General features: G+C 42.0%; 3 protein-coding genes across 4 annotated transcripts; 2 read left to right on the top strand and 1 right to left on the bottom strand.

The window, feature by feature from the left end:
• The first annotated feature begins 6,961 nt into the window (after positions 1-6,961).
• On the top strand, positions 6,962-10,981 carry LOC149299807 (large ribosomal subunit protein mL42-like). Its single transcript, XM_089486108.1, has 5 exons — positions 6,962-7,070; positions 7,340-7,403; positions 8,226-8,310; positions 10,094-10,251; positions 10,936-10,981. Exons 1-5 carry the CDS (start codon positions 6,962-6,964, stop codon positions 10,979-10,981), a joined length of 462 nt encoding a protein of 153 aa, XP_089342234.1.
• Positions 10,982-13,493: 2,512 nt separating this feature from the next.
• LOC149299806 (ubiquitin-conjugating enzyme E2 N-like) lies at positions 13,494-21,641 on the top strand. The gene is made up of 4 exons (XM_089486073.1): positions 13,494-13,523; positions 19,917-20,163; positions 20,760-20,900; positions 21,601-21,641. Exons 1-4 carry the CDS (start codon positions 13,494-13,496, stop codon positions 21,639-21,641), a joined length of 459 nt encoding a protein of 152 aa, XP_089342199.1.
• Positions 21,642-32,325: 10,684 nt separating this feature from the next.
• LOC149299805 (diphosphoinositol polyphosphate phosphohydrolase NUDT4B-like) lies at positions 32,326-59,866 on the bottom strand. Of its 2 annotated transcripts, none has more exons than XM_089486148.1 (5): positions 59,768-59,866; positions 36,146-36,256; positions 33,130-33,174; positions 32,926-33,013; positions 32,326-32,528 (listed from the first exon to the last, which is right to left on the bottom strand). In XM_089486148.1, exons 1-5 carry the CDS (start codon positions 59,864-59,866, stop codon positions 32,326-32,328), a joined length of 546 nt encoding a protein of 181 aa, XP_089342274.1. The 2 variants fall into 2 exon arrangements, with proteins under 2 accessions (XP_089342274.1, XP_089342275.1); XM_089486149.1 differs by having other exon boundaries at positions 32,926-33,010.
• Positions 59,867-72,089: the final 12,223 nt, after the last annotated feature.

Raw genomic sequence — 72,089 nt, 5'->3', positions numbered from 1 at the left:
ATTTACCAATCCACACACATACCAATCCACACACACACCAATCCACACACACCAATCCACACATATACTAATCCACATATATACCAATCCACATATATACCAATCCACATACATACCAATCCACACACATACCAATCCACACACATACCAATCCACACATACACCAATCCAGACATATACCAATCCACACATATACTAATCCACACATACCAATCCACACATACCAATCCACACATATACTAATCCACACATACCAATCCACACATATACCAATCCACACATACCAATCCACACACATACCAATCCACACATACACCAATCCACACATATACCAATCCATACATATACCAATCCACACATACCAATCCACACACATACCAATCCACACACATACCAATCTACACACATACCAATCCACACATACCAATCCACACATATACTAATCCACACATATCAATCCACACATACTAATCCACACATACCAATCCACACATACACCAATCCAGACATATACCAATCCACACATATACTAATCCACACATACCAATCCACACATACCAATCCACACATATACCAATCCACATATATACCAATCCACACATATACCAATCCACACATACCAATCCACACACATACCAATCCACACATACCAATCCACACATACACCAATCCACACATATACCAATCCACACACATACCAATCCACACACATACCAATCCACACATACCAATCCACACATATACTAATCCACACATATCAATCCACACATACCAATCCACACACATACCAATCCACACACATACCAATCCACTCTCACTCACTGAATGCTTTCCTACCTTTCCTCTTTTCTCCTTACAGCTTCTTTTTCTCCTCTTAGCTCCTCTTCTTCAGTTCTTCGGTCTTCTTCCGGTTCAGTGGGCGCGGCTTCAGTGTTGTGCGCCGGGATCTGACAACAAATCCCGGCGCACAGCAGCTGTTGCCGCGCGGATCGCAAGGGAGCGATATCGGAGGTCTTTAACAGACCTCCGATACTGCTCCCTTGCGAGCCTGCTCCTCCAGCGGTGGACATTACTGTCCGTCTCTGGAGGGGTGCCAGGTGCCGGCAAGTTGGCACCTCCCTAATGAGCGGCACCCCGTGCGGACCGCCCCCCCCACCCCCCGCTAGGTACGCTACTGCTTGTAACACTAACAAGTCACATGACGCCAGGGAGGGGAAATGGCTAATTGGGTCCAATTAGGACATTTCCACTTAGGGGTGTACTCACTTTTGTTGCCAAGGTTTAGACATTAATGGCTGTGTGTTGAGTTATTTTGAGGTGACAGCAAATGTACACACTTATACAGGCTGTACACACACTACTTTACATTGTAGCAGAGTGTCATTTCTTCAGTGTTGTCACATGAAAAGATATAATAAAATATTTACAAAAATGTGAGATACTGTATATTCAGGGCCAATATAAAGAGTTCTTCAGTGACTTGTTCATTAACAGAAATGTACAAAGAACAAGAGGTCACCCTCTGAGACTGGAAGAGCAGAGATATCGTAGACGACAAAGGAAGGAATTATTTACAGTAAGGATGATAAAGATATGGAACTCGCTGCCAAGTGTTATCAAATACATTAGATGCCTTCAAAGGGGGTCTGGATATTATTTTTTTTGAACAGCATGACATGGCACGGCAGGGCTACAAATAGAATTAATATTTTAGAGCTTCTTGATCCAAGGAGAATTTATTTGGAGCCAAGAAGGAATTTCCCCCCTGATGGCAGAATTCGAAGTAGTTTAATTAGGATTTTGTTTGCCTTCTTTTGGAACAAGAGTAAGAAGCTTAGGTAGAAGGGTTGAACTTGATGGACTTTTTTCAACCTTATGTACTATGTAACTATTATTAGTATTGTCTTTATAGCATCAACAATTTACACAGTACTCTTCATAGAACATATATTCAATGAGTATGACAAAATTATAATTGACAAAGACAAACCTGATACATTATGTAAAGAGAGCCCTTGTCCGTTTGCGGTCCCTTTGCTCATCTATTATTCATAGGACAGTGTTGTGTGACTATTTGCTGTTTGAAGGTGGATTTTGGATGCTGTGTTAAACGGTCTAGTCACTAAATAGAGAGTTGGCAAGAGATTTCTGGTCCCAACTCCCTCACTTTACTATTTTTTTTTTTTAAGGGATAACACTGGCAGGTTTCTCCATCAAGAACGGCTTAGCTGACCCTGTATAATGATTAATTGAATGGTGTCGAGGCTTTGAAATCACTGCTTTAGTAATGAATTATAATTAATTTTTAATAGTTAGGAGTACGTTTTATGAATCTGAATTATAAATACTACGAGGTGGCCCTTGACCCAGGTTACGTTAGTTTAAAAATATCTCGCCACTTTATAGTTGTCATGTAATATTGAATAAAGTATTATTCATATTCATGACACTGCAGTTTTGGAGAGTGTTCACATTTAAATAGAGTACTTTAAATAGCGTGTCCATTTTATTCATCCATTACATATACTCAAATATTATATAATTTGTTGTTATATATTAGCCCTTGGCAAAGGCATTAACATTTTCTCCAGTTCCTGGCTTCCTGGTATCAGCAAATTATCATCAACATATAGTCCCTGCTCTTCTGGGAACTCCCGCCTATTTCATTAAGTCATACGTTGGCCAGATATGTAGGGTTTGGCCTGACATAACATTCAATTGTTGTCAGAGCTGAAATAATAGCATAGATGAATGAGTTTCTGAGGTAATAAAAAAATGTTTTCTTTCTAAGAATTGCATGTTGCTGTTGGGAAGTTGCCATCCATTATTAATTCTTTATTCATTATATAAACAGTGGAGTCTAGAACACTATTTTTTTAAATTGTGTTTCAATAAATGTGAAGACAAACTTTTGACACCACAAAAAAACTATTATTTACATGTGAATTATGATATGAATTATTCTGTACCCAGAAATTAAAACGTGTTAAGGATTACATAGCTTTTAACCCCTTAAGGACCAGGCTGTTTTTTTTTACTTTTTGTACTCTTTGGGACCGAGGCTGTTTTAACACTTTTCCAGTGCTCGTGTTCGGATGTAACTTTCTCCTCACTCATTTAGTGTACCTACACAAGTTACATATTGCGTTTTTTTCAGGACAAGAAGGGCTTTCTTCAGATCTTATTATCTAATTTCTTTTTTAAAAATAATAAAATATGATTTAAAAATTTAAAAAAACCCCCCACATTTTCTGACTTTTACTCATCCAAAAAAGCTAATGAAAAAATCTGCTAAATAGATTCTACCATTTGTCTTTTTTTTTTTGCTTTTTTCTGCAAGTTATTGGGCAGTAAGTAGCGTTTTGCTATTTCAAAACCATTTTTTTCCCCAAATCTGGTAATTCTTCCCCCATGTGCCATTTCTGGTATCTTAGAAGCTGGCCAATGCAATTTACCCCATCAGACCATATATTTTTGAAAACTAGAGGTATTTCAAATGCTTGTATTAACCCTTTCCATGCACTAATTCTACTACCACCTTTTGTCAAACTTTGTGGTAGTAGCATCTCCTGAGTACAGTAATACCACCCATTTTTTCCCCATTTTGGTCAATCTGTGCCTATGCCCTATCTTTGAGCCCGGCCACTCCAATTTACCCATCAAACGTTTCTTTTTTTTTTTAAATTAGACACCCCTTCGGTATATGAAATGCTTTTACTTTAACTCTTTCCATGTCAAGATTTTTGAGAAGATACAGCGCTAATTTTAGCACTTGCTCATAATAATAAACTTAATTTTTTTATTTTATTCTTTTTGCTGGAACTGAATGGTTCCTCTGAAGCATAATTATTTTTAAATGTTTTTTTTTTTAGCTTTTTTTTCATATTTTTTTAAAAATATTTTACTAATCACATTGTGATTAGAAAACTGGGCTCCATTGACTTGCATGGTTGACCCTGGAGACCCTCTAGCGAACTGGACGTGCCACCATCTTGTGAGTGACAAAATCACTCGCAGTGGCAGTTGTGACCGCTCTCTGGAACGGTCACAGCGCGTCCTGGGGTAAGTGTTCGGTGTTGCTGAATACCTCGTTATTAGGCGTCCACCTCTATACAGTGTATGGCGGACGCTGACGCCTCGGGGAGGGACAAGACATGGTCTATGATGCCGATCTCGGTGTTGCTGAATGCCTCGACATTGAAGCATTACAGCAACACCATTTAAGCGAAGAAAACGATCGTAGAAATTCTGTAAATCTTACATTAATCTGTACCAGTGCAACGCTGTGCTAATAAAATACCATGGTTTCTTTTCAGAATGCAGGTTGTTTTGTATTAGGATAGATTTTATGCTTCTCTAAACAGTTGGCTTTTTACTGAGTGTTCCGAGTTAGAATAAATGACAAAACAACCCTGTATACATTATTGGGAAAAGGTAATGGCAGCTAAAGTGAGGAGCAAGTTGCGAGAAAGGGTTAGCCGTCTAAATTTAATTCTGGACGGCATGAGGAGCAAGGGTGGGATTGGCATAATTGGGCAGCAGATGAAGTACTATGCTATTAAGAAAATGCATTTAGCAGAGGTGTTTGTTGTGTATTGGATTGCAACAATCCAGGGATATCACAATGGAAGAAATTTATAGTTAGCTGTGTCATGTATGAGGTGAGGATGAGTAGGGAAACCCATATGCATGCCACCTCCATAGAACAACAAAATCCTCCAAATGAATCTGGGTATGGCGAACTGGGGTGCATAGTGCTTACTGTAAAGTTTATTGGAGGAGGGATAATGGTCTGGGGCTGTTATTCAGGGTTTGGGCTAGGCTCCTTGGTTCCAGTAAAAGGTAATGTTAATGCTGAAGCATACAAACACATTTTGACAACTGCATGCTTCCAGCTTAGTGGCACCAGTTGGAGGAAAGCCCTTTCCTGCTCCAATGTTACTGTGCCTCTCCCTACAAAACAAGGTGTCCTTTTGGCTGATTAGGGACAAATTCCCACAGAACACTCCATAATCTAGTGAAAAACCTTCCCAGAAGAGTGAAGGCATTTAAAGTCACGCAGAATGGAGAGGGGGGTCCATATTAATGCCTATGGCTTTATAATGTTAAGTCCAACCATCATTTTGTGTATTACAAGGGCATACATTGGTATTTTTATGTCCTGTGTGAGGATAAGTGATTGCAAGTTAAACATTCACATAGAAGGCCAAAGGAAAAAAAAGCGACAGGAGAGTAGTTTCCAAAAACTACACTGTGATGGAGTGTGTGACGGAACTGTCCATCACTGGGGCCCCTGGAGAGGACAGAAAGCAAGCCTGTTACCCACAAATTATGGACCCTGTCTCCCTGCCCTGGCGAGTGGGACAGGTGCCTCTTGCCAGCCCCCTGCATCCACAACTCTAGGAGCGACGAAGCTGTGCTCTTCTACTGAACTGGATGCAGACCCAGTTGGGGTCTGACCCCAGTTCAGTCTTCTTTTTACAAGGGGACAGAGCCGGCCTTAAGTGTTCTGGCGCCCCCCCATCCACAAAAAAAAGAAAGGAAAAAAATCTCCCCCCTCTGCCCCTTCTCACTGCCTTCCCCCCTCTGCCCCTTCTCACTGCCTCACTGCCATGGAGGATATTAAATAAAGTTACAAAAAAAACCCAAAACAATGTTATGATTTAAGTCCCGGACGTCGCCCCTGTTGCCATGGCGCCCTGTGCAGTCGCACAGGTTGCACACCCCTAAGGCCGGCCCTGCAAGGGGAGATATGTGACAGAATGACCGGTCATACAAGGCCCCAAGGTACTCAGAGATGGCTACAGCCAGGCTGCCAAACAAAGATAGCAAAGGCAGGAACTCCATTGTTTAATTAATCCCATCAATAGGATTGCTGCCAGGGGATTAAAGGTTGGGTTGAATACATGTATCTGTTAATTTATGTTAATGCAGTTATGTGGATATATGAGTCTATGCTTTACAACAATAAACTGTTCATTCCTGCTGTACTCAATTCAAGGTAGTTGTGTCTACTTATTGGGTACACATAGCAGGGTTCCAAGGTGTGCTGGAAGTTATTCCGCGGACAACAGGAGGATACATGTGGGTGATCTCTGGGAGTTACTACAGCTCTCTCTGTGAACCCATTACATACAGATTGCAAAAAGTGAGACAGACTCTAAAACTGCAAAAAATAAATATTTGGACATGAAATTTAAACTGAGGACGTGTGAGTATCAGTTGTAATTAAAAGGAACTTGTCCTGAAGGGTTACATTATGGTAGCTCATGAGCCTCAGCACCTTCTCATTACCTAGGCTAAGTTTCTGAATACTCAGTAGCCCTTAGGCCATGTTGTATTTGGACCCCTACTACAAGTTGAGCTTGTGAACTGTGTTTTTCTTAGGACATCATTGGAGGAAAGGGAAGAACTATGAGTTCATATAATAGATTAATAAATTCCCCTCATAAAGTAGTAGAAACTTAATTTCTGGCTTGACAAAAACGTCCTTCTTGAGAAGAGAAAAAAGCTCATTGTAAAGACCAAATCGTGCGGATAAATCCTGCAGTTTACTAAAGCTTTGAAAGTACCGCAGATCTGGCACCTGATAACATTAACGAAATCCCTAATTTAACTAAAGACCCTAATTAATGCAAACAAAGCATGCCCGGATAACCTGTAATAGCTTTCTTCGTTACCATGGTAACACCGGATGTTTTTACGTTTTGTCATGTCTTCCGGCAGACTCTGAGTATGCAGCTTTCGAGTTCCTATCTTGCACTCTTTTACTTTGTAGTCTCCTTGAAACGAATCTCCTGGTCATAGTGAATATCTATATTACATCGTATAACATATATTATGTGCAGGGTGCTAAAGTGGCTACAACGGTTAACATTGGTTATAATTAGTTTACGGAAGTCAACGATAGTTCCCCCAGTAATATCCTTCGCCGTTTCCGGTTAGTCCTCTTCCTGCCGTAATGACGGCCGTCACGATGAGAGGTTTGCAGGCGGTTCGGTGGAGTTGGCAGGGTGCTCTTACGGCAAATCCTCGTTTGTTTGGCGTAAAATTAACGGAATTTGCAGGAGGTATGAAATAACTTACGTATGACCTTCCTGTCTGCTTGAGTTGTTGCCATAGCTACTAGTATCGGAGCGTGACCTTCTACCTGTGTTACGATCCTATCCATGTGTTATTGATATTTCTTTAGATGCTTTCGAATGACACCCGCATATGTAGTCACGTACTACTGTCTGATTTTATGTTTTAATAAACAAATGTAGTTTCATTGAATAAGTTACCAACTATGAATTTTCAGTAATTACTTTGCGTTTATGTATATAATTTGTTTCCATAGGCAACACAGTACAATCTATTCGACACAAAACAATATATTCAGCGTTTCCAGATGATTACAACTGGTATGTACTTTATAAGTGGGCATCCCTGTGTATAAGTCAGAGTGTTATAGTTTAGTTTTGCAGACCAAAGGACTATAATTTCTGAGTAATCTAACACGGTAAGATTTCTTGAATGTGTTACACAGAGAAAATGGCTCTTAAAATGTGTGGTGATTTCAGGGAGTTAAAACCACAGCTCTCCTGCCAACCTTCACTCTGATGAATAAACCACTGTGAATCATTCTATTTTACGCACATTCTCTAGATGTCAGGCGGCATTATACGCACACTTTAACATGCACTTTGGGGGGAGCTTCTTCAAGCTTTCTGAGTGCATTTCTTCTTGTTGCTGGCTTCTGCAATGAATCCATGCAACAACAAACAGCACTTACGCACAAAGTGCTTCTCATATACAATTGGTTTCCCCCCAAAGAAAGCATGGATATATGGCTGGATAAGTCCACTAGTCTCCAAGTATAACTATAAATAAAAATAGTTATTTCTGTATATATTGCCGCATTAATAACTACGTTCAGTAGTTAATTTGTTTTTTTCCTGGGAGTGAATTTCACATTTATCATTCGCTGAAACTCTCTAAACATGTTTCAAGACATTTTAAACATGGTTTTTGTTACATAAATGATCTACTACTCCCTCAAGATTGTAAGCTTGCGAGCAGGGCTCGCTCCACCTAATGTATCAGTTTGTCTTAGTCTGTCAATTCTCGTCTTGTCATACTCCTTGAATATATGTATTGTATAAAGCGCTGCGTAAATTGTTGGCGCTATTTAAATAAAAGATAATAATACTGCTTTCAGCTACTTATACTTATTTTTTATTTAGCAAAGTGGAGCTTGCCATGACCTCTGATGGGAAAACTATTGTATGCTACCACCCGTCAGTTGATATTCCCTATGAACATACAAAGGTGAGTAGATCTAAAAAAAAACTGGGTATACTACTGACCCATAGATATGACCACCACTTCATTTAATCCCACATATACCGTATTTGCTCGATTATAAGACGAGGTTTTTTTCAGAGCAAATGGGGGGTCGTCTTCTAATCAGACCTCAAATAGAGGTCTGATTATGAGACTAAGATCCAGATCCCCGCACCGCTGCAGGGGACCTGTATCCTCCTGTCTCCCCCCACACACACACTTACCGGTGCTTCCTGCTGTATTGCTGGGGCAGCGGGTTGACGTCTACGCGATCCGCGTAGACAACGTCCGCTGCAGCCGGAAGGGGGTGTGGCTAGCAGCGGGGGTTGTCTGAGTCCGTCGCGGATACCTTCCCCGACTGTCAGAGATCAGAGTTCACCGGTGCGGGGAACTCTGATCTCTGACAGCCGGGGAAGGTATCCGCGACGGACGCAGACAAACCCCCGCTGCCAACTCCACCTCCTTCCGGCTGCAGCGGAAGGAGACGTCAACCCGCTGCCCCGGCAATACAGCAGGAAATTGGAAGCACCGGTAAGTGTGTGTGTGTGTGTGTGTGTTAAATGGGGGCATAGGGCATTTCTGGAATGCCTTATACCCCTATATGCCACTCTGGCATATTATGGGGCAGAGTGGCATATAGGGAGGTATAAGACATTTCAGGAGGCAGAGTGGCGTTAAGGGGGCATTTAATAGAGCACTCTGCCTCCTGAAATGCCTTATACCTCCCTATATGCCACTCTGCCCCATAATATGCCTTTTAACCCCCTAAATGCCAGAATGGGATATAGGGGTATAAGGCATTTCTGGAGGCAGAATGGCACATAGGGGGTCAAAAGGCATACCATGGGGCACAGTGGCATATAGAGGGTTAAAAGGCATATCATGGGCCACAGTGCCATATTGGTGTGGCAAGCCTGGGGGCAGATGTGCGTTACTGGGGGACAGGTTGGAAAATACAAGGAAATAAAAACAAAAAAAATATTTTTCTCAATCATAGCTTTTATTTAAAAAAATAGTTTACATGAATTAACATTTACTGGTAAAACTTTTTTCCTTTAGGGTCGTCTTATATTCAGGCTTTTTCTTTTTTTTCCTAAGTTAATATTCAGATTTTGGGGGGTCGTCTTATAATCAGAGTCGTCTTATAATCGCGCAAATACGGTAATATATATAATATAAAATAAAGTGATTGAAAGACCATGGTGGTTTCCACAATTTGGGAGAACTATATATATAACTTGGAATAAGAATCCTTTGCTAATATAAAGGTTGCAATATTGTTCTTACCATAATCATTTTTCAAGTTTATATTAGGTAATACACGTTGCAACTCTTAGAAAAACCTGAGTGTATGTTTGCTACATTGCTTCCAGATTGTGGGCAGTTACACATGGCGGATAAACAACTTGATATTTAAAGAGGTTACAATAATATTCTTGCGCCTGTACAAAATGCCTTTGAAATTCCTTCTTACTGATTTGTATTTCTCAACTGTAGCCTTCAAAACTTTCCAAGCTAGCAAATCATCTGGCACATGTATAGATGGAATATATTGGCCAACCTCATTGATTTATTGATTTATGTTTGCAAACGCTCTTCACACGCAGGTTAGCTGTCAGAATAGACAGTTTGACAGTTGAGATAATCTAATTGGTCACTGTGCCATATAGCAAACCGTGCCAAAATCAGTGCAACAAAAACATTTTGACACAGGCTTCTGTGCCGCCGTTTAATATGTGAATGAATGCTTAACCAATGCTTTGTTCAGCCCATACCTGTACAGGACCCTATAAACAACCACGAAGAGACACACGAGCAAGTCCTCAAGGCCAGACTGCAAGGCACAGAATGCAAGCCTGCACCAACAATGGAAGAGCTCAGTAAAATGTTCTACACAACCAAACACCGCTGGTATCCAGTTGGACAGTAAGTGAAATGCCATGTTGTTAGTACCACATTGTTTCTTAAATGCTTTTGTTTTAATAACAACAATGTTTGGACACTAATTTACTTAGACGTTACTATTACTATTTTACATTAGAGACTGTAAAAGGGGGCATAGATAGCATTTGAACCCACTTCCTATCCTGATATTAAACCAACGTCTCTTCTTTCACAGTGTTACAGAGGCAGCCAGAACAAGTCTGTTTTTAAAGGGGAGGGATGATTTAATAAGAAGCAATAAGCATCCCAACAGTGAAATATGCCAAAGCAATATACTTTAGAGTCCTTCCCTAATTAACACCTTCAGTCCCCTATAGATGTACCGGTACGTCCATAAAATGCATCTAAAGAAACACATATGGACGCACCAGTACGTCCTGCCTTTCTACTCCCCCACTGTCAGCAGAAACCAGCATATGCAGTGATATTGAAGCACCATTAAATTTTATTGATTAACAAAACGCCATGAAAAAAGCAATATGATATGTCAGATTCTGTTGACAGTGAAGACACAAAATGAAGAAGCATTCTTTTGTTCTCTGTAGATTATATTTTCTATATAACGGACAAAAAGTGGTTTATGCTAACATTTAGGCAAAAATGTAACCTGTACACATTTCCTTTGTTACTAAAACAATGTAACTATTAACTATATATTTTTTACAGATATCATAGAAGACGCATGAAAAAAGAGCAACTAAAAGACAGATGATCTTCAGTTTTTTGTGTTTCACTGCAGTACTTTTTTCACTTTGTGAACGCAAAAAAATATATAAAGGAATGCTTGGACAAATAACTTGTGTTTATGTATAATCACTGTGATTGGTTGTATTGCTTTGCATATGTATCCACTAAAATGCCATAGGGATTTTGCCGTGCTTTCCTAAAATGTTTTGTAACATGAAAGGTCATGGAGATCTTAGTTCGTAGGATGCTACAGCTTCGATAAGCATAGAATGTGTAAAAAGAATCATTTGGAGAACATGCTGTATAACTAAATGGTTCATGTTGTAATGGATTTAGTAATTCATAGAGATAACAGATTAATCATGCCATACGCACTAATGCAGGTAAACTCATGTTCTGTTGTAGTGTTTACTCCTTCGCTTCATTTTCATTATGAAGGGCTAACATTGGAAGGTTTCTACAGCGTGAAGAGGGGAGCTGTGTAATGAATAATTAGGTGCGGTGACTTTTGAGAACTAATGCTAATTGAACTATACATTATGCAGGGCTAACCTTCCTGCAGCAGACGCTAACTGGGGTTTGACCTTAATGTATAGGACAGTCAAGGAGTTAAAATCACAACTTCTACAAACTCTCCTGTTCACTACCCCATTTTAATGTTAATTTACATAATTGCCACACGTAGAAAAAAAGAATTGGACGGCAAATAAGAACCGTTTGGCCCATCTAGAATGCCTTTTTTCTGATTTAAGACTGGTCAGAGAGAGATGTGTTTTTGGACCTTGAATTTCATTTCTAAATGTCCCTTTCTACGTCAGTGCTGCACATTGATATGTGGCAGAATCTCAGCTTCTCTGGAAGGGGGTAACTTTTATCTCTTGAGTCATATAATCTATGTGAAGTTGTTGGTAGGGGTATTTTAGTTGGACATTTTGAGACAAGTTTCTGTTTTGCACAAAGCCAACTGAAAAAACAATTAACTTTTACACCAACACGCCTTCCTCACACTATTAATTTTTTCCCTGCACAATTCTCCTCGGGGTACTTCAATCTACCAGCATAACCATACTTCGCCTAGAGACTCCGGGAGAAGCGCCGCTTCGCTGGGTTGCTATTGAAAAACTCTTGGGTCGGGGGAACGGCATTCTAGGATGTCCAACTACACGCCCATTTCCCCCTTAAACAGCACCATGTTCCACTACATCAGTAGGTTGTCCACCTGACATCAGCGGGACTTCCTGTCCACATCCCGCAAGGGTGCCTCTGGGTATGGTCATAGCCATAAAGTTCCCAGGTATGAGCATGACCCATTATAGAGCAAATGCTCTTAAAAATCCCCCTCGTTTTATACTCCGACCTCAAATAAAGGTAACATTAAGATCCAGATCCCCCGCAGCTGGCGGGCGTCTTTGGGATGCGCGCAGGCATTCTCCGTTACTGTCCTCCACTTCTGCTGGGACTTCTATGATGGAGCACCAGCGTGACATGACCTTCTGGTGCTCCACCATAGAAGCCAGCCGCCAGAGAGGAGGATCCGCCGCAGCGCTGCCGGGAACCTGGATGTTCCTCTCTGGACAACCTCTGCTACTGCCGGCACTAACGCTGGGGCTTCTATGATGGAGCTCCGGCGTCACATGACCTTCCGGTGCTCAGTCATAGAAGCTCCAGCAAAAGTGCCGGCCAGAAGCTAGAGGTTTATCAGTGCGGATCGCGCAGACGTTCACCTGCTACACCTACTAGTCCCCAAGGAATCTGTTTGTTTTTAACATCCAGTTTGTTCATTAAATTATTTTAAATAAACAAAAAATCCAATTAATCGAAAAAATGATCATCCAACTAATCGATTATGAAAATAACTGTTAGTTGCAGCCCTAGCCCTGTTGCTGCAAGTGCCTTCCTCATCTGCGCTAACATGTTTCTGGACGCTGACTTGCTGCACTGAAATCAAAGGTAGTGCTTACTGGGCATGCACATCATAATAGATCCCTGCCTGCAGTGTTAAAGAGACCACAAGACTGCATTAAAGTGCAAATGGTGGCTGGAGTTGGAGCTGTACTTTAATTCTTACTTTACTCCCAAAATCATTTTGTGGGCAGACGTTAATGTTAACCTTTAATAACTCTGCAGATCCTGGGTTAGTTGGATCTTATCATATGAATTAAGTGCATTTAATGGTATTTTTAAATCTACCAATTCTCTTTTGTAAGATATGGAAGACAAGAGTGGAGTTTGTCATAGTCAGTATGGTATTAAATCCAGACCAGTCCTGCAGAAAGCAGTACGATAGCAGGTGACTGTGAGTTTGCGCAAAACCAATGAACACAATTCCCTGCAGAACACTCGTTTCCGGAGCTTGCTGTGCCTCATTACATCATTGAACTTTGAAGCGGCGCAGGACTCGGGGAACTACAATTCCCTTTAGCCTCTGCGGCGCCGCGGTGACGTTACCGGAAGAAGATCCCGCGCTTTCACTTGTGCGTGACAGGAGGATCCGGTGGCACGCAGAGAATCCGAGTCTGCATTTGCTATAAGACAGGATGGCTGGGCTGCCCCGCAGGATCATTAAGGTAATTAACAGGTTCATATATCGTGGTGCCGGCCGGGGAAGGGTTTGTGTTAATTCGGAAGGAACAGCGATGCCTCGTCTTTGAGCAGAAATAAGGCTTATTCGTGTCTCCGCCCTCCGTCGCTCTTTCAATATGGCAGCTACCGGGTGGTGCGAGGGCCTTATGTAGGGGCTTCTGTCGTCCAATACAGGATGAGGGTCAGCCGCTACCTCCATGTGCCTGGCCAGCTTTAGTTTCGTAGGCCATCTACAGAGCCCATTAAAAAGCAGCACCCTCTCCTTGTTTTCAGTGAAAGTCTAATGAGGGCCACACCCGCAGGAGTGCGGGTCTCATCCCGGCCTGCACCATGTATTAAGCAGTTCGCCTGCATCCAGACAGCGCCTGTGTTCCATTTGTACTCATTTATGCATCAGCATCTTTATGTTACTACGTGATTTATGCCCCCGCCCCCACCCAGTTCTCCCTGACCTTCTAAACCCAATCTATGGAGGGTCTTGATTGGAATGTGGTGTGGAGCTGATGAATGTGCATGAATGCTGTATATTTGGTAGCGTTGCTGGAATGTGTTTCGTTGTGGCTGTCATTGCTATAAGGGAGAATGGGTTATGGGTTCTGATCCATAGTGCGCGTCATCTGCAGAGCATTTCATATATCTGGGGGCAGAATCTCTCCGTTCCTTAGTAAATGTAGGGGTTCATGTACTTCCCCAGACCTGCACACCATAATGATGCATGTTCCTTGGTTCTGTGACGGCTGCCAGAACCAAATGACCTCTCAGACTTTTCAGCTCCTACTTCACTCGATCAGACTATGAAAAGGTCAGCTCTGCCTAGCGATCTGAATGCTATGGCGTGATATGTAAAGATATTGCCTAAAGTCATGCTTACAGCATTACTGTCGCGTTAAAGCATGCGTATCGTTTCACTTTTTATGCTGAGTCATGGCTAAGGGTATGTAAGTTTAGGGGTTCATTAAAGCCGATCTGTCATTTTTTCCCCCAATCCTACATTTATGGTTTTATGCACCAAGAAAACCTGTGTGTTAGTGTTTACAAATATACGTGAAATATATCTTCACATCTTTTCTCGGGATCGGCATTATTATCCGTCTCCGCTTAGCTCCCGCCTATAAAGCTTCTGGTTTTTGATGGGTGCAGGGAGGAGAAGAGCTAGAACTTTAGGGCTGCGGACCAAGAAGCAACAATATCTGATCTTTAAGGAAGTCATGTTGCCCCTACCACCCGGTCCGTGTCTGATGTCAAAAATATGACAAAATATTTGCTCCACGCTCATCTGTAATATTTCATACAATAAAATGTGAATGTCATGGTTTTCATTTTATATACCTGCTGTGCTGATGTAACCTCTTACAGGTAGCTTCGTTTTAGTGTAGAAATGTTCCTACTTCGTAAGTCACTGGGGTACTCGCAAGTCCAGAGTTGAAAAGTGCAGCGTTATTTGTACTGTTTCAAGTCCTGATGAGCCACGATTAGTAAATGAGGCAGGGTTGGCTTTAAAGAATCACAGTAGGGTTGTAGGCTTATGGTGGCGCGCCAGAAATAAATGAAATTGCTCCATGTGCATTACTTAGCACAGCTGGTCAAGTAGCAACGGTGGAAAACATGCATGTAAGGTTACAGCTCCAAAGCAATGCAAGGCATTCCGGATCTGAAACAGATACACATTGTTTAATTGTCTGGACCATATAACTTTTTATTATGTTTTTCGGTTATTTTTCTGATGGTAGAGCTCCAGGCCTTTGGGCTGCAAACAGGCCAGGAATACTGCGTATCATTGCCTGAAAATAAGTAGTTTTCTTGACACCCCCCTTTATAGAGTAATGCGTATTAAAGCACTCTGTGAGTACTTTAATATACATTCTTCCACAATTTAAAATAAAGCACATATCTGCAACAGACGTTGCAGCCAGTCAGTGGCAGGAAAGTGCTTCCATTTCAATCAGTAGGGGTACTTTCCATACATGTCCATGAACAGGCCCCCATTCACAGCCTTCCGTGTGCCTTCCATGATGAATCTGCCTATGACTGCACCTCTGTGGCAGGAAGCAGAGTACAGAAAGAAAACTTCCTCTTTTACTCTATAGGATTGACCGTACCATGAATAGGTTAGTTAACCTGTCTCTTCATGCTAAAGTGTAGATCCCATCTTTTATGGAAAAATGAAGATTGAAATTTCTTCTATGTGGCTTTTCTGAAAGAAATCCTGAATAGTACCTGATCCCTCCATATTTTAGATTTAATCAGACAGTTGATAAAGTCTACCATTCGATCATAATTGCTGCTGCAGAGGGGAGGAAATCTTGGTAGTATGTGGAAAGCCCAGTGGTGGTCTCAGACAAGTTATGAAGCAGAAAATACATTTAATGTAGTTAAACGCTGCAACGGGTCAATAAATATGGTTTGGATCTTCGAGCCAATAAAAATTAAATAGTCAAGCCAGTTTTTTTTCTTTTAATGATGTTCTTATTTTTATATATATATTAAGTTTAAAGTATTTAAAGGTGATGATCCACCACTATGCATCCCCTTAAAAGTTTAAATAGCACATTTCTCTTAATTATATTGAGTGCCAACTACATACTGGGTACATAGCTGTCAAAGTGGACCTCAATGGCCAGATACATAGCTGTACCCCACAGCCCGATCTGCGGCTTTTAGTATGTGTCTACAATATAGTAGACATACTGGCCAGCACTATACATATACACCCTGACACTACAGTACACACACTGACTCCAACAGTGTACATACACACACATGTACACACTCACTCTGACACTATCCCTGCCCTGACACCCCCCATCAGCACGATAGCTCCATGAGAGCTCCTGTAATCTATGGCGTTTCAAGGGGAACTCCTGCCAAATTGTATTGCTGGCATCAATTTAAAAGATTACTTATATTATGCACTTCTTTATTAATAGTTGTCCTTTTTACATAATGTTTTCAGACAACTGCGTGTTGGCCATTTGTATGCTGTCATTCTGTTATCTTAGTCCAGTCTACTAGACAAACAGCCTGACTCATTGGCATACTACCTTGTGGCAAACATGATTATAACAATGCTGACTATTGGAAGGCTATAGAGGAAAGTATTTCACTGTACAAGCAGGACTTCATTTGCATTACCATAAAGAGTGGTGTTTGAGCAGTCATCAAAATATGTAGACTGACTACTTCGGCAGTCTCTAGGGAACAAAATGAAATACTCTTTTCTTTTCAATGCTAAACTACATTACTTTATATATAGCACTGCATTTAATGCTCCAAGTGAAAAAAACATTTCTTATGGGATTTCCCTTTTGACTGTTTTTCAAATTTTGACCGGACTGTTTTTCAAATTTTGTACACTTTGTGGCCAAGGCTGTGTTAACATTTCTGCGGTGTTTGTGTCCAGCTTTAAATATCTTATTTTTTATTTAGTATACTTGCACGCATTATATATTAGGGATTTTTTTCCCCTTAGAACGAGAAATGCTTTCTTTAGATACCATTATTGTTATTAAAAAAAATATGGTGAAAAATGTAATACAAAAACCCCTTTTCTGAGTCTTATTTCAAAAATCTTACTCCTGTACAAAAGCTAATGAGAAAACCTGTTAAATTGGCTCTAATATTTGTCCTTAGCTTAGAAATCCCCAATGTTGTTTTTATTTTATTTTTTGCAAGTTATAGGGCAATAAGTAGCAAATCGCTATTTTATAAGGGTGGAAATGCTACGTTGTACGCTGTTTTTCCTTATTTTTTGTACTTTGAGGCAAGAAAGGGTTTTTAATGTATATTTCTAGTGGGGGCACAAGGTGTTTGGAAACCTATGTTTTTATATATATATTTTTTTTTAAAAATTATATGTATTTTTACATGTTTTTGGAACTGGATGGTGATCTCATGAGACATCACTGGAGTCTTTATTATTTTTAAATTGTATTACTTTATCTTTTTCTTCTTTTTGAGCTTCCCAACTCGCGTTGGAAAGCTTTTAAACAAATAGCAATGCAAAAAACCAGAATGTTGCAGAATCTTGTAATACCTTTTTTATTGGACTAACAGTATTTAAAATAATAGACGAGCTTTCGGGAGTCCTCCCTTTATCAAGTCAAAAGCATTTCTGACCAAGCAAGTGAAAAACACAGTTTAAAACTGACCAGTACATGTTCTGATACAGGGTTAAAACAGGGGTTAAAACAACATGGTAGAGAATTTGCAGACAAAAAACTAAGAGGGTCGTAAATAGTAAATAGTGGCATATACTGCACAGATAAGGCTAGAGGGGGAGCAGGGGTGAGCATGTAGGAGAGAGAGAAGAAGAGAGAAAAAAAAAAAAAAAAAAAAAAAAAAGCACAGGTTATAGGAAGTTTTGATAGTGTGTTAAGAAGCTCAAATCCACATTAAGTCCTCTGTTTTTACAATCATAAAAATGTATCATTTTGGCTTCAAATGTCTTTCTTTCTTGGGTGTTTTTGAAATGACCTCTCAGTGTTTTGATTTTAAGGTCATGTATGGAGTGACCTGTTTGGGTGAAGTGGTGCCCAACTGGAGTGCAAAGGTTTTCTTCATCATGATGGTTGATGGAGTATCTGTGCAGATTCATCCTTTTATTGAGTTGCTGGCAGGTTTCACCGATGTAACACCCTATAGTACATTTGGTGCATTGAATCATGTATACAACATTTTGTGAAGTGCATGAGTACGATCCTTTAATATTGTATGTCTTGTTGTTGTGGGTGGCTGTGTTGCTGGTACAGATGTGTTGGCAAAGTTTGCATCTGGCTTTGTTGCATGGTTTGCTTCCATTATCTGTGTGTGTAGTTTCAGTATGTAGTTTGCTACTCACCAGCTTTGGTCATTTTTTATTTATTTTATTGTGTTTTTATATTTTACATTTACAGGGCTCTATTGCCATGTACGGCTGATCGCAGTACCTGTGATCAGCCTGCAGAGGAGCTAAGAGGTCTCAGGAGGGTCTGGAGCATTTTTACTGTCATTAGTTCCAACAGAAGGGTGCCACCATCTTGGGGAAGGCATTTTGCTAGGGAGTGATAACACGGTGCCCTGTTTTTTTTCTGGTGTTGCTGGACTTTGTACAACAATTACTGAGCAAAGGAAACAATCATTGATTGCTTACTAAGCTCTTTACAGCAGCAAAGTGCTGCCATGTTTGAAACACATACACTCTGGAAAGCCATCACACAGCACCCCGGCATATATTGTAGTGTTGCTGAGTGCCTCGATAATCGAGGCATTGCAGCAACACTGGCTGAGCGATGAAAGCAATCGTTGATAGCTTTCTAAGCTCCTTTATCCCCATGATGTGCAAGGCATTTTAATTGGCGTTGGCTGCATGTTTTTCCGTGATGTGCTGGTATTCTGTTCTCCTACTCTTAACATGAGATAAAATACATTATGAAGCACCAATCCCAATTGAATTTCCCTGCAAGAAGAGCCTGGTTAGCCCCGTATAATACACAGAAAATGATGCAAGTTGCCGTTGAAGAAATCCCCCCATTGTGCCGAGCCGTTTGAGCAGCGCCATATTCCTTCATACCATGAGGGGAAGCTGAAACTCTAATCTCATGTGGCATCATTTGTTTGTCACCCACACTGTAGAATCAGCTTCAGTAAACCCTGTATGTTAACTATCATGTATTCTCGTGCTTTTAACTGTTGCTGTATTTAGTGGATTACATACATGTTAAATAGCTATGTGGAGCTGCTAAAGTAACATGAGCAGAGTGGTGCTTGTAGTAGCGGGATTACAGATAACCCTCTGTAGTGGCGGTCACCTGTGAGGTGTAAGACGCAGAGTTTCCCGCCCCAGTTATGTTTGTCTCTCCAAGTGAAGCGTAAATCTTTGTCATGCGTTTTTGATAAGCAAGCGTGTCTCACACATGATGTGCGTCATTAAAGACCTATGATCTCCGTTGTCTGTTATGTGCTGTAGTAAGGTTTGTGGATTTACTCTACCACTTATTTTGTTGTTGAGGGCCTGTTTGTGGTCATTAGAATATTATGACATGTATTTATTTTTCTTTTAGTGGACAGATTTCTTTTCTCTATACGTTTACACTAAACTACATATGTAATTATGCACACACGCATTCTGTGCATTGACTGGTTGAGTTTCAAGTTGTGTCCGTGTATTTTTCCATAAACAAAGAAAATGTATGAAGAGAAATACAGCTTTCTGTATTTTGAATAAAGTTTTTTGTTGGAAAATGACTGTCAGGCGTTTAGTTTAAGTAACCTAGTGTGAAGGCTAATACTATATATGTTTTGTTACCTCAATGTTGTTCTTCGTATTTCTATGATCACACATAGTCGTTAAATGAGACCATTATTAAGTGTTCCACTAAATCTCGCTCTGTATTTTGCAGGAAACACAGCGTTTACTGGCAGAGCCAGTCCCTGGAATAAAAGCTGAGCCAGATGAAAACAACGCGCGTTATTTCCATGTGGTCATCGCAGGTCCGCAAGATTCCCCCTTTGAGGGAGGGACATTTAAGCTTGAATTATTCCTTCCAGAAGAATATCCCATGGCAGCTCCGAAAGTACGATTCATGACTAAAATCTATCACCCTAATGTAGACAAGTTGGGAAGGATATGTTTAGATATCTTGAAAGGTAAGTGTCTTTATTTTATGGGGCAGAAATCACAGTAGGGCAATTAATAGATAGATTCCCTACAAACAGATATGATGCTAACAGGATATATTGGTCTTCTAATAAATAGAATCCAAGCCATAGCTGGGGACATTGTTTCTGGCCACTTTAACTATACAAGTGATGCCAAGGGACAGAGGGGAGTGAATGCTATGCTGTGTACTGGAGGAGAAAATACTTTTTTCTCCTCTTTTAAAGCTCAATGGTACACAAATTTAAACATAAAATCCTTTTTGTTTGCACCTAATCTTTCCAAGATTTTCCTCCTGCTATGCCCTTTAAAGCTTTAGGAAACCAGTCCACGATGATACTTCATGCTACTATGTACAATCCACATGCATGGTGTTTGATCTCTCGCACAGTTCTTTAATGATTTGCATGCAGTCCCATTCTTTGTGTTCCTCCTAGTATTTCTGTAAATATGTAGTGTATCAATTCTGCAAATACCGTATTTCTTCTTTCCTATTAAAAAAATCTCTGAACATATGATGGCAGTCGATTGTTCCTGTGAGACACGCTAGTGGTCTATTGACTGCACTTTTCAACTGTGTCTCTAGATAAATGGTCACCTGCTCTTCAGATCCGTACAGTGCTGCTATCAATTCAAGCTTTGTTAAGCGCTCCCAACCCAGATGATCCTTTAGCAAATGATGTAGCCGAGCAGTGGAAGACAAATGAAGCCCAAGCCATAGAAACAGGTATGTAGTATGTATCTTCTTTTGTGATGTGCACTCATTGTCATGATTTATAACTGTAGGTAGGTACACTAAAGGTCAAGTAAGTAATATTTTGTCAGTCAAGGCTAATTATGTTATTGTCAAACACACATTTACTACTTCCAACTCGCGTTCACTTGGCTCACATCAGCTTGACTGCAGCTGAAAAACAGCACCTCAAGGACTATTTATATAGTGCACTTGTACTCCACAGAGCTTTATATCGGGCAAACTGGTCATAACAGATAACAGTGTTGATGTACATAAAGATATATATATCAATCCAAATCTCCTGCCTTCAGCTTCTCTGTAACAATGCAACTGTAAAGCGCCCAGGTTCAGCGCCGCTACCAATATAAATATTCAAAAATAGCATGCAATCACAGGTCTTCCAAAGATAGCAGAGTTTGGTAAGGATGTTTTGAGCCCAACCAAATGCCTTTATCTTGTAGGCCTTACATAATACATGATGAATATGCTGAGAGTTCTTGGATTTTGGAACACCAGTTTAGCAATGAACTACAAACTCACTGGGGTTGATCTTTTGTTGTATGTGGTTTAATGGGAGAGTAACTGTTCCTGGCATAACACTTCCAATATACAGTCGATACAACCAAAATGTTATACTACGAAGAGTTGAACATTGAGCAGTTTCTCATCCTGCTTTCTTCTCTCCTTGCAGCCAGAGCGTGGACCAGGCTATATGCTACGAACAACATTTAAATCACCCTGATTTTCAAGTGTGCATCACTTCTGTTCTGCCAAGACCTTAACCTTATTTTTGTTTGCATTTAATGGACACAGTCTTAAAAAATAAAATTAAAATAAAAAATACATAATTAAAAAGCCCATACATGGTCAGTTTTTGGTGATTAAAAATGCACATTAGCAAATCTCATGTTTTGTCCTAATTCACTTTGTAGAGCATGAGCAGAGGCTGTAGAATATATCACTGGCATGATCCGCTATGTTCAAAAGGGGTGACAAGACCTCTCCCATATTCCCATCATGAGTTGAGTATAGGCACAGTGAATGGAATTAGTCTAGGTTGCTTGCCGTATCAGTGTGTTTTGTTTCCATTTTATTTTTAATTCATGGGCTTGCTTCCCTTTTATTGTACTCATCATATTGCTAGGATGCGGCTAACATGTACTTTAGTGAACGTTCCCCATAGACAACTTAGGAAAAGTAGATGGATATGCTTGACTGAAGAAAAATGTGGAATAAACTTGGAACCCAACTAAAACCCATCAAACCTTTTCACTAACCTTTTCTGTACTCCAAGTGTTAGAACATCTAATGACCATTGTGAATGGCTTGTCTTGATAAATCTGTAAATCTTATGTTTTAGTAAAATATTTTTTTGTTATTCTATGCTTGCCTTTTGTACTTTTTTTTTTTTTTTTTTTTTTACTGTTATTTTTTTGCTTATGTGTTGAGTTTTATAGATATTTAGTGTTTGATTTGCCTTGCTTTATTTAAGGAATAGTAATTGTACTGCATTCTATGACTAAAAGAGGGAAGCATAAGGGGGTATATCATATGCACGGACAAAGGACAGTAGTATTAAAGTGAATGAAAATGGGAGCAGAAGACTGTTCCAACTGCCAAAGGAATCCCTTTCTCTAGAGCAGTGCCAAGTTATTTGATTGACTAGCCCATGCGTTCTGTGACTACACATTACTGCACTCTTGTGTACAAATAAGACATGGAGACAACAAATTTGTTCAGAACACTATTAAACAAGTTTATTTAAATTGAAATAAAAACTCCAGTGAATTAGTAGATGGGCAGAAAAAAATGCTAATTTGCTTTTTAGATATATATATAATAATCTCCTGTTGGTATCTGTCTATTTTAAAAATAATAAAAAAAAAAAAAATTTATGAAACACATAACTCGCCTTGTTTGCTAAGCGCATATATTTAGGCTACTCCGTTGGCAATTTCTCATCCATTATTTATACCAGGCAGCTGGAGTCCTTTTGCAGACACACATTTCCTGTTCATACCTACAGTGCTTGTGTAGTCTGAAATAATGCCCACGATGATCCAGTTAGTGGCTGTTTAAAGTTGTATACTATTGTTCACTGCAGCAGCCATATAGTGTACCTGGTGCTTTTTTTTTTAGATGTGGGGGGGGAGGGTTAACAGCTGAAAGACGCATCATTCTTGTTTTAATAAACATGCACTACAAACCACACAAAAATGAAGCCAGCAGCCCTGTGATCTTTACATGCAATTAGAATAAGCCAATTTGTGGGTGACAATGTGCCTTTTCTGCAGAAAGTCAGTGCCTCTGCTGACCTGGTCTATGGCAGAGCCAGCATGTGGTCTCTCGTGGAATGTGCTGCTAGACATTCTTATGTGACAGTCAAGTGATTGGGTCTATTTTCATTGATTCTTTCTCGGTTTTTCTAATACAATTTACGTACACAAAGATAACCATTTTTTTTCTTATATGACCCAGAAAAAGGGTATTGGTTTCCTGCTTTTGTTTAGCGCTGTTTCTGTACAAGCGCAGCAGGACATTTTATTACATCTACGTAGCTCTAATTTTAAGTTGCTGTGTCTGCTGAATTATTAAATATGTGCATTAGGGATAGAATAGCGTGTGATTTAACTTCAGTGCCTGCTTTGTAATTTAAAAAGAAAACTATTAGATTGTTAAAGGAAGAAAAACCTAAATCCCATTCCAACTTTGATATTCTGATACATATGTAACAGTGTTTTGGGGTTTAATCGGAGATGTGACTGAACTAGCTGCTTACACATTCGAATGAATTAACACAAATGTGTGGTTAAACATTGTCAGGTTTCAGCAGCATGTTTAAATATGTAAAGAAACAAAACTTAACAATCATGTACCCAAGGTGTTAACAAAAGCACGAATGACTCAAACGTTCAGCGGTAGAGTTATTTGCTCTAAAACGAGGACAGCCAAGCTGTAGTTGAGTATCGTGCGTTCTAGCTCATTAAGAGGCGACGGAATAAGAGTCAATTCAACACTAAAGCTTATACAAATTCATATATATTTATTGGTTTGACAAATGTGCCATAAAAATCTTGTGTGCCAGAGCCTGAAATCCTTAGTAAAGCACTGCTAAAATGTTTACCACATTTACTAATTTTAAAACTTTTCTCATACGCTTTCCATAGTGTTTTTTTATTATTTATCCTACCTGCACTAACAAAATAACAGCCAATGTTGTGGAGCAATTTTGGGAACATGTAAAGGGGCACTCAAGCCATAATATGCTCTTTGATGCATATAAGTATGTTCCCTTAAATGACTTCTTTCTCCCTCTTTTAAATGTGTGTGTGTTTGAGGGGGGGGGGGGGTTCATCAGAATTCCTTTTTTGCATTTGTTTCTTTCCCTGGTCTCTCCCCCAACTTCTAGGTTTGCAGGAGTTGTGTTTTTAGCCAGAGAGACCGTTGGTGTTTATTGTACATATAGCATTATAACCTACAGATACAACAAAATACTTGGGCCAACCCCTGGAAGTTTCTGCTGTGGGAAGGGTTGAGTGAGACTTGTGGAATGCTTGATTCATCTAAATTAACCCAGTTAATGCTTGGATTAGTGAAGAACTTCTGCATGATTTGCGCTTAATCTCCTTACTACAACATGGTCTTATTTTAAAATTTGTTTCCATAACTAAGAAATTGTATTTCCTAAAGCTTTTTTTTTTTTTTTGTTGAAAACTGAAAAAGACGTGAAGATTTTAGTTTGTATAGCTTAAACATTGTAGGCTTTACCTTAATGTGATACCTGATGGTTTGTAAAGACTGTTAATTCATTTTCAGCTTTGAATATAAAATATTTCAAATAAATGGAATTTTAGAAGTGGGAAAAAAGCAGCACCAGCTCTCCAGCAGACCCAATCCTCACAGACACACAGTCTTGAGTGGAGTAAATAGCCAAGCACACAAAGCAGGTATAATTGATTAATCTTTTAAAGACCATAGGACATTATGTCCTCATGATTGTTCGCTATGTGACTGCAAGGACATAATAATACATCTTATGGGTTTTGCACTGACTGTGGCAAGTGCAAGAGATCACACTATCACCAGGATCCAGAATCACTGATTCTATGATGGCTGAGCTGCTGTAACTGCTCACGGCATGTGTTTCAGTTACATGTAAATAACAGTGTCAGTGCTGGAAATGTAAAAGTAAAAGAGTCCGCAGAGGTTTGAGCTAGACCTGCACTGGTATATCTGATGAGCCTCCCTTCTGCCTGTTCACTGGTGTGCATAGTGTACAGTGTAGAGCATTTTATTCCCTTATAAAATTAAAACTAAACATTGGGACATCCAGTACACCAACCTACCCTACAACACTTTGGGGTTTATGAGGTTCTGGATGAGCAGCACACATCAGTTCACAGATTGGCAGCTGTTAGGCAGATGCTGGTGTAGTGGATTGGATCACAGGCAGGCACCAGAAATGGGACTGGTGGTGACTGATGGGGCAGCAAACATGGTGAAAGCAGTTAGAGATGGGGGTTAATGGGTTTGCATTACACAGCACATATACTACATCTGGTGGTAAGGACTGCTATTTCAACTAATGGGCAGTGTCGACTGTTGAAACTTGAAAAGTACCTTAAAATTGCCGCAGCATAAAAGCAAGGCAGCAGCTGAGGGAGGAGCCGGAGAAGGCAGGTCTACCCCCCCACCACCTACATCTGGATATAGTTACCAGCTGGAATTCCACCCTGGACATAACAGAGCGGATTCTAGTGCAGCAGTGGGCTCTTCACTCCATGTCCGCTGAGCAGAGCATGGGGGGGGGGGTCGAGCCCATTGGGCTGAGGGAAATCTGCATTAATGGGGCAGGTGGTGGCGGTCCTAAAGCCATTCAAGGATGTCACAAAGAACGTATGCCAGAGCACTGCCACTTTGGGCCAGGTCATCCCCCTACTTACCTAGAAATACAAAAACTGCATGACTTCCTGAAACAAAATGACTTTTTCTGGGCAACATGGATCATGTGGAGGTTGAACCTCTGCTCAGAAGGCTGGTAAACGAGCTAACACGTCAATGCATGCCATGTAGGACATCTGTCCAAATTAGGTTACCCAGCACCCAATATTTTGAGTGAGGTTTTAGTGCTTCTGTTCTATCTCCTTCCTTAATCCGGGATATTTTTTTTTTCTAATCTTTCAAATAATGTGGAAATTCACTCGTAGACGCTGTGTGATTTTATTTTAAGTTAACGCTGTCAGAACACACACAGTGCATGGCAGTTTGTTATGTATGGGTCTGCGTGGCCACAGACCAGTCAGGGTGGCTATGCTAACCCCTTCCCATTGCCAAAAGCACCTATAATGGGCACATGAGCATAAGAACTGGACCATGGAGCAATAGAAGAAGGTGGCCTGGTCTGATGAATGACTTTTTTTTTTTTTTTACATCACGTGGATTGCCAGGTTCAAACGCGCCACTTACCTAGAGAACCAGGATGCGTTGCTGTCATAAACCGATTACTATGGCAACAACCATTGCAATTACCCTCACTGAGGGTCAGAACGGAAAAAATGGTTCACCAGCCACAGTAGATGAAAAAAAACATTGCTTTTCAGCAAGGTTCATGGAAAAGCACCTTTTAGATCAATAACCACTGCAGGGAAAGCTGACTCCATTTGGAAATGCATGTCTTGCATAGTGCTTTCTGAAAGTCAAGCATAGAACTGGTCTAAAATATCCTTCTTAGAACTACAACCAGTCTTGAATACTCACCACAATCTCTTCAGAGAGATGGTACAGAATCAATGACAGTTTTGTGTAATTCATTTTCTATGACAGCAGTGCATAACTTCGTCCTGCAAACAGGCTACAGTTTTGGGATGTCCCCGTTTGAGCACAGCAACCACAATTAAACATGTATTAAACTGTCCTGTTTGTGGCCCTTCAGGACTATTTTTTGGCATGAATCAAAGCGGTTTACAGTTTGAGAAAACTACTTCTGATACCATAGCACATATAGCTCATCTAATCTAATTTTTCATTATGTAAAGACTCAGACCTCAATCAGGCGATTTCTTAGAATCAGGATAGCTTTATGTCTATCCCATGGATGTTTAAATTCCCTCGCTGTATAAGCCTCTGCCAATTTTGATGGGAGGCCAATTAAATGTACCTACTTCCTTCTTCATAAAGTAAAATTTTCTTTACATCTAAACCGTTGACGTTCTAGTTTTATATTATGACCTCTTGTGCCAACATCTCCCTTCCTTGGAAACAAACTTCCCTCCGGTACTCGGTTAAGTCCCTCTAAACATTTAAATGTTTCTATCACATATCCCCCTCTCACTTATTTCCTGTAAGCAATACATATTGAGATCCCTTTTCCTGATATTGTTATCCTGCAACCCATTTAACAATTTCCATACCCCTTTTCGGAACTCTTCCCAGAACGTCAATATCCTTCTTGAGATGGCGTCTTCAGAACTGTACACAGCCACTTCCCGTCTCTAGCTACACAACCCAACACCCTGCTTGCTTTTCCCAACACTTTATTACATTGTCTACATACTTTTAAATCATCTGAAATAAATTACTCTTATGTCCATCTCTTCGGTTGTCACTGCCTCTATTCTTGAGACTTACATGTCCCAAACGAACCTGGGGGAATCGGGAAGACTTATTCTGCAAAACTCCTGCAGGTTTATTAACTAGTACTGAACAGCAGAAAGCTGTCATAGTTTGACACCCTCATGAAATAGAACAGTCTTATGATGACATAGTAACATTGTTCCATGAGATATCAATTGTTGATGATGACTTCTAATAGTTATTGAAAAGGAATACTTACCACTTCTCAGCGTATAAGTGACTGTTTTCATTATCCAGTACTATGGCAGCAGCATACCAATTTTAATAATCCTTTTCCAAGTGACTAGTACCACCTAGTAGTTAACACCCTTGTTCTTTAATTTTTTGTGGCACATGAAGAAATGTATCTTCTGCGTTAGAGACATGTGCAGTAAACGGTTCTATATGGTGTTTTTCAAAAACAAAATATGAAAGCAAGGGAGCGAGAGGCCATGTTGTGAATGGTTCCTATTCACCTCCCTGTCTTTTCCTGTTGCGGTGCATGCAGTGGTAATGGGCCTTTCCAGCCAAGCAAAGCTGTTGAAGGGATTCAGTAAAAACAGGCAAACCAATGAACCAATAAACTATTACCAGCGTAAGGGAACGGCTTAAAATTTCAAGTTTATCAGGTTTAATTCAAACTTTAAAAATATATACAAATCACACTAGTATCAAGTATCAAATATACAAAACTCTAAGAAGAAAGAGACCGGAGAATACTTTACAATTTTAATGAGCTTGATGATTTAAATTCTTGTTCATAAACTCAATAGCCAATTAACATTTGATTGTTTCACTAAAAAAAAAAATAATATATATATATATGTACAGTCCATGTCCCTATGGTGAATAAACACATTGCACATGGGTTATTGAAATATATACATATTCCCATGTGGTATACTTTTTTCCCCCTACAACACAATGCAAATGACAGATGGATACAACAGGCATTTCACATTTTATTCTTTAAATTTCACCATCCAGAGTCTGTTCCACCTTACATTTAGGTATTTTGCTGCAGTATTGTAAAGTAACCTTTAGTCTGAAAGAGGTGTGAAGGCAAATGCATTTTACAAAAACAAAATTACTCTTTCCATTGAATGTTTTTTGTCTGAAAAAATATACCTCATTATGGAATGAACTGGAGTTTCCTTAAAATACATTGCAAGGATATTCACCATACACAGTGTATGATTTAATCCAGATGAAAATCACTGAAAGCTCCAGAAATCACTCTTCTTACTTGATGCCCTGACCAACGCAAGATCCACAAGTACCGAGAAAGAGCGCTACTTCCATTTTTACACAAAAAGCACCACAGCCAAGGAATTCAGCCCAAAGACACAATCTCAACTAACATCTACATCACTGAAACACACTGCAGGTAGAGGTGAAGTGGAAATCCCAGAGGGAAAAAAAAGGGCATTTTGAGAGAGGTAGATTTTTCCTTTTCCTCTCCGTAATAGGACTATAATCATATATCCCACTAAAAAAGAAAGTTGCACATAGTGGATTATATATTAACAAGGGATTCTGGTGCAGTGTGAAACCAACAGAATGGTCCAATAACCAGAATCATTCAATTGGTTGCCACGGTAATAGGTTCTTACTCCAACCTTTGCACCCAGATCCCCCCTTTTGCTCATAGGATCAGTGTTGCTGAAAGTTATGAAGACTTCACTCTTATTTCAAATTAAGTGTTCAGAGGGATATCATTAGAAGAAGTAACTCAAGTCCTTATATTACTCTCCATTTTTCATTGATTGAAAAAGAGCTGAACAAGTAAAACCACCTAAGTAACCATTTACAATGGAACAATGGGCAAGAATGCTATAATGCAGTAGACACTTAAGTAATTTCATGATGCACTTGTTGGATCACGAGAGGGTATGTGGTCAGATTGCATAGAACTTGTGTGTATGCAGTAGCTGTGGAGTTAGATATAGGCAAGCATTCGTCCAAGCCAAGTTATTAATACCCCAATCCATACTCAAAATGTCACAAATACACTAAGTGGGCCATCAGCTGTTGAGCCGACGGTCTACAGCAATACTGTACATGTCTTTCTTTTCAAACACATAGTAAGTTACCCAAGGTCATGCAATATACCTCTTAACAATATGTTTGTCACAAAACAAACAAAAGCTTTCATTTTAATCAGCTATACCAATTCTTAGTTCCAGGATAAGCCATTTGGAAAAGATGTAACCGAGTATCTACGCAGTGATGGGTATAGCTAATTCTGTGTAATAATAAACTGAATAATAGCCTGTTGGGTGCTTAAGGGTGGGAAAGTCTTCTAAAATGCACTCAAAAAAGACAAATAAAAATTAATTCTGAACAGACAAGAAGCAGAAGCCGTTTTTTTTTTTTTTTGTTTAAACTTACCTAATATAGCTGTAAAACACACACAATAGAATGAAACCACGTTTTAAAGCCAACATCTTTGTCTTACCAATTTCATTTCCAAGTACTTTACAATAATTGGGACAACAGAGATCATTTAAATGAACAGTATGCAAGAGATCCCCTTTTCCTACCCTAAACAGATGTGTATGCTACAAAAGCAATGCGTAATAACAACAGCGCTCATACAATATCATTTGGTTTGTCTATGATCTTCTTTATGAAGCACTTTGTTGTTTTTAGTTTTTATATCTTACTTTGGCTTTGTACATTTAGGTTCCTCCACTAACTAGCTAAAGAAAGTCATTTTCTTATTATAAATCAGTCAAATGTGAGGAGCTGGTGCTTCCAACACCTTTAGTGGCAACACACATGGTGATGGTTTTGTGTGTAGAATTCATTGTGTAGAATTAATGTGTACAAGTAAAGGAGAGCCACTCGATGTGTAGCACTGCACAGATAAATCAGAGAAATGCAAGTTCCAAGGGGGCTCTTCAAGGAAAGAAAAAAAAAAAAAAAAAAGAAAGGTTAACTAAATATGCACGGTACAAACGTTACTCTTTAAAGGCAACCATATGGCACAGGTATATTGAACTAAGAACAATTGTGGCACCATCTTTTTCTTTAGCAAAAAAAAGTGTAACAGCACTCACAATTTTTTTTTTTTTAATTTATAGCAGCATTTTACACAATTTGTGTTAAAAAAGTAGAAGAAAACAATTCGTGTTGAGTAACAAAATGTTTAAATTACAACGACCATCCTTTGTGCACTTACTATTGATTTACGGATTTGATTATTTACAAAAAAAAGATGATATTTTACATGGAATATTATGCTAATGCTGGAAGCAAAATGACACCATAACTAAGGATACCTCTGGCCCATGCTAAGGATGTGAAGAAGCCTAGAACTTTTTCCCCAAATGTAGTCACCGATATGACATTAATACATTTCACAGCTGATCCGAAATCTGAACTCTAAACTGTATACGCAGTGAGGAAAAATGTTTTCGTTGTATTTACAAAAATGTTTTATAGATCAATGGCATATAACCTGAGCTGAACTGCTTGCTGCCTGTGTAAGCCTCCAAGGAGAACACAAACTACTTTTCTTCTTGCTATAAAACGCGCCCACAAATTCACCACTGTACATGTTCCTGCAGCAAGGGGTTACAAGAGCCCAGCGTACCATTTAAGAGATTTGATCAGAAATGTCGCCATCATGCAGACAACAGCGATGCGTCCACAAGGACAAGCCTTCTAGATTTCACACCGACAGCCAAGAAGGGAAAGGCAATTATTTTACAGGTTCTCCTGGATTTACAAGGTTACAATACATACTTTATAAGTAAGAAGACAGACTGATATTTAGTCTTGTTACACTCCACATTTTCATTGTTTATATATTGGCGGTTATTTGCACTTCTCAAAAAAGGGATGGAATATCAGAGACTCTACATAATGTAACGTTTTGCATTTACTCACAGCCAACTTGGAACGGAGAGAATGCGGTGTGATACATCAACCAAATCAGGTTTAACAGGGATGAGTCAGAAGCACGCCAATGGCAATAAAAAAGTACGGCTTCCAGTTAGAAGATAGACAGTATACAGTTGATTAGGATACCACTGTTTCTATATCGGGTAAATCACATACAGAGAATGGGACTATGTTAAGGAAAACTTCACTTTCAATTAGTCAATATAGAATTCACTACAGTTCAACTGAGCTGTTATACGACGCAGATCAAATGCTGGCACACTGGATTCTCTCCATGCTATAACAACATAAGATTGGTAAATAGACAAGTATATACCAAGTATGTCAATAGCAATAGTGTTTGAATATTCAAGTAAAGAGAAATGAACCTCCAAATACCTTTTTTTCTGTGAAAAACTGCATTCTAAGACATGTACTGACAGCCTTTACAGAACTGAGAAGGCCACACTTCTGCCAAACAACCAGACCCCCTCTGTACAAAACTACCATCACACACACACACACACACACACACCTCCTTTAATGCATGCCAAAAAGGCCCAAACTTGCATCCAGCAGTAAAGTAGTTAAAGCCCTTTCAGCAACACAGCAGTTGAAGAGAGAAAAAGTGCCGCTGCACAGAAGCCAGGTGTGCCAATGTTAGCAACTGAATGGACATGAGATGGGGGAAAAAAGTGGCCTTTTAAGGCATAAAAAAATCCAAAATGGCTTTGGTTTGATGAAATACTATTTTACATTTTTAAAAGCAAAAATACCAAAGCTGTTGGGGAAAAAACAAATGATTTTAGTACATTTTGCATGGGAATCCAGGTCTAATCATAAAGATGTCTGCTTGAGAATCACAAAGGCCATTCTCCTGAATGAACATGAGCAAGAGGTCATCCCATAGCACAGTTTATCTCACAGTAGATGGCAGCCCAGAAGTCTGTGCAGAAGTAACATACAGAGAGGTGTTGTCTGATAAAGGGGGAACCACGGAATTTCCATTGGTTGGAGAACACCCCACTTTCAGTTTCTCCAAGTATTCTGCATGTACTGGCTTGTGGCACTGCAGGACCTTAAGTGCATCTTCAACTTTGAACCACTCTCTCTTCCTCCCTGAACAAAACAGAAAGATAAGTGTCACGAGTGCCCTGTACAATGCATAGATCAACCAGTGAAGTGACCTAAGGAATTCCACAGACTTGGCTATGCATTATGCACGACCAAACAAGATTAACTTGAAAGAGAAACTAGCAAACAAAGCCCATTATGTGGAATATATAAAAAACCCACAATTCTATAATTTCATTATATACAATAAGTAACTGTATAGCATAATTATCACCATGGCAACCAATGGAACATTCCTGCCGATTGGACCATGTAACATGGTACCAGAATCACACACACTTTGCATACAATTCCCATAGTATCTTATAGTTATGAATACGAGGATACATATCTAGAGTCACAGTTTACACTGACACCCCCTACTTAAGAAAAATATGCATACCAATGTTCACAGAATCTTCCCAGTCTTCCAACACTTCGGTCACTGTGAGAACATAAACATAAGTCCTATGCTTTCTATCTTGGTTCTGCTTAAATAAGAGGAAAAAAAAAAGCGTAAGAAAAATAGGTGCATATCTAAAATCTCACAGGTCTATACGTTTTGCATCTCTCAGTCTGAAATGGTTCAAACCCAGCAAAAACTCACCTCAAATATTCCCAGGAGTCTTCCTAACTTCCCCTTTACACCGGCCTGTAAAGAAGAAGCAGATGAGAAATTAATGGGGCATTGGACTAACAGAACAAAATTCACAGGGAAACAAAATAGAAAAACCCCAGAGAGGAAGTCCCCATAGGGGTTACAGGGCTGTATGCGCTAGCCAAGGGGTCTAGATCTTATGTCTTTGATGGCTCATATACGAGGTTCGTAAGCCTGTCCATGTTCATTATCACATCTAGGTTATGAAGATGGACCATCTGAAGAGAAGGTAAGACGAGTGACCTCCAAACTTAAGCCAACACTTGCCGGGCAGCTAAGGCGATAGGATTCAGTAGCGTATTTCCAGCTTGTGTAATAGACTAAGGTCGGAGAAAGGAGCAAAGCCCATGAGCTTGGTAGCAACTGACTAAGCAAGAACATGGGAGGACTTGTTTGTAGTTGATAGCCAAAACTATTGTAGTTCCTCCTTCTCCCCACTCAGTTTCTTCAAGGCTTCTATGTGTTTGATTTTGAAGGTTCAAGAGGCAAGCAGCAAAGAGGTATTAGAAAATTCCACACCACTGATCACCAAGCTAGCCCAGTTGGGTTTCCCCAGACACTGATCCAAGTGTTATAGGAAACATTCAGAGGTATCGTGAGACTGGAACAGGAATGTAGTCATTATTGCACGAAAAAAAATGTACCTGTGAATGCACATGTTTAAAAATGATGTCCAGTAGGGCTGAAACAACGAATCGATAAAATCTATAATAATCGATAACGGAAATCGTTGTCGACGATTTCCGTTATTGATTAATCGAGTGATCGATTCGTTGTTGGAGCACTCGGCTCCTTTTACTTACCTCCGCGAGCGTTCCCCGCTTCTGCTACACGCTCTGCAGTCTCCGCCTTCTTTCAGCTACGTGACGGATGTGACGCGTTCCGGAGGTAAGTATTCTTCATGTCTATGTGCGATTCGCTCTGTGCGAGTGGCTCCATTCGCACAGAGCGATTCGCGGCGGTGGGGGTCCACGGCGGGGTGGGGGTGGGGTTTCAGGGGATGCAGGGCAGGGTGTGAGTGTGGGGGCAGGGCAGAGTGGGGGTGGGGATGCAGGGCAAGTTGGAGACTGGGTGCAGGGGCAAAGGGCAAAGGGCTGGGTGCAAAGGGCTGGGTGCAAAGGGCAAAGGGCTGGGTGCAAAGGGCAAAGGGCTGGGTGCAAAGGGCAAAGGGCAGGGTGCAAAGGGCAGGGTGCAAAGGGCAGGGTGCAAAGGGCAGGGTGCAAAGGGCAGGGTGCAAAGGGCAGGGTGCAAGGTGCAAAGGGCAGGGTGCAAGGTGCAAAGGGCTGGGTGCAAGGTGCAAAGGGCTGGGTGCAAGGTGCAAAGGGCTGGGTGCAAGGTGCAAAGGGCTGGGTGCAAGGTGCAAAGGGCTGGGTGCAAGGTGCAAAGGGCTGGGTGCAAGGTGCAAAGGGCTGGGTGCAAGGTGCAAAGGGCTGGGTGCAAAGGGCTGGGTGCAAAGTGCTGGGTGCAAAGTGCTGGGTGCAAAGTGCTGGGTGCAAAGTGCCAGGGCTGGGGCAAAGTTTCTTGAACAGTAATAGTCCACCTCTTTTCAGAATGTTTGGGGTTATTTTGTTTCATAAATATTGTGTTTGGGTTCTTGTACTTTGAAAATATTGTTTTTTTATTACATCATAACAAAATAAGAATGTTAATGTAAATTAAGTTGTTTTTTAACATCCAGTTCATTAAATTATTTTAAACAAAAGAAAAATTTGCATATTTTTTTTTATCCGATTAATCGAAAAAAATAATCGGCCAACTAATCGATTATTAAAATAATAGTTAGTTGCAGCCCTAATGTCCAGTGTAATCAAAACCAAACATGTAACACACATGTATTTCAACAGCAGCATTTCTAGAGTGCAAAAACACTGAAAGCGAACTACAACCGAAGCACCCACAAGATGGCACTCAACACATAGTTATTAACAGAAATGCAAACAGCAGTGTAAAGACACCTATTATAGTCACTTACAGGACCAAAATGGCATGTTCCAAAAATAACAAGATCCGCTCTACAGATCAACAAGCGCCCTGCACTGCTCGCCACACTTATTCCACAAGCAGCACATAGGTTTTATCACACCCACGGTTATGTGCACGAAATACAAGAAAACTTAGTATACTGTATTGTCTGAAAAACGTATCTTAAACCAACACTAGTAAGAAATATTTTTTAATTTTGCTTAAATGGAAGATGTATGGTTCGCATTAAATACTGTTGGCCAAGCCGTAACAGCATTCTAAAATTACTGAAAATTTATCAAATTATAACAGAATAGGTGAGTAAGATTTAAGTTTTAAGGGGAATTGTAACAGCTTTTGCCCCACTGAAATCAACACTAGATATAGGTTGCACGTGGTTTTTGTATCAGTAATTACCTTAGAGATACTTCATTTGAAACATTAGGGGCTATTTTAATGCAACAAAGTTGGGTTCACGGACAAACTCAGTCAAAGTAATTAGCTCGATGTTTGTGAGCATTAGGCATTCACACTCCGTGATTTCTTGGAATTGAAAGCACCAAGGGAGCAGAACAATCCGCATCATATAACAACCATAGCACAGTTTGTCATCACTACACTATCCCGCATTAAATGCCAAAAGAGAAAAGTCCCCAGAGGACTTCAACATTAACCAGCAAGCACAATGGACGTAATTCAATACCTGCTTTCCTAAGGTTAATAAACAACTGGATTATCAGCAGATAATATAAAATGCACAGAAAAACCTTATCTTTAGACAGCGCAGGTTAAGGAAGGGCAACTAAACCAAGGTCACGGAAATTGTTTCTTTGCAGATTATTATTATTATTATTATGGAAAGAGGATAGCTTTGCCACCAATACTGCCCTTCATTTTGTGTGTTAAAACCTTTCCCATACAAAACACTGTTCTTTTCTGTGTCCTACTTCCTGCCTTTAACATTTGCGAACAGCAGAAATTGCACAACACTGAAAGGCTTTACCTCTTCATACACCTCCCGCACTGCTGCACCTCCTGGCTCTTCCTCAGGCTCCATTCCTCCTCCTGGCACAATCCACTGATCTGGATACCGACTGCTGCTCACTAAAAGAATCTGTAAAATAGTAGACAATATTATGTCACAAACCGGAGTTTCTTGCTTTAAAAAAAAAGGTTAAAATACACACACATTTGCTTGTGTGTATATATATATATACATATATATACACACACACACACACATATATATATATATATACACACACACACACACATATACTTTAATGCATATAATAGCTCTGTGGTCCGTTTTGTAAATCCATAGGGGGGATTCTGCGGGATCCCTGAAATGTATTTGCCCCATTTAGCCCAGCTAAATGCCCTGCCAGAGGTGCATTTGGCCAAATACAACTCCAGTCATCTGCAGCACCGGCTCTGGTGAAAGCTGCGTGGAGGGGTCTGTTCAGATCTCAGGGTGCGTGTGTAAAGTCCTCCTTCTGCTTTCAAGGGAAGCGCTTTTCTGCTACTAATTGAAAGCTTTAAGCAGCCAATCACTGGCAAGAAACGTCAGATCATGTTGGAAGGCGGAAGCATGCCTGTAACTCGTGTGTCAGCAGGGGCCTAAAATTCTTTAAAAAGGGCCAGTCTGACTTGGATCAACCAAACCACAGAGCAACCCTGTGGGGTCACATCATACAATGTTTCCAAAACTAGAACAAATCCTGAAATGTATGGTTTTTTTGCTATTTGCGGTAGTTGTATATGGTTTACACAATGTGTCACACACATTGCAAAGGTGCTCAAAAACCTTTAGTTAAATAAAAAAAAAAAAAAAAAAAAAAAAGGACACTGGCTTCAGCTTGTATATGTTTGACATGTTTTCTATGTAAAATTATGCATCACTTATTAGAAGGTAATCAATTTTATTTCTGTACATTTTAGATTCTTGCCCCAGAATTACTCTTTATACAAACGGTCCAATGTTTTTTTACGATAATAATGAAATTGTAGGTATTTTCACTAAGTTGCATGTCTGCAAATTGGCCGTCTGTCCATACTACCCCAGGGGTATATCAAAATGGAAAACTGTCCTGGGAGGATTGTATTGTCTGTAACATCAGTGGAGTCATCAAGGCAAAAATGTCAGTAAATTACTTTCTGGAAACAAATTCACAGTGAGTGGGCATAATACCACTGGATTTATAGAGAAATAGTTGGTTAAAGAACTACGGCATTCGTCTTACACAGACAAATACAGTTTTTCATGCCAACATCATCTAATGCAAAGAGGTAAAATGATTGTGTATGCCGTTAAGTAGTAAAGGCAAACATTATGACACATGCTGAGCCATAGGTTACCATTAGAGGAGAGTTAATGTGGCTTATGCACTATATTTCAAGGCGATACTTTACTGCTGTAGGCCGACAGCGGAGAACTACTCACCTGCATCAACCTAGACAACGCTGCATATTACGTCACCGGAGTGACAAACTGGGATCAGGGCTGCGCCAAGTCAAAAAAATATCAACAAAAACAAACAGCAGTACACCGCACAGTAAAGAATCACAGCCTACGAAACGTGCACCTAAGAGGAAGCCAATAAATCCTCCAAAAGAGCAAACAAGCATACTTTTTACGAACTTCTTGCCTTCAAACAACGCCTACCAGCTCAATAAGAGATAGTATGCCTCTACCAGTTTGTTAGATCCTCCGAAATCTGTATTTCATCATGGTTTCTCATTAATGTATCTATTAAACATTAATTCTACATTATGTGTGGTCATGGTGATCAATAATGGGGGGGGGGTGCATCTAACACCATAAAAAAAAAAATTAAAAAAAAAAAAAGACCGGAAAATAAAAACACACCAGGTGGAATATTCAGCCTATGAGGACATTTCCTAATTGGGTCGGATTTTCCAGTCATCCAGGGAGTGGACATTCACCAGATCCACAAAAGCACAGAACTTCCTGGGCATCAGTTATTCTTATGGGATATTCCATGGGTATTCACAGGTTTCTACATTTATTAATGCATGCCTTCAAAAATGATTTTTAGTATAAGTTCCAACTGTTAGCATAGAGGCTATGTAGCTCTTGACATTTAGTATATTTCCAGTAAAGTTGGAGAATGGTGTTTCAAAAGAGTGTTATCCGTGTTATATATATAAGCAAAAAATACCACTACAATTTTGCCTCCCAAGTTACATTTGGCTAGCACCAAGTGTACATGTTTGTGACGATTTTTCTATCGCGTACTGCTATATTAGTACTCACTGAAACTGCAATAGTTCATTCCACATTTTAATTGCTAAAATCCTTCAACATTTTGCAGTAGTCACTTTTGATGAATGTGCTTTTGTTGCAGAGAAATATATACATATAAACAATTAAACATGAATAGTCAAATTACATACTGAAACCAAGAAGATTACAAGACTAAGGACTGATTAAGCTCTTCACACATTAGACGGGCCAACTGGGTCTTGGCTGACGGAAGATTGTGGCATATGAAGAACAAAATCAAGGTCAGGATACGATGCTCCAGCACTGGAGGTTACAAACAACAATACATTTATAGACCACTAACTACCACCCACCTGAAGCCATTTGTATAAACAGCCCACAATGTCATGGGTCCTGGACAAAGACTGCAGCAACCACTGAGCCTCCCCCTGGAGATGCAGGCAACCTCCCCCTGGAGATGCAGGCAACCTCCCCCTGGAGATGCAGGCAACCTCCCCCTGGAGATGCAGGCAACCTCCCCCTGGAGATGCAGGCAACCTCCCCCTGGAGATGCAGGCAACCTCCCCCTGGAGATGCAGGCAACCTCCCCCTGGAGATGCAGGCAACCTCCCCCTGGAGATGCAGGCAACCTCCCCCTGGAGATGCAGGCAACCTCCCCCTGGAGATGCAGGCAACCTCCCCCTGGAGATGCAGGCAACCTCCCCCTGGAGATGCAGGCAACCTCCCCCTGGAGATGCAGGCAACCTCCCCCTGGAGATGCAGGCAACCTCCCCCTGGAGATGCAGGCAACCTCCCCCTGGAGATGCAGGCAAACTCCCGCTGGAGATGCAGGCAAACTCCCGCTGGAGATGCAGGCAACCTCCCCCTGGAGATGCAGGCAACCTCCCCCTGGAGATGCAGGCAACCTCCCGCTGGAGATGCAGGCAACCTCCCGCTGGAGATGCAGGCAACCTCCCGCTGGAGATGCAGGCAACCTCCCGCTGGAGATGCAGGCAACCTCCCGCTGGAGATGCAGGCAACCTCCCGCTGGAGATGCAGGCAACCTCCCGCTGGAGATGCAGGCAACCTCCCCCTGGAGATGCAGGCAACCTCCCCCTGGAGATGCAGGCAACCTCCCCCTGGAGATGCAGGCAACCTCCCGCTGGAGATGCAGGCAACCTCCCCCTGGAGATGCAGGCAACCTCCCCCTGGAGATGCAGGCAACCTCCCGCTGGAGATGCAGGCAACCTCCCGCTGGAGATGCAGGCAACCTCCCGCTGGAGATGCAGGCAACCTCCCCCTGGAGATGCAGGCAACCTCCCCCTGGAGATGCAGGCAACCTCCCCCTGGAGATGCAGGCAACCTCCCCCTGGAGATGCAGGCAACCTCCCCCTGGAGATGCAGGCAACCTCCCCCTGGAGATGCAGGCAACCTCCCCCTGGAGATGCAGGCAACCTCCCCCTGGAGATGCAGGCAACCTCCCCAGTGTCATATTTTGTTACTTTAAAAAAGGAACCCTGGAATGGTTTGTGGGGAAACTCTACGGTCAGTAGATATTTTAAGTTTGGTCTCAGTTGTTCAGTTGCTTGTTTCTTGATGGCATGGGAGCTTGTTCCTGCTCCCCTCCTTAAATCTGCGTCCTATGTCCTAAGGTCCCTGATGGCGGGTAGTTATAGGGACAGGGGGAGGTGAAGAGATACTGCACAGTTTTTCAGATTTTTCCCCCCATATGCAGTCAATGAAAAACACGGCTGAATTGCAATAAGTATCTGTAAAATGTATTTTGCTTTTTAAAAAGCTTCGGGAGGTATAAGGTAGTAATCAGCTTCTTGAAATGTTGGGTTGTCTAGTTTTCACAATGTCTTAAAATTAGTGTCTCTGTGTTAGTGAGAGTAAAGGTGTAAGTCTGCAAAACATGCGCAAGAAAAGACCTCTTATAACTGATCACTTCACCTTTTTCAATCCTTCCCACACTTGCCCACAAAGCAAATGCAAACAAGATAGAGTCCTGATAACATGGCAGCATCCACAGCTGGGGATACTTAAATCACCAATAAGCAGACATATTCTAATGAATATAATTGCTAATTGGATAGGAGTTACATACAACAGGACGTGTATTTGCTCTTAACATGGAACTCAAACGAGATGGGGATAATCTTGCCTTTTGGGTCAATTAACCATGATGGCATGGAACGCATGAAATGTGCAAGTGCTGGCAGCTCTTTCTAATCTTTAATACAGGAGATTTTATGGAACGGAAAATTAATCATCGGAGCTGGAAACATGGACAACCGACCTGCGATTGCAAAGTCTGTCTAATACATCATAAACCACAGGGTATGTCGCAGATCTCAAGCAATTATCAGAGCGGTAGAAAAGGGTGGGCCAACAAGAGTGCTTTAAACATCCAAAAGTTAGTATCGCCAAAAGAGTCAATACAAAATGGGAGACTCGGGACTCGGCCATTTTTTTTATACACACAGATGAAGGGTGGCTGGTTTTGCCAAAATGTCTGATCCCCTACATAACTGGGATGAGAGGCTTTTCCCCCCCGTGTGCCAGCTGATATAACTATAGATAAACCAGCAACCTGTTGGCATACTAAACCCCCCCCCCAAAAAAAACGCACACACTATACATAAAAAAAAACAAAAAACAAGTCTTGCTTGATCAAGTGATTTTGCAAGATGTCCGATGTGAGGGAGCATGAATGGCTGTTCCCGAGAATAACCTTTTTTATTTTTTACTTTACCTGGCCAATCAGTAGCACTCACTACACATGAATGAACCACCGTGTACGGCCGCCAAGTAGCACGGGCATGCACACCGCTACTTTCTTCGTAATGTTCCATGCCATCATGATAGTTTTTTTTTTTTATAACGGCATGAATCAAAGGTTTTCAACGGGGTAAAGCCATTGTTAGAAAGAGTTTTCAGGAGACTTGTGGTTCATTTCTCCAGGATGATTGACTGCATCTGGCTCTTTATTATGCTTAACTCAATGTGTAAGGAGAAAGAAGAAATCACACCACTTTAACTATACATTAAGCTGGGCCAGTCAAGCTCTTCATGCAGCAGCAGCTCATTGGGCCAAGCACCTTGTAATGTATTGTTATGTAAAGATACTGAAGCAGCTCTATCAATTCTATCTTTAGTGATTAACCCCCATTTGTGTTTCTGGGTGGAGGAGTGTGAACAATAAAACTCAACAGGTCAGTTTTCAAAACTTCGCTCTCACTAAACCCAGCCTGAGTCAGGTAACTAAACAAACAGAGGGAGAGAGTTTTCAGATATTTGCAATAAGCAACGGAAAACCCAACAGCCTTTTTACATCACAATGGAAACCAGGAGATAAGATACCACATAGGGCATGAGAATGTCTCATCACATCACTTGTCACCCTCCCCAACTTACAGCAGACTGTAAAACAAGCTCTGATATTGTGAAATAAGCATAAAATAGCTTAGAAGCAATATATATCTTAACATTTAAATGCATCTGCTGTATAATGGAAAACAATGGCATATTTTTTTTAAAATTACAGTAAATTAAATCAGCATTTCTTTGTATTTCCCTCACTACATGGACATTGGTGTCTGTCACTCATACACATACTGGTTCTGTATAATGCAGAGCTCCATCTGTACATGAGCTTTTAAGAAATCTTGCCGATTTAACAATGCTTTATACAGGAGAACCCAAGAAGGTCCCACAGCGCACTCACTGGAGGTAGCCTTCCATAATACGTAGTTGAAACTACCAGTCTGGCGACCAAACCCTTTAAGGCCAGGGCTCAAGAAATGTCCTGCACATGTTGGAGCCGAGTTAACAAAACAGGAGCCAGGAAGTGCCATGCTACTAATGTAGGGTCACATAACCCCTATGTGCACATGCCTGGCTGGCTGTTTAAAGCCAGCAGCTGGACACAAACTGGTTATGTATAGAGATGACTGGTGTCCGGTAGGTGAAATCCTAAGCACCAGGAAGCAAATCCTTGTTGTAACGGCAATCTCAGGTTAGACATCCTCACAAAACCCGGATGGGACCTCCATTCCCAGCAGCTGAATTACCAACCACTTCACAGTCCCTGAACTGCTTTAGACTTAAGAATTTCTTGTAATAAATCATGGTTGCCAGTACTTATTTTGATAACTAAAATCCCCCCAGCTCTGTTTTTAACTACCCAAGAGGCAATACCTAAAATGGCATTAATGGGGGTCTGTCAAGAAATACACACGCTATACGGAAGTGTAATTATTGCCCTGCTGTAGACTACATTCTAATTCTGTTTTTTAAATTAATAAGCATGTACTGTATATTTTGGTCTTTAAGACATTTATGCTCCAGTCATCATATGTACTTTGATACATATGATATCTGAAACTACCTGCAGTGTTCTGTATAGTCCAACAAGAACCACGCGCGTATGTATAGAAAGTGCTCCCTTGATATAGGAACCCTTTCTTGCAAAGTTTGGCTACTTCAAGCCACTAATCAGCGGTGCAAAGCGTCTAATAGGGGAGAAGTCATGGAGCTGCGGCTTCTCTTTAACCCCTTCGAGACAAAGGCTGATTTTACTTTTTGTACCCTTTGTGACAATGGCCTTTTTAACATTTCTGCGCTGCTTGTGTTTAGCTGTAATTTTCTTCTTTCCCGTTTACTGAACCCACACACATTAGATATTGTTTTTTTCAGGACAAGAAGGGCTTTCTTCAGATGACATTGTTTTGATTGTATCATATTATTTACTATTAAAAAAATTATAAAATATGGTGAAAAATTTAGAAAAAAAATGACTGTTTCTAACTTTTAGTTGAAAAATCTTTTACTCATCTATAAAAGGTAATGAAAAAACCTGCTAAATAGATTCTACTATTTGTCCTGAGTTTAGAAATACCCAATGTTTTTATGTTTTTTTGCTTTTTTCTACAAATTATGGGGCAATAAGTACAGGTAGCGTTTTGCTATTTCAAAGCCATTTTTTCCAAATCTGGTAATTCTTCCCCCCATGTGCCATTTCGGGTATCTTTGAACCCGGCCAATGCAATTTACCCCATCAAGTCATATATTTTTGAAAACTAGACAGCCCAGGGTATTCCAAATGCTAGTATTTTAACTCTTTCCATGCACCATATCTACCACCAGTCTTTGTCAAACTTTATGGTAGTCATTTTTTTGCATTTGTTTTGTCATACACATTTTACTTCAGGTATGAATTAAAATGTTCTAGTTTATGTCACTATCACAAAACACCCCAATATGTGTTCAGCAACATCTCCTGAGCGCAGCGATACCCCACATGAATGATTTTGCCTGGCTGTTTGGGGGCAAAAGGGCCACATTTGGGGCATGCGCATTTTTCAATGTTGAACTTTGGCATTTGGGGATCCACTGCCCATGCCCTATTTGGTACATCTTTGAGCCGAGCCATTTCAGTGTGCCCAATAAACCCATATATTTTTGAAAACTAGACACCCCAGGGTATTTCAAATGCTAGTATTTTAACTCTTTCCATGCACCATATCTACCACCAGTCTTTGTCAAACTTTGTGGTAGTCATTTTTTTGCATTTGGTTTTCCACACACATTTTAATTCAGGTATGAATTAAAATGTTCTCGTATATGTCACTATCACAAAACACCCCAATATGTGTTCAGCAACATCTCCTGAGTACAGCGATACCTCACATGAATGATTTTGCCTGGCTGTTTTGGGGCAAAAGGGCCACATTTGGGGCATGCGCTTTTTTCAATGTTGAACTTTGGCATTTGGGATCCACTGCCCATGCCCTATTTGGTACATCTTTGAGCCGGGCCATTTCAGTGTGCCCAACAAAACCATATATTTTTCAAAACTAGACACCACAGGGTATTTTAAATGCTGGTATTTTAACTCTTTGCATGCACATATTTTACCACCAGCATTTTTTCAAAGTTTGCAGTAATATTTTTGTGTGTGTATTTTTCCCACACACACCTACTTTATGTATGAATTTACAGCTCCTGGTATATGCCGCTGTCACACGACACCCCATAATGTGTTCAGCAACATCTCCTGAGTGCAGTGATACCCCACATGCATGGGTGTGTCATTTTTGGGGGGAACTAAAAGGCCACATTTGGTACGTGTGCATTTTTCTAATTGGAAATTAGATGTGTGGCCATCCTTCCCCCCGTGTTAATTGGGACGTTGTTGAACCTGGCCCATTCAATTTACCCCATCAAATCATACATTTTTTAAAAGTAGACACCCCACGGGCATTTAATATGCCAGTATTTTAACTCTTTCCATGCGAGAATTGTTTTAAGCTAATATGCTAATTTTAGGACTTGCTCACAAAAATATATTTTTTATATATATATATATATATATATATATTTTTTTTATTATTTTTTTAAAAAAAAAATTTAACATTTTTTTTCAACTTGGAGGTTCCCCTGATAGTGACATCAGTGGGAAATGATTTTTACATTTTACTGTTTTTTACTATTTTTTTCTAATTATTATTAATTTTATTTTATTTTTTAATTTATTTTTACTAATCACACTGTGATTAGAAAGCTGGGCTCCATTGACTTGCATGGTGAATGCAGTACCTGTATTCAACCTGCAAGTGAAGCCAAAGTTCTCTAGATGGTCTGGACCATCTAGCGAACTTTTAAAATTTGTGGTTCCTGTTACAGGGCAGCGGCCATCTTCCTTGATGGCGAAGATTGCCGGCAGCTGCGGCTGTGACCGCTCTCCGGAGCGGTCACAGCCCATCAAAAGGTTAGTGTTTGGTGTCGCTGGATGCCTCCTGATCGAGGCATTCCAGCGACACCATTTAAGTTTAGGAGGCGATCGTCGATCGCCTCCTAAACGCTTTTAAAACGGGCGTCCGCCGCCATACAAAGTATGGCGGATGTTGACGCCCCGTGGAGGGGCCAGAGATGGCCCCTTCATGCCGATCGCGGCGTTGCTGAATGCCTCGAGGTCGAGGCATTCAGCAACGCTTTTTGGGTGCAGAAAGCGATAGTAGATCGCTTTCTGCACCCGTTTAAAGACGTGCCGGTCCTGGCACGTCAATTGTCGTAAAGCACATGCTTTTCCGTGCCGTGCCAGGACCGGCAATTGTCATTAAGGGGTTAAGGAGGGATTTTTGTACAAAATAAATGGATATGAATGTGCTTTCATATGTATTCATTGTCGAGGTGGCAATGTGTGGTCGAGCGGTCCAATATCTTTGGTTATGCGAACATTATTTTAAAGGGGGTTTTTTTGGCTGTTAATCAGGGAAACGGGGATGTAAACAGCATAGATTATGCCTCTAAAAGTATGGACGCTGATTATTTATATTTGACGAGAGTAAGTGCCATAATGTGCTGACCAGACAAACGTCGTTTGGAGTCATGTCAGATTTTCCACGAACAACAATAAAACCGGATAACTCCATTGCGCCCAATGATCCACGGCTTTGTGGAATAGTTCTAATCAGCGCCTGCCATTTAGCGAAGCTCTGGCTTAAAAATCTAAGTTACTATCAGGTGTAAAAGCACAAAGTGATGCCTGGCTTGTATTTAAGTCTCATACAAAGTGTTTTGAAATGTACATAAATAAGCAGAGGGTACTTTTTCCATTTCTCAGGCAAACAACTGCTGAAGGTTGTGCTAACAAAGTGAAAATATTTTAGTAACTATTTTCTGTAACCCATGATGCAATAACACTGTACAAGTACACAAGTGAAGCGCGCCAAAGTATTACTAATGCAATGCACCCAGGGAACCGTAGTGCCTAGAACAGTCTCAAGCATGAATTAACCACATTTAAAGCGACATGCCAGCCATCAGATGCACTTTAACACACACGATACCGAGAGGCCACTTTAACATCATGTTTCCCTTGCAAGTGTATGGGGAGGTTCGTCAAAACCCCCCATAAGCATTTCCCTCTCACCACATCTTCTATATAATATACTTGCATCAGGGCAGCTACAGTGCCGAGTTGGCAAATATCACAAATGAGTAACGATACACCATATGTGCAAAAAGCACTCCTCTGCTTTCCTGAAACTGATTGGCTCCTGTGAGCAGCAATAGCTTCTTTCTAAATACTTTTTATTTCTTCATTTTCAACAAAATGCATATTGAAGTACTTTCATATGCAATTTCTTGGACATTTTTGGGGCATTATACTAAAAGTGTGTGTGTGTGTGATTATATATATATATTCTAAAACATGCAAACCATTAAAACAGAAGCACGAAATATTTTAGAATAATGATATATTTCACCAGTAGCAAGTTATAAATACAAAGGCCCACAAAAATGCTGACTTTACCTATCTGCCGGACAGCACAGATACGCAAGTCTGGCCATTTAGTGCCACAAAACAAGATTTCCAAAAGTTACAACACAGACTTTGCCGTTTATGGTTTTCATCTATAAAACACCTGTGATTCAGCGTGTAGCATAATCACATATATATTCATGTAAAGTTAGTACAAATGGTCTCAGACAACCTTACAAAAGCAGCACATTGCAGAACAAGTTTGTTTGAGACAACAGTCTGGCCTTACATATGGTATGTCTCAGGGCTTGACAAATTTGTTGTGAATCTAGGCGCCAGGTAAAAAAGTTAGGAGCCAGGATTTTTTTTAAACTAACAGTTGGTTAGCAGTGATCTGATCATCATCAGCCCACTTACTAAACTCACAGCGTTTGACCTGGAAGCACCCTGGACTTTCAGGTCAGTGCTGTTTTTTTATTATTATTAATTGTTTTTTTTTTAACTCTTTCGATGCTGATGTTCCATTGCAGCACAGCATTGACTGACATTTAGTCCCCACAAGCTTGTGGGGAAAAATGTTAACCCCTGCAATGCCACGAATGTGTCATACACAAGTGTGGCATTGAAGGGGTTAACGCTGCACTGTCGCTCTCATGGAGCGATCAGGCAGCAGGGGGGTGTTGGGGCTGGTGTCCACACTCATGTGGAGACCAAAGAACCTTCTCCCCTGTCCCTGAAGCTGCCTCTGGCAGCTGGGACTCAATTGCTGGTCTATAGACCAGCCATTGCAGGGAGGGGAGTCTTTGATGACTGCTGTAGGCTTCCATGCCTAAAGGAATCATCAAAGGGCTTGTGGGGGCTCGTTTTTGCTGTTGCTGGTCTGCCTGGGCTTCCAGGCAGACCGTGAAAAAGTGAAACCCAGTGTCAAAAAAGTGAAAATAAAGAAAGAAAAAGAAATACTTTCCTTTCTTGGTATCGGGTCTATAGCTGCAACCCTACAAACACTCTCCACGGAATGTTGAAAAAGGGAATACAAATTTGACTTCTGTCTAGGGGCGCTTTAAAACCGCGATCACGAATAGCTCATATAAAGAAAAAAAGGAAAAAGAGAAAAAAATATAGTGTGATACAGTAAAAACAATGTAACTCCGGTACAAGGCTTCAATGAATGCACTCACAATGTGGATAAGCTTTTAGCGCGTATATCAAAACCACTCCTCGGTATATGTGTTGGTTCCTTGGCTCCACGTGTATGTAAGACAAAAAAATCTAATAGGGTGATACCTTTACCATCAATATCTGTCCAGGCAGACCACCAGCAGCAGAGCCCCGTACAAAACGGGAATTAACCCCTAAATGCCGCGATCCCGGCATTGAAGGGGTTAATGCTGCACTGTCGCTCTCATGGAGCGATCAGGCAGCAGGGGGTGTTGGGTCAGGTCCCCACACTTGTGTGGGGAACCAATCAACACACAACCCCCTTCCCTGAAGCTGCCTGTGGCAGTTGATAACACGATTGCTGGTTTTGCAGCAACCGCGGTTTCAGCCTACAGGATCACTGTCGACGATTTCCGTTATCGATTAATCGAGTGATCGATTCGTTGTTGGAGCACTCGGCTCCTTTTACTTACCTCCGCGAGCGTTCCCCGCTTCCGCTACACGCGCCTTCTTTTAGTTGCGGTTCGCTCTGTGCGAGTGGCTCCGTTCGCACAGAGCGATTCGCGGGGGTGGGGGTGGGGTTTCAGGGGATGCAGGGCAGAGTGGGGGTGGGGGGGCAGGCCAGGGTAGGAGACTGAGTGCAGGGCGGGGGTGGGGATGCAGGGCAGGGTGTGAGTGTGGGGGCAGGGCAGGAGACTGGGTGCAGGGCAGAGTGGGGGTGCAGGGCAGAGTTGGAGACTGGGTGCAGGGCAGAGTGTGAGTGTGGGTGCAGAGCAGAGTGGGTGCAGGGTGTGAGTGTGGGGGCAGGGCAGAATGTGGGGGCAGGGCTGGGTGCAGGGCAGAGTTGGAGACTGGGTGCAGGGGTACAGTGCAAAGTGCCAGGGCTGGGTGCAAAGTGCCAGGGCTGGGTGCAAAGTTCTGGGTGCAAAGTGCTGGGTGCAAAGTGCCGGGTGCAAAGTGCCAGGGGTGGGGCAAAGTGCTGGGTGCAAAGTGCCAGGGCTGGGTGCAAAGTGCTGGGTGCAAAGTTTGTTGAACAGTAATAGTCCACCTCTTTTCAGAATGTTTGGGGTTATTTTGTTTCATAAATATTGTGTTTGGGTTTTTGTACTTTGAAAATATTGTTTTTTTATTACATCATAACAAAATAAGAATGTTAATGTAAATTTTAAGTTGTTTTTTAACATCCAGTTCATTAAATTATTTTAAATAAACAAAATTTGCATATTGTTTTTTTTATCCGATTAATCGAAAAAATAATCGGCCAACTAATCGATTATTAAAATAATCGTTAGTTGCAGCCCTAGATCTCAGGCTCGGGGGCGGGCTCTGAGTGGCTGTGCTGTCTGCCCAGACTCCTGGGCAGACAGCAGCAGCAGCGCCCCCGTGTGGTTACTCAGCCTCTTACATCCACATTTTTTTATGGATGTAAGAGGCTGACAAAACCTAGGCGCCAGGACAAAATTCTCTGTCGCCATGGCGACCTGGGATTTGTCGAGCCCTGGTATGTCTAAAGCCAGCACCGGCTAGTACCTTCCAAAGCCTGGTTAGCGAATACCACCTCTACATCGCACTGGGAAAACACTGCCATCCATGCAAACCATCCTGCTTCGTGTAAGAAAGTTGCCTACTGACATAAATATGCCTCATACGAAATACCGATACCAGTGAAATGGAAGGGTCCTACTGAATGGACTTTTCATTGGGTTATGCAGATAAAACAATGAGTGATACTTCACTAGAACTGATGATAGGGTTGAAAAGCGATTGCAATACAAATGAAGCTGTTAATGAAGGAAAGTTTGACATTTAACAGGGCCCTTAACACAGACACATGGTTTGGAATATTACTCTACTGATTGAAGCTCGGACAGGCTAATAACATACCGTATGAAATCAGATAATATGGGAATAATGTGATGCGCTAATAAGAGGCCTCTATGCATGGATCGGGACACAGCTGTACCAGTCACAACCATGATAGCTCAGCTGAACATACGTTCTAAATAACAATATACACCTTCACTAGTCATCTTAAAATCACTTGGGTGTGCCCAGGACAGCAGAAACAGGAAGTTCTACTTACCGAGAGCTTCTTTTCCCTGCCAATCCCTGGTGACACTAAGGATAGACTCCTCCTCCGTACCTGAGATAGGGCAGGACTCAAAAACTTTAAAAGCCCCTCCCCTCCTACTAACCCCAGTGAATACCAAAGACCACACAGGAAAAGCAACCTGATGCAACAAAATGTATTGAAAGGAAGGGAGGGAACAAAAACGTGTCGCCAGGGATTGGCAGGGAAAAGAAGCTCTCGGTAAGTAGAACTTCCTGTTTCCCTGCCAATCCCAGGTGACACTAAGGATAGACGTACCAAAGCAGAAGGGTGGGAAACTGAAGGAGACAAAACAGCCTCAAGGAGGCTGAGCCAGGAGCAGGAAAAAAGGTAGGCAGCACGATCTCCTGGTTCTTGTGGAAAGCCGACTGAACCTTGGGTGCAAACTCCGGTGGTAAAGAGAGAACCACCTTATCCGGGAAAAAACGGAGAAACGGTTCCTTCAGAGACAGAGCCTGAAGTTCACAAATCCGATGAGCAGAAGTAATGGCTACTAAAAAAGCCGTCTTCAGCGATAGAAAATACAGAGAAACTGACTGAAGAGGTTCAAAAGGAGGTAACGTGAGTCTACGAAGAACGAGATTCAAGTCCCATGGAACCATCCTGGTGACAGAACGAGGACGCATCCAGACGATGGCCTTGGTAAAACGTCTAACCGCAGGCAGAGATATAAGCTCGGACCCCAGGAGAGCACTGATGGCAGAAAAATGCACCCCGATAGTGGAAGGTTGAAGTCCACTGTCGAATCCCTCTTGGAAGAAGTCCAAAATGGAGGCCGAGGAACGGGAAGATGGCAAAATTCCCCTGGAACAACACCAACTGTGAAATCTCTTCCAGATCTTAATGTATCGCAGAGAGGTAACCTATCTACTCTGCAGAAGAGTCTCAGCCACAGGAAAAGAAAAAACCTTGCGCTCTCAGCAGTTCGCGCTCAACCTCCAGGCCGTCAGTCGGAACACGGCAGGGTTTGGGTGCAGGAATGAACCCTGATGCAGAAGGTCTCTCCAAGTCGGGAGTTTCAGAGGGGGAGAGAGGCCTAGAGTGATCAAGTCCGAATACCAGACACGCTTGGGCCAGTCTGGTGCTATCAGGATCACGGAGGCATGGTCCTTCCTGATCTTCTGTAGGACCCTGGAGATCAGAGCAAACGGAGGAAAAACGTAGGCGAGACGGAAATTCCACTCCTAGGCGAAGGCATCTATCGCCAAGGGATGATCCTGAGGATTGAGGGAAAAGAAGACAGGAGTCTGAGCATTGTCTCTGGATGCCATCAGGTCGATCTCGGGTAAGCCCCACTGTTGGACGATGAGGTCGAAGGCTGCCGGATGCAGAGCCCATTCGCTGCTCAGCACAGGAGTTCTGCTCAGGAAATCGGCTTGCGTTCAGAGAACCTCTGAGGTGGATAGCGGACAGAGTCATAAGACGGGACTCTGCCAAAAAGGAAATCCTGGGCGATATACGGAGAAGTCGAGGACTGCTTGTGCCCCCCTGTCTGTTGATATAGGCTACCGCAGCCTGATTGTCGGAGCGAAGCAAAATGTCCTTGCCGGCAGCAGATGTTCACAGTGATGCAGAGCTCTTTCTACTGCAAGCAACTCCAGACAGTTTGAAGGAAGAAGCTTCGCAGCTGGAGACCAGAGACCCTGCCCAAACAGGTCCTGAAATGTAGCGCCCCACCCCTTGATGCTGGCGTCGGTGGTGAGAAGAACCTTGGAGACAAGAGACCATCAGCTGCAGCAAGGATGTTTCGTTGGAGCCACCAGGCGAGGGAGGCTCTGACATGCGGTGGAAGACAGACAAGCCTGTCCAGGGCCAAAGGGTTGTCTTCTAGATGGTTAAGGACAGATCCTTGAACAGTTCTCATGTGGGCCAGGGCCCAGGGCACCGCATACCTTGCAGAGACCATCTTGCCCAGTAGGGACATGCATAACCTCAAGGAGCTTCGGTGTGCAGAGCGAACCCTGCGAGCTAGGAGCCAAATCCCCTTGATCCTGGCAGGAGGAAGGAAAGCTTTCCCGGAGCAGGAATCCAGGCGAAGACCCAGAAACATCAGTTGTTGAGAGGTAATGGTGCAGGATTTGTCCCAGTTCAGAATCCAGCCGAGATCTTGTAACGTGTCGACCACCATGGAAATGTGAACCCGAAGAATCTGCGCCGTCCAGGCATGGATAAGCCAATCGTCCAGATAAGGAATGACCGAAATTCCCTGAACCCGGAAATGTGCTGCTACGACTGCCAAAAGTTTCGTGAAGACTCTTGGGGCCGCTGACAATCCGAATGGAAGGGCTTGAAACTGAAAATGCTGGACAGCCGAACCTCAAGGAATCGCCACTCTCAGAAAACGTTGATGCGATGTATGGATGGGAAAGTGGAAAATGTGCATCCTTCAGATCTAATGAAGACATGAAATCGTTGAGGCATTAGGTGTCGAGGGTAGATCGGACAAACTGGAGATGACCGTTCAAAAAGCGTAAGTCTATGATGAGACGAAGACCTCCCGTCTTCTAGGGGACCAGAAAACCGGAGAATAAACCCCCTGGCCTAGTTCTGGCCAAGGAACAGGAACCAGGACTCTGAGATCTGTCAACTGCTGAATGGTGGATAACAGGACCGACCGTCTTGCCTGGTCTGGAGGAAGGTGGGAGGTCAAAAACGCTGTGAAGGTCTGGTCTTGAATTGAAGACGATAGCCGTGCGATACAATGGCTCTCACCCAAGGGTCTCGGGTGAGCGAGAACCAATTGTCCCTGAAAAATCGGAGCCTCCCTCCCACCGGAATGGAGGAGGCGTCATGCAGAGTACTTGGGGCCTGGATTGTCCCGGGAAGAATGGCCGAAAGGACTGCCGTTTTTTAGAAGGAGGCTTTCGCTGAGGCATCCAATGCTTGTCTCCTGTGGTTCTCTCAAAAAGGGACTCCAGCTCTTACCCGAATAAAGTCTTACCCTTAAAAGGGATATTAAGAAGCCTGTTTTAGAGGCATTATCCGCCGCCCAGGCCTTAAGCCACAAGGCCCTTCTAGCTGCCACTGAAAGCGTCGAAGCTCTGGCTGTCATTCTGATGTTCTCAATGGAGGCATCACAGAGAAAATCCACGGCCAATCTCACTGCAGCAATATTCTTGAGAATAGTCTCTCTGGGGGTCTTGGCAGCAATATCCTCCTCAATCTGGGAGAGCCAAATCTTGACTGCTCTGGAAACTGAGGCAGAAGCAATACCTAGTTTAAGGACGACAGCAGAAGCTTCAAAAGATTTCTTTACTGCAGCCTCGGCTTTCTTTTCCATCTGGTCAGAGAAATGAGAGCCATCCTCAAGCGGTAAAGCAGTCTTTCTGGAGACCCTCATAACAGCAGTGTCTACCAGCGGGGTAGCACAGAACTGAGTAAAGTCTTCATCAAAGGGAAACGTGGGTTTAACCCTTCTGGATAGGTTAACCCTCCTTTCCGGGTGGAGCCATTCCTGCTTGATGATGTCAGATAGTGCAGGATGAACAGGAAAGGAGGCGGACTGCTTGGAGAAGCTGGCACCAGAGAAATGGTCACTCTTCTGGGTGGAGGACTCCTCCAAATGCATGGCTGACCTAACAGCGGAAATCAAAGTCTCAATCTCCTCCACCGGGAACAAAAAAAAGACACTCTCCTCCCGGATCTCTCCTTCCTCCAAGGAACCTTCCTCAACACTGCCGGGACCGAGGTACTAGGGAAAAGCGCTCCACCTAGAGCCGGAGAAAACAACAAAAGGGATGACGAGTCCTCCCTACCTGATGTAGGGCAGGAAAAAACACTGGGGTTAGTAGGAGGGGAGGGGCTTTTAAAGTTTTTGAGTCCTGCCCTATCTCAGGTACAGAGGAGGAGTCTATCCTTAGTGTCACCTGGGATGGCAGGGAAAGACCTTGTCTGGCTAGGAATGGATCAATATTTTACAAACTATGAACTAAGTTGAATTATGCAACACTGTAATGCCTATTTCTAGATATCATGGCAGATGGATGGCCAAGTAGATATGCACTGGTCAAAGGTTACTTTAAAGTAAAAATAAAACCAGAGACCCTAAATCCTGCTCAGTCTGGTTCAAAAGTTGCAGAGAGAGCAGAATATCCTATCTGAGGAACAGGTGATGTTTATGGTGGACAGGGGGTATTTAGCCTCACCCGTAGCGTTAAAAAATTAAATATATAGGAGATTTGCATATATGTATTACAGTAACTACCAGTTAATGGTATATCAAAGACAGTTAACCTGTAAGCAAGGAATATTTGTATCCCTGACTGGTGGCTAGTCTTTTACAAAGTCTTGAAGAATGCTTTTTTGGAATACTCACAAACTGGTTTATTAACCCTTTAAGGCCCACATTTTCCACCACTCTGTGACTGGGGTAGTCTTTACAAAATGTTTTTTCTCCATGATAACAGTTTTTCATGTTTAGTGTAACCACACAGATATATATACCCCCCCCCCCCAAGGATAGGGCTTTATTGTGATTTTTTTTAAATATGTATAGAGCACCATTTAGTTTGAGTGATAAATCGTATTAAACTCAATCTGATCCACGCTGCAGTGATCAGCAAGTAAGGCTTTACAGGCCGTTGCCTGCCAGCGTGCATGCGTGCGTTTCAATGGAGATCCCAGCATGCTCAGGAGACAGTAGGCTCCTAAAGGGTGTTAAGGTGTTAAAGTACTAGCTTGGAATGCTTCACCACATGGGTGCTGTGGTCTTTCATGTTCTGTTTGATGGGTTGGAACATCAAACAGATAGGTTTGCATCTCTTACTTCCCCCAAAAACTAAACCAAAACACACACAAGATATTGACACAACTAACAATTTAACAATTGAAAGACATTTCGGAAGGAGTTTGACCTTGATTCCCATCAGACATTAGAAAAGACTTCAGAGGACTTATCAAAGAACTATGCAACTTAGGAGAGGCCATCACCAACGCAATCTAAAAATGACCGGTACCAACGATTTAGTATCACTTCACTTCAATGACATAGATACAAAAGAAGATTGAAGAAAAACAAATGCACACAAACGTTATTTTACTTTGGAATTTTTAAAGGAAGGGAAGGGTTGAGTATGACATACACACCCAGATGTCTACACTAGATATTTGCATACACCAGCGCTGCTGCCGCTAACAAGAACCTGCGGCTCTCACAAAGATTGGTTATTATAGTCACATATACAATGGCAACTGGGCATGGCACATTTTGTAACTGTTTTAAAGGTCTTTGCAGCGAGTGGTAACAGTAGCTTGCCTGCTGCTGAGCTATACCATTAAAATAACAACATTCTTTTCTCTAACAAAAAGGCAAGGTGGCTATGAATGGCTTTCTATGCAGACAAACTAAGCATGCAGAGCTAGCCTTTCCTCCCTACTTGCTGCTAGGAGGCGGAGCCTAAGCTTGGTCATGTGACCCTAACTCCGGCATTTCTAGCTTGCGCCTAAATCAGCACAAAATTTTATGAGCTCGGTTCCAAGCTCCATTGCAAATTTGAAATAGTGGAAAGGCCAGCCAATGAGATTATGCCAGCATAAGACGCTGCAATATATTTCAGAATTCAAATGTCCGACAAAATACAGCAGAATGTAATCAGTTACAAAAACAGAATTTTTTTTTATCATAAAAAGACAACAGAAGTACGGTATTGTGTTTGGTCATTCTTGAGCTTTTTCAAGCAGTCAAAAAGCATTAAGAAAGCAATTACGTGCCCTTCGGGTAAAGCGATGATGTGCTGTTTGATACCACGTGTAAAAAAAGTCTACCGCACAAACGTTGTAGTGCATAGCACCGGAATCTTATTTAAAGTTTACTCCTCATCAACAGACAATACATTTATATGCAGAATGGGGAAACTTCAAAAGCAATTTATCTAACCATGGCATGCTTCAAAATACCAGCTGATATAACAGTGGCAATAATCTACGACAATAATGTTTTAGCCCTTGAGCACTCATCTAGTGTTTGCCTTATTTTAAAAAGCACCATGGCCACTTTATTCATGATTAAGACATTTAATCAACTCAATCTCAGCTCGGTAATTAAAAAGCAGGGCCTCGAAAGATTTAAGATTTAGAATTCAAGCATAAATCAGTTATACTACAACATCCATAGACCTTAGGAAGTAAATAAATACAAAGGTTATCCCCCATCTTGGCAGCCAGGAAGGTGTCAGAGAATATTATGCTGTATTAGTAAAGACAGGTTAACCCTTATGCAATTTTTGGTTAAAGAAATCTTTAAACTCATGAAAGGTTATTTACGTATCGACATCAGATACATAGTATTTTATGCTGATTACTTACCATGTAAATACCAGGCCCTGCTGCAGATCACATAAATAGATGTATCAGTTAATTAATAGAAAATAATAAAAAAAAAGTAATTTTGTGCAGGCACATAAAACAGAAAAATCGTTAAAGAACATTTGGTACAAATTAGGAACCTCCAGTTTTTAAAACCCTTGGTCATGAAGGGGTTAATGAGCACAACTATACCGTAACTGAATATTATATCGAATGGGGTAGTCAACAGGTTGTTATCCAGCTACTGGGGATCTACAACAACCATGATACAAGAGCCAGCCAACCGCCATTGGTTTATTTGGGTTTATTACAGTTGCAAATAGACGACAAGCAGATAGAAAGTATTTATTTATATTGCATTTGATTATGTGAGCATTGAAACCAGAATTCCGAAATAAACAAAATATTCTGTATTAATAGCCATTAGTGCACTAATGTGTACGTTACAGCCTCTGCCAAAACAATTGCCATTTAAAAGTATTAAAAAAAAGTCAGTTTATAAATAAAAGCAAATACACGTAAACTCATATTTGAGAATTTGATGCTTCAACAACTGTGGCCTTGAAGACAAATACACCAAAACGTTGTTGTTCTAAATACGTTACGTTCTCTTATGAGTCCATCTGCATCTAGGTCGCTGTGTATCGTAGGGCATTGTTAACGGAAGCACCTTAATAGGTAGCTGGAAATTTCCAGAGTTTAACAAGGCAATGATTGATTTGTAATTTGATCAGTCTCTAACTACAAATTCATTGCTATTTCAGGCCCCTTCCACAAATGAGAGAATCGTTTTAGTAAAATGCAATAAAAGGGTACAATTGCATTTGTGAAATTCTTTACGGAAGCGAGACAGAACAGCTAAATTCCAAACACTAACTTTCCCTATAGTGGGCAAGACTTTCAATGGAACAACAAGCAAAGTTTTCAAACTAAAAGGATCCATGAACAAACAAAAAAAAAAAACAGTTAAAAAGGTACAGTACTATAGGACTGAGCGTTTAATTGTATGTTTTCCTCCAATGCACTGATGTTGTCTAGACCTAATTCTTGAAAGAGCCAGAACGCTGGATAACGGCACAATCTTACATTGGCGCAAGGACTGTGCACCGTCTTAAAGGGCCACTCCAGCACTATTTTAATGTCAGATGCATAATTATGCTTATTTTGCATACTCAGGAGAACTCAAATTCCAGTCAATGGAAGTAACAGCAATGTGAGTGCCACTGAGCCTGTGCAAGAAGTTGTACTGAGTGCTCCCAGGTCTCAGTACAAGTGGTCAGAAAAGAGCTCAAATGAGACAGAAGTCACATTTTCTAACTCCAATGATTAAAGATTGCATGCACCAATTTGCAAGCAGCATGAACGCAAAAAAAAAAAGAAGACACCAACATGTATTAAAAATATAGAAGTAACATTCTGGGGTTAAACAGTTGCTTTAATGGCATGGCTCCCTAAAAGTGGCTGGAAACAAAGAATTGTAAAAGCACTTTACAATAACCAGTTACAATTTCTTAGTAAGGGTACGGTCACTGGTTGGATCACTGACCTTTCGTATTCAAACAAATGAAATGCAATAAAACAGAGTATGGGGTGCATTCCCTAATCACAGGTTTCACAAACACTAATCTTGGGAGGTCACTCAGGGGTGGGAGAGATCTCAGGTATGTCACTATTATCCCTGCATGTCCTGATGTCTTCACCGGCATTGATGGGAACCGGGTTCACTTGCAATGTATGGGAAACTTGCGGCGCACGAGCCGCTTCCAGAAATGCTTTATATATTCTAATGGGATTTGGTAGAGTTCGAGCTCGTAAGGAATTCACACAAGATAGCCGTGCCACATGAAATTGGATGACGCTCAAAATATTTAATATTCAAATTTTTTTTTTTTTTTTATCTTGAAGCTATTATAGACATTACATTTAACAGACTGCAGGCCATAGAAGAATGTTAATAAGTTACATGAGACTTTTTCCAAGTTCCATTCATCTGAATGCCACAATTTCATTATAAACTGAGGCAACATCCAATGCGTGGAATGACAAAAGTAAGAAAAAACAAAGAAAAACAAAAAAAACACCCCATACCTCTCCACATTAGCTATGCACAACTGAGTCTGAATATCATTTAAGATTAATAATAGATAGTTGAGGCTATGTATTTCACCAATAACCAATAATTTACTTAATAATGCCCTAAAACTATAATAGGTTTAAGGAAGAGGGGCTTTTGTATTGACAGATTAACCCCTACAGGCAAAGATAGACGTTAACATTGTTACATTACTGATGTTAATAAAAGTGACAAACTGTACATCAATGTATAGGTACATCACAAACTTGCCCTATGACATAGCTGCTAAATGTTATGTTTTAACATGTAATTCTTGGAAATGAGTCACCGATTTTTGACTCACAAGAACAGATGATTCAGTGACCTCAATTCCTTCACCTAGATGTGACGCAAGTGACCCGAGCATGGACCCGGATCAGGGTTCACCCAAGAAAGGGAAACTACCAAGAAAGCTCACTGCAACTTCACAGTGCCCTACTCTATCCTTGGTACAGTTTACGACTACAAAATCCAAAAGGAAGACAGCGCCAATAGAACAGAAAAACACAAAAAAAAACAACACACAGCTGATCAAAACTCTAGAGAAATAAGAAAGATTGGGTTATTTGATCACCCAGAAACTAATAGACTATGTAATCCATAAACATAAAGGCTCTTATTAGTTATTAGTAACAGGTTCAATCAGTTACAGTGATCACAATTATTAAAGAAAACAGGTGATTGTGAGTAAAAGCAAGTAAAAGTCACCCACGGAGCAGCAAAGTCTTAGTAACACAGCATCAAGTGTTGACAAACTTAGAATAATGGGGCTTATTCGCTAAAGTGTGACTTTAACTCACTCCCTTTCCTATACCTTAGGAAGAGCCAACATTGTTAAGTGTCTCCAGCAAGAAGGGCCAAGCTGGCCCTATATAATGTTCAAAGCAAAGTGTAAGAAGACTTGGAAGAAACATTGCTGATGTAACGATGCATGATAAGCTTTTCTTCCTGCGGTAGGTTGGACCTTCATACTGTATAGCGAAGTGAACGACTTGAAATGGCAACTCTCCGGTTATTGTAAAGCGACTCCAATGTCTTTCTCGGACACTGGGCAGAACCTTAGCTTTCGAGCTGCACGCAAGGATTCTACTTCCGCTATATCTTATTGTATCGTTTGTAAACTCCAGCGCACATCACCAGCGAGTAATGATGTAACAAGTATAAGAAAGGCCGGATCACACGCATCCCGTGGGTTACACTACATGGCACGGATACACATCATTGGGTGGGCTGTGTCCCCATTATACACACACAATACCTGGGCGGAAAGCTGATGGAGGTGCCTCCAAACACACCCGAATCCGCTATAAAACGTACACGGCCAAATGGCCCAATTCGGATACAGGGCTGGGGCTGCTATAATGATTTAGATCAGGACAGACGCCCGCGGACGGCGATGATTTTATACAAGGCCGGTGTATAGGGGGCGGGTCCGGCCGTTCTCACCTCATCCTCCCGCTCGTTCCTGAAGCACAGGCAGGCCGCTCGTTTCTTGAATCCTTCCCGGTCATAAGTCCGAGTCTGGTTCGGCTTGAACTTCATCATAGAGGCGGCGGCGGCTACTCCTCCCTCTCCGGCAGCTGCAGTTACCTCGACACCCGCCTCACACAGGGAGAAACCAGCCAAGCTCACAGCCGCCGTGCAACGCCCGGAACAGGAGGAGAGCCGGCCCGGGGTTAGAGAACGCTAGCAGCGGCAGTAGAGATGAGTGAGTCGGGGAAGACGCGTCTCTCCATGGACTCTCGACGCCTCCGGTTTGAGTCCGTGTTGGCGATTCGGCCCCGCAGCCTGTACCCGTTCTCAAGCGCCCCCTCCTCCCGTGACTCCTACTCCCGCCCCTGCGCGCGCACTCACCACCGAACGCTTGTCTATGTAACTATGATTCTCGCTCAGCGGCGCGCACTGCCTTCTGTGGCTGTAAAGGCTGAGCATGCGCAGTGCGCTGGGCAGGACTGGTCACCGCTGAATGGACTAGCAAGGACGCGCATTCCTTCATTGGGTAAACTCCACCTCAGGCCGCGCGATGTGAGCGCGCATGCATCTCGCCGGACGTGAGCGCGCATGAATCCCGCGTGCTGGGGGTGAGGTTGTGTTGGGTGTGAGGTTGTGTTGGGTGTTCTGCGTGCCGCCTCTAGCGCCACAGACGTCTTGGTTGTTTCGCATAGTAATGTGTTGCCAGGGCAACTGCAGTGAATAAGCAGGACTGGATGCAGGCCTAACACTACGTTTTGATATCTAGCGGCGGTGTAGGCGGTTACTCGACGTATACATTTCTGTGTGGGGTGTGCGTTTATCCTTTGTTTGCAGGTTTATAGCGGAGATAGATGCACGTAGGAGGAGTCCGTTTATTCCACCGTCTACTGCACCGTCTACTGCACATGGTCATTGGAACGTGGTTTAAACTAATAAATCAGCCTGCTATTCCATTGCCCATCGGTTTGTGTGAATCCATGTCATAGAGGGATTGCTCGTGATTAATTAAAAAACGGAGGAAGAAAAGGCACAAATGATATGTGAACCATATATCTAAGAAGAGCACTGTTGCATTATATAACATATATATATATAGTGCCAGCAGATTCTGTAGCGCTCTTATAATAGGGGCAGAAACAATAAATTTAAGGCAAATAAATTGAAATGACAATGACATTAACACTCGTAACCTTGCGAGCGCTTCAACATTTTCTTCTATGTTGCAACACATTTACAATCTCAATTTTCTACAATGCTTGCAATTAATAGGCATCCTGGCTTCAAAGCTTGGAATCCATTGCGCCTTTCATCAATGGTGACCCTGGTTTCATTAATAATTTGCCAAATCATATTGCCTAGCATCGTCGGTAGCTCTAAAACTGAGAACTGAGGCAAATACTTTCTGTCAGGAAAACAGTTTAGGACATTTAGATAAGAATCTAGGGGAGGCCTTTGGGATTTAATTACCGTATTGGCTTGAATATAGGCTGCACTCCCCCCCCCACTTTAAGTCTTTAAAGTGGGGGTGTGGCCTATATTCGGGGTCTAGCACCCGACGCCCGGGACATGCAGTTCTGGGCGCCGGGCAGGCAGCAGGGTTAGGATACAGATCCCCCGCAGCGGTGCAGGGGACCCGTATCCTACTCTCTGATACGCTCAGCCTCCCCTACCAGCACTTCCCATGGGGGGGGGGGGGTTTGTGCCGGCACGGGAGATTATCTAAGCGCATCGTCCAGCTAGATATGCTGCCACTGTCCTCCCCCCCCCGAGATATGCTGCCACTCTGCCCCCCCCGACTTACCAGAGCAGACTCCCGGGTGTCTTGCGGGGCCGGCGGGGGACATCTACGCAATACGTGTATACAACTTCCGGTGCCGGGATTCAGCGGATGTGCTGGCACCGGAAGTTGCATACGCGTATTGCGTAGGTGTCCCCCGCCGGCCCCACAAGACACCCGGGAATCTGCTCTGGTAAGTCTTGGGGCAGAGGTAAAACGCATCGTGCGGACGGTCACCGGCTGCGGCGATGCGGGTAAACAACCTCCGCAGCCGGTGACCGTCCGCACGATGCGCTTAGACAACCTCCCGTGCCGGCACCCCCCGTGGAAAGTGCTGGCAGGGGAGGCTGTCTGAGCGTATCAGAGAGTAGGATGCAGGTCCCCTGCACCGCTGTGGGGGATCTGTATCCTAACCCCGCTGCCTGCCCGGGCGCTAGACCCCGAATATAGGCCGCCCCCCCACTTTAAAGATTTAAAGTGGGGGGAAAAAGTGCGGCCTATATTCGAGCCAATACGGTATATATTTTACTTGTGTAGTCAGTAGGGTACATAGTAATGTGTGTTTGGTAAGTTTTAAGTGAAGTAAGGAATGGTTTAGAAAATCTCATTTGTTTTCAGACATGGTTTCCATATTTACTGGTTCCCTCTGTGTGCACAGCCTGCTTCATCTTCTTTCTTCACAGTGCTCCAGTGTCACCTCTCCCGAACATGGAGGTACTCTGCTCCGATGATGTGAAGCTGCATATTGCCGAAAACAAGATTGCATTTTGTGGACTTTTAAGCAATACGTGGCTTCCATATGGCAGTCTGCTTGCAGAGCAACCTCTTGGGGGATTAGCCCCCCCGCCATGTGCTTCTGCTCAATGGCCTGGTCTCTGATCTCCCCACCCTGTCCATTAACACTGGTGGACTGTGCAGAGCTAGCACAGCCTCTCTACACTGCATTAAAAGGCACTGCATTAAGACGCAGAGCGCCAGGATATGACATCATATACCAGTGCACCATAGTGAGGATGGTGGGCGCAGAGGGCAGTTGGTGCTGCCTTTGGCATGACCAAAGGTAAATATACTACAGTGTAGAGTGCCAGAAAATCATGGATATGCAAGTACTTGTATAAAACAAAGCTTGCTTGATGCGTAAGAGTAAGGCTCATCATATTGCAGCCCTTAACTGGATGTTGGAGGCCAGAGCGCAGGAGTGTAAGAACACAGTGATAGAAACACACTTCACAAATGACACAAGCGGAATGTTTGGTTATCGGTATATTACACAAAGCAAAGCAGACATCTCACCATAAGCAGCAGAGTAGGAGGCATATCATGTATACAGACTACTGGGGAGTATGAAGGTAGAAAATTCCAGGTAAGTATCCAAAAGGGTTTGGGACAGGTAACAAGCAAAAATTGTATATCCAGTAAGCAGTGCAGGTCTAACATCTAACAGGCTGGCAAAAGGTTGCGGGCGGGCGGGCGGGCCCAATATGCAGATCCAGAGTCTGGCATGAACTGTGGCTCCAAAGAACTTAATGAACTCACACCTCTGTTAATGGGAGGCAGGGATATAAAGCCTGTTGATTATATCAGGTGTGAGTTGTCTAGGCTTCAGGTGAGGGAGGCAGGGTAATAGTATAACAAAACACAGCTGAGCCTAAGTAGACAGAACATTGATTATATACATAGATAATACAAACATGGTACAGGATGCCACAAAGGACAGGGAACAAGGCAAGGAACACAGGGGATGGAGTGAGGAGCTGAGATCCTCAGATGTATAAGGGAAAGAGGGCAAAGGTACATAAAATACAGACACAAATAAACAAGACAGCAAGCTGTGGAGAGGAGTTCCACTCCAGGCAGACCTCTTAACCCCTTAAGGACCGGGCTCATTTTTCGTTTTGTACCCTGTGGGACCGAGGCTGTTTTAATACTTTTGTGGTGCTTGTGTTCAGCTGTAATTTTCTCCTCACCCATTTAGTGTACCCACATAAGTTATATATTGTTTTTTTCAGGACAAGATGGGCTTTCTTCAGATACCATTATTTTGATCGTATCATCTTATTTACTATAAAAAAAATAAAAAAAACATGGTGAAAAATTGAAAAAAACCCACATTTTATGACTTTTATTTGAAAAATCTTTTACTCACCTAAAAAAGCAAGTAAAAAAACTAGCTAAATAGATTCTACTACTTGTCCTGAGTTTAGAAATACCCAATGTTTTTACATTTTTTTGCTGTTTTTTGTAAGTTATAGGGCAATAAGTACAAGCAGCGTTTTATGATTTCCAAATCTTTTTTAACAAATCTGGTCATTTTGCCTCCATCTCCTCTTTGGAACATCTTTGAAGCCGGTTAACTCAATTTAACCCATTCAAACCATATGTTTTTGAAAACTAGACACCCCAGGGTATTCCAAATGCTGTTATTTTAACCCTTTCCATGCACCAATTATACAACTACACTTTGTCAAACTTTGTAATAGTAATTTTTTTTCACACAAATTGTACTTTAGTTATAGATATACAGGTCCTGGTATATGCCACTGTCAAACAACACCCCAGTGTGTGTTCAGGAACATCTCCTGAGTGCAGTGATACCCGACATGCATGGATTTGTCGTGTTGTTTGAGATTTAAAATGCCACATTTGGGAAGTGCGCTTTTTTTGTCCATTTTGGAAAGTCTGTACCTATGCCCTATCTTTGAGCTCAGCCACTCCAATTTACCCCATCAGCCATTTTTTTTTATATTAGACACCCCTTGGGTATTTGAAGTGCTTTTATTTTAACTCTTTGTTGAGATTTTTGAGAAATTTTAGCACTTGCTCAAAATAATAAACTTTATTTTTTTATTTTATTTTTTTAATACTTTATTTTTTTATATTTTTTTTACACATTTTGCTGGATGGTTCATCTAGTGACATCACTGCATAATTATTTTTAAATGTTAGCACGTTTAATTTTTTCCATATTTTTTTTTTTTTTTATATTTTACTAATCACATTGTGATTAGAAAGCTGGGCTCCATTGACTTGCATGGTTGCATGCAGTACCTGTATTCAACCTGCAAGTGGAGCCAGAGTTCTCTAGACCATCTAGCGAACTTTAAAAACTTGTTTGTTTCTTTTACAGGGCGGCCGCCATCTTGTTGATGGCGAAGAACACCGGCAGCTGCGGCTGTGACCGCTCTCCGGAGCGGTCACAGCCCACCCAGAGGTAAGTGTTTGGTGTCGCTGGATGCCTCCTGATCGAGGCATTCCAGCGACACCATTTAAGTTTAGGAGGCGATAAACGCTTTTAAAACGGGCGTCCGCCGCCATACAATGTATGGCGGTTGTTGACGCCTCGGGGAGGGGCCAGACGTGGCCCCCGATGCCGATCTCGGCGTTACTGAATGCCTCGACATCGAGGCATTACAGTAACGCCGTTTAAGCAGAGAAAGTGATCGTTGATCACTTTCTAAGCTTATTTTACTTTTTGACGGTTCAGGACCGTCAAAGGTCATTTAGTGACCTTCATGTCATGACGGTCCTGAACCGGCAAAGGTCGCGAAGGGGTTAAAGGGGCGGCCACGCTTGGCAGTTTACAGGGCTGGGACTGAACCCTGACTATGTCCAAATTCTGTTAAAATATTTTTTTTGGCGTAGGGATCTTGTAATTTATTACAATCTTTACTAACATTAAATATACCCCTACAGCAATCACTATGGATACTATATTTTGAAGGAATGAATGTCTATGTTTGGCCTGTTGTTTTAGGACCCTAATGGAATGGTGATGTAGCTTGAATGAACCAAATTTGTGGTGCTTCTGCAGATTTAGTGTATTGTTTTCAAACTTTTCTTGTAAGCATACTGATGTTTCCCTAGTTTTCTTTGTATTGGTTAAAACGCGGCCATATTTGGTACTTACCAACAGGGCCGGACTGGCCCACCGGGAAATTTCCCGGTGGGCCGGCAGATTCGTAGGCCAGGCGGCTGCCCGAAATCTAATCTAAACGGCCGGCGCTACTTCAATTCTTTTTTTATTAAAGTATTAAAGCAGCGCTGGCCGGCGGCATCAGCGATGGGCGCCTACTGATGGGAGCAGCGTGAGGGGTGAAAGCCCCGCCCCCTCGCACGGACCTTTCACCCCTCATGTTGCTCCCATCACTATGCGGCCATCAGATTAATGGAAATTTAATCGAAATGGCTGATGCCTGCTGACACCGCCGGCCGGAGCTACTTTAATACTTTTTTATTTTACTTTATATGGCAAGCCGATCCGGCATATTCAATTTTAAAAAAAAAAGAATTAAAGTAGCTCCGGCCGGCGGTGTCAGCACGCATCGGCCGTTTCGATTAAATTTCCATTAATCTGATGGCCGCATAGTGATGGGAGGAGCGTGAGGGGTGAAAGCTCCGCCCCCTCACACTCAGACTGCTGGAGCACCGGATGTCCTGTCACTGACATCCTGTCAACATAGAAAACGGCGGCCTGCAGCTACCAGAGGACGGATGCCAGGATGAAAAAGCCCCAAAGTGGAAGAAGTAGAAGGTAAATAAATAAATTTATTTTTTTAACAAATTGTATAATAATTTTTATATAAAAGTTCCATGATATGCCTTTTAACCCCCTAAATGCCAGAGTGGCATATAGGGGCTACAAGGCATTTCTGGAGGCAAAGTGGCATATAGGAGGTTAAAATGCATATCATGGGGCAGAGTGGCATATAGGAGGGTATAAGGCTTTTCTGGAGTGCCCCATGGTATGCCTTTTAACCCCCTATATGCCACTCTGCCTCTATAAATGCCTTTTAACCCCCTATATGGCAGAGTGGCATATAGGGGGTATAAGGCATTTCTGGAGGCAGAGGGGCATATAGGGAGTTAAAAGGGGGCAGAGTGGCAAGCCTGGGGCAGATGTCTGGCACTCCACCAGAATTGATCTGCGTTTGTTTTCTGGATGTACCCTGCAATACGAAAAGACATCAGATTCTACTAACTTAATCAGGTTCTATTAACTTAAGTAATTGAAAGCTCCTTGACATGGGGCTCTGTGCAAAAGAAAATAAAAAGGGGGTAGAAGGGGCTGTTGGCAGGTTGGCAAATAAAAGGAAATAAAAACGAAAACAAAAAATGTCTCAATCTAAAAATGTTTGCAGTAGTAAAATAGTAAATAGTGTTTGTTGTGTGTGTGCTGATTCCTTGTTTCTTTTAATTTTTTTGATGGGAAACACAAAATGTTTTTCTCAGATCACATATGCTGCAGGTGTAAATACCGTATTTGCTCGATTATAAGACGAGGTTTTTTTCAGAGCAAATGCTCTGAAAAATACCCCTCGTCTTCTAATCGGGGTCGTCTTCTAATCAGACCTCAAATAGAGTCTGATTAGGAGACTAAGATCCAGATCCCCCGCACCGCTGCAGGGGACCTGGATCCTCCTGTCTCACCCCCCCATCATACACACTTACCGGTGCTTCCTGCTGTATTGCCGGGGCAGCGGGTTGACGTCTACGCGATCCGCGTAGACAACGTCCGCTGCAGCCGGAAGGAGGTGTGGCTAGCAGCGGGGGTTGTCTGCGTCCGTCGCGTAGACCTTCCCCGACTGTCAGAGATCTCTGATCTCTGACAGCCGGGGAAAGTATACGCGACGGACGCATACAAACCCCCGCTGCCAACTCCACCTCCTTCCGGCTGCAGCAGAAGGCGACGTCAACCCGCTGCCCCGGCTGGAAGCACCGGTAAGAGAGGGCTGAGAGGGGAGAGAGGGGAGAGAGGAGAGAGGAGAGGGGAGGGGGGGGAGAGAGTGTGTGTGTGTGTGTTAGTTAAATGGGGGCATAGGGCATTTCTGGAGTGGCGTTAAGGGGGCATTTAATAGAGCACTCTGCCTCCTGAAATGCCTTATACCTCCCTATATGCCACTCTGCCCCATAATATGCCTTTTAACCCCCTAAATGCCAGAGTGGCATATAGGGGTATAAGGCATTTCTGGAGGCAGAGTGCTCTATACAATGCCTTTTAACTCCCTTAATGCCACTCTGCCTCCTGAAATGCCTTATACCTCCCTATATGCCACTCTGCCCCATAATATGCATTTTAACCCCCTAAATGCCAGAATGGGATATAGGGGTATAAGGCATTTCTGGAGGCAGAGTGGCATATAGGGGGTCAAAAGGCATACCATGGGGCACAGTGGCATATAGAGGGTTAAAAGGCATATCATGGGCCACAGTGCCATATTGGTGTGGCAAGCCTGGGGGCAGATGTGCGTAACTGGGGGACAGGCTGGAAAATACAAGAAATAAAAACAAAAAAAATATTTTTCTCAATCATAGCTTTTATTAAAAGAAATAGTTTACATGAATTAACATTTACTGGTAAAACTTTTTTCCTTTAGGGTCGTCTTATATTCAGGCTTTTTCTTTTTTCCTAAGTTAATATTCAGATTTTGGGGGGTCGTCTTATAATCAGGGTCGTCTTATAATCGAGCAAATACGGTAATCTGTAGTTAATTCTGTTATTAAGCAATACATTTATAGGAGTCTTAATATTACTAAAATATTTGATTTAGAGAAAAATAATTCAAATAAGTTAGCAATTCAAATAAAATGTTCTAACCTCCGATACGTCGGGTAGCGTGAAACTAGCAGTGACTATTTAATCAGGCCAGAAGCTAAATAAATAATAGGGAGTGATATGATATCTTCTATGATTAAAAAGTAAACCAACACTCTAATAATTTTATAAACGCTGGCTTACCCAGCCAACCACAAAGTGTGATAGCTTTGTTTCTAGCCGCACTTTTAAATACTATGGAATAAATCCACAGCATAATTTATTAAGGATAAAGATTGTTATTCTTCTCGAATAGATTATAAATGAATAGGGGTGTGTCTCAAAATGTTGCTGTCCTTACTTAGATTATCAGTAAGAATGAAATGCTCTTTGATTATAATGGCCGACAAAACATATTTGAAGTAAGAGCTGGCTATTCCCAAATAAGACTGTGGTGTTACCGAGTAAACATGCTTAATGCACTTTAGGGTCATACTGAACATTTAATTAGCAAAATGACTTAACACAAGTTATAGAGAATGTTGTATAGATTCAAGAGCTAATAATATAAAACTTTTTATAGCTATATCAAGCAACTACCATATGCGGATATTTCATTTTAGTAAAGCTTAATAAGGAGTTTGCATGAGAAGCACTAATATATATATATATATATATACGGTATATATATTAGACATATGCACATGGATATTTTTGGCCAATTTTTTTGGTTCGTTTTTGGCCGATTCATTTTCAGGCAACAAATTTCATTCCCTGCCCATTTGTTTAGGCCAGAAGTTCAGGGGCACTTTTGATTTGGGAACAAAATTAATTACCCGGTACCCACATTCATTCTCACTCACTCTCTCAGATTCTCACTCTCTCATACTCATTCATTCTCTCTCACGCTTCTAAATGTTTCCCTACCTTCTCTGCCAACCGCTTCCGCATCTTCTTCTATCTTCTCCCTTCTCTATTCTATCTTCAATCCTTAATCAGCTATTTTCTTTCTTTGTCCGCATCCCCGCGGATGTGACCCAGCTGCAACTTCCTTCAAAATGGCGCCTAAATTCATAAAATTTGCAAGTCATATATATATATATATATATATACCGTATTGGCTCGAATATAGGCCGCACTTTTTCCCCCCACTTTAAGTCTTTAAAGTGGGGGTGCGGCCTATATTCGGGGTCTAGCGCCCGACGCGGCGGGGTTAGGATACAGATCCCCCGCAGCGGTGCAGGGGACCTGCATCCTACTCCCCGATACGCTCAGACAGCTTCCCCTGCCAGCACTTCCTACGGGGGGGTGCCGGCACGGGAGGTTGCCTAAGCGCATCGTGCGGACCGTCCGCATGATGCGTTTTACCTCTGCCCCCCCCCCCGACTTACCGGAGCAGACTCCGGGTGTCTTGCGGGGCCGGCGGGGGACATCTACGGGGGACAGTGGCAGCATATCTCGGGGGGGGGAGGACAGTGGTAGCATATCTCGGGGCGGGGGAGAGGACAGTGGCAGCATATCTCGGGGGGGGGGACAGAGTGGTAGCATGTTTGTTTGGTGCTTCTTTAAAAAAGCACCAAACTTTTAGGGTGTGGCCTATATACGGGGGCGGCCTATATCCGAGCCGATACGGTATATATATATATATATGTGTTTCTTCCTTCTGTATATATATATATATATATATGTTTCTTCTAACTGTTTGCATTGGATAGATTTTTATAAATCATCGCAGTTCATTTTTCACTTTCCTTGTATCACAGTGTGATCGGAACTTGTGTCCCATCCTTGTTATTAGTAAAGGCAGGGAACAAGGACTTAGTTGACATTTAGGCTAATATACACGGACAAGAAACATGATCCTGTTGTACACTGTTCAACAGAAATATGAGTAATCACTATTTTGAAAACTGATCCCTGTGATGTACTATTTACTAGAACCGTGTAATACAAGAAACTCTTCACTCTCATTTTTTTGGTGTTGCCATATATTTGCCTTGTTTTTAAAAACAACCCAACAAAATTAGATCAATTAAACAGCACAAGACCTGTTGGGTTCAGTGTTGTTGCACCATACATTGAAATGGTTAGTAAGTATTGTCAGTAATTTGGTCGGTCCTGGGCTTGATAAAGAGCAACATGTGTAATCCTCATCTGAGGATCTGATTTGAGTGTGGGATTCTTTTATTTTTATTAATTTGCCTACTGTTAGTTTTAATTTTGCTCATCAGTATAGAATGATCTTGGTGCTTCAACATAGCCGTGAGGCCTATAATTGCAAGTCATGAGACAACAGGCAAGGGTCCTTCTCTAATTATTGCTAATTATATACATGGGACATATGTTTAGCCAGAGCAAAAGAAAAGAAACACAACGTGTGTCAGACATAATTACTTGAAAGTGTTTGACAAACCATACAACAATATTGTCAATATTTAATATTGCCAAGATGCAAAAAATAGTATACCAGCAGCTATAGTCTCAAGGCCTCAATTTATATGCCTGCTTTACAGTGCACATTAGCTGAGTCCCTCTCCATCCGGTTCTTCTCACCCTGTGGTAACCTTACTAGTATTTACTAGTTGTAGTTGTTGCATAAATTACCGTATTTGCTCGATTATAAGACGACCCTGATTATAAGACGACCCCCCAAATCTGAATATTAATTTAGGAAAAAAAGAAAAAGCCTGAATAAAAGACGACCCTATAGGAAAAAAGTTTATCCAGTAAATGTTAATTCATCTCAACTATTTTTTTTTTAATAAAAGCTATGATTGAGAAAAATATTTTGGTTTTATTTCCTTCTATTTTCCAACCTGCCCCCCAGTTATGCACATCTGCCCCAGAAATGCCTTATACCCCCTATATGCCACTGTGCCCCATGATATGCCTTTTAACCCTATATGCCACTGTGCCCCATGATATGCCTTTTGACCCCCTATGTGCCACTCTGCCTCCAGAAATGCCTTATACCCCTATATGCCACTCTGGCATTTAGAGGGTTAAAAGGCATATTGTGGGGAAGAGTGGCATATAGGGAGGTTTAAGGCATTCAGGAGGCAGAGTGGCGTATAGAGGGTTAAAAAGGCATTTCTGGAGGCAGAGTGGCATTAAGGGGGTTAAAAGGCATTTCACAGAGCACTCTGCCTCCAGAAATGACTTATGCCCCCCATTTAACACTCCCCCACCCCCCACCAAACTTACCGGTGCTTCTGACTTCCCTGTCATGTAGCCGGGGCAGCGTGCAGATCCCACTTGCTTATGCTGCAGCCGGAAGGAGGCGTGGCTAGCAGCGGGGATTGTCTGCGTCCATCGCGCAGACCTTCCCCGACTGTCAGAGATCAGAGTTCCCCCCACCGGTGCGGCACCGGCACTGGTGCGGGGAACTCTGGCCTCTGACAGCCGGGGAAGGTCTGCGCAATGGACGCAGTCAACCCCCGCTGCTAGCCACGCCTCCTTCCTGCTGCAGCGGAAGTTGTCTACGTGAATCGCGTAGACATCTACACGCTGCCCCAGCTACACACCGGGGACTCGGAAGTACCAGTAAGTGGGGCGGGGGGGGGGAGACAGGAGGATACAGGTCCCCTGCATCGCTGCGGGGGATCTGGATCTTAGTCTCATAGTCAGACCTATTTGAGGTCTGATTATAAGACGACCCCGATTATAAGACGAGGGGTATTTTTCAGAGCATTTGCTCTGAAAAAAACCTTGTCTTATAATCGAGCAAATACGGTATGTTTAAGGAATATAAATACCACACGAGTTCACAAAATGCAAAGATTAATTCCTAATGTATTTTATTCTCAGATGATCCTCTGCCTGCTGTATAGGAAACCTCAGTTAGATTAAATATGGTAGGCTTCCCAGCAAGGTCGTCTTCAAAGGCAATGGGGTTTTGGACAAGCTTCACTTTTTGTGGCTACCCCAAGCACCCCCGCCTTCACAGCTCACTATTCACTCACTCACAACTCATGTCATTGCATCCA

The sequence above is a fragment of the Sceloporus occidentalis genome, unplaced genomic scaffold (genome assembly GCF_023333645.1).
Source record: "Sceloporus occidentalis isolate IW3139 unplaced genomic scaffold, rSceOcc1.0.p SCAF_28, whole genome shotgun sequence".
Taxonomy (NCBI): domain Eukaryota; kingdom Metazoa; phylum Chordata; class Lepidosauria; order Squamata; family Phrynosomatidae; genus Sceloporus; species Sceloporus occidentalis.
This window is presented reverse-complemented; position numbering and strand designations above follow the sequence as displayed.

Excerpts from the sequence above, each read along its gene's own strand:
- LOC149299806 (XM_089486073.1), top strand. The coding sequence starts at position 13,494 with ATGGCTGGGCTGCCCCGCAGGATCATTAAG. Across the intron at positions 13,524-19,916 it reads TGCCCCGCAGGATCATTAAG|GAAACACAGCGTTTACTGGC; the intron begins GTAATTAACAGG and ends TGTATTTTGCAG. Across the intron at positions 20,164-20,759 it reads ATGTTTAGATATCTTGAAAG|ATAAATGGTCACCTGCTCTT; the intron begins GTAAGTGTCTTT and ends CTGTGTCTCTAG.
- LOC149299805 (XM_089486148.1), bottom strand. The coding sequence starts at position 59,866 with ATGATGAAGTTCAAGCCGAACCAGACTCGGACTTATGACCGGGAAGGA. Across the intron at positions 36,257-59,767 it reads GGAACGAGCGGGAGGATGAG|ATTCTTTTAGTGAGCAGCAG; the intron begins GTGAGAACGGCC and ends ACTATTTTACAG. Across the intron at positions 32,529-32,925 it reads GGAAGATTCTGTGAACATTG|GGAGGAAGAGAGAGTGGTTC; the intron begins GTATGCATATTT and ends TGTTTTGTTCAG.
- LOC149299807 (XM_089486108.1), top strand. The coding sequence starts at position 6,962 with ATGACGGCCGTCACGATGAGAGGTTTGCAGGCGGTTCGGTGGAGTTGG. Across the intron at positions 7,071-7,339 it reads ATTAACGGAATTTGCAGGAG|GCAACACAGTACAATCTATT; the intron begins GTATGAAATAAC and ends TTGTTTCCATAG. Across the intron at positions 8,311-10,093 it reads TTCCCTATGAACATACAAAG|CCCATACCTGTACAGGACCC; the intron begins GTGAGTAGATCT and ends TGCTTTGTTCAG.